General features: G+C 26.8%; 3 protein-coding genes across 3 annotated transcripts; 1 reads left to right on the top strand and 2 right to left on the bottom strand.

Moving 5' to 3' along the window:
- Window positions 1-16,480: 16,480 nt before the first annotated feature.
- On the top strand, window positions 16,481-20,885 carry LOC119686382 (integrator complex subunit 5). The gene is made up of 10 exons (XM_038100954.1): window positions 16,481-17,128; window positions 17,190-17,510; window positions 17,567-17,911; window positions 17,983-18,250; window positions 18,303-18,690; window positions 18,753-18,810; window positions 18,877-19,244; window positions 19,759-20,038; window positions 20,101-20,243; window positions 20,322-20,885. Exons 1-10 carry the CDS (start codon window positions 16,606-16,608, stop codon window positions 20,598-20,600), a joined length of 2,973 nt encoding a protein of 990 aa, XP_037956882.1. The 5' UTR covers window positions 16,481-16,605; the 3' UTR covers window positions 20,601-20,885.
- A 54-nt stretch (window positions 20,886-20,939) lies between these two features.
- Window positions 20,940-26,205, bottom strand: LOC119686383 (serine/threonine-protein kinase STK11). The gene is made up of 6 exons (XM_038100955.1): window positions 25,411-26,205; window positions 24,588-25,347; window positions 24,208-24,530; window positions 23,960-24,154; window positions 23,731-23,894; window positions 20,940-21,442 (listed from the first exon to the last, which is right to left on the bottom strand). Exons 2-6 carry the CDS (start codon window positions 25,248-25,250, stop codon window positions 21,192-21,194), a joined length of 1,596 nt encoding a protein of 531 aa, XP_037956883.1. The 5' UTR covers window positions 25,251-25,347; window positions 25,411-26,205; the 3' UTR covers window positions 20,940-21,191.
- Window positions 26,206-29,999: 3,794 nt separating this feature from the next.
- Window positions 30,000-65,923, bottom strand: LOC119686384 (elongation of very long chain fatty acids protein AAEL008004). The gene is made up of 6 exons (XM_038100956.1): window positions 65,714-65,923; window positions 53,488-53,678; window positions 53,294-53,374; window positions 46,086-46,248; window positions 42,769-42,905; window positions 30,000-30,406 (listed from the first exon to the last, which is right to left on the bottom strand). The coding sequence occupies exons 1-6, from the start codon at window positions 65,856-65,858 to the stop codon at window positions 30,155-30,157; spliced, it is 969 nt and encodes a 322-aa protein (XP_037956884.1). The 5' UTR covers window positions 65,859-65,923; the 3' UTR covers window positions 30,000-30,154.
- Between the last annotated feature and the right edge of the window lie 6,166 nt (window positions 65,924-72,089).

The raw sequence follows: 72,089 nt of genomic DNA, 5'->3' as shown, positions 1-72,089 counted from the left end.
ATTTTAAAATTTATTCAAATTTTTGGCTGTAAAATATTGTGCAAATAAACATAAATGCATCATTAATTTATCAACTATAATGTTTTAACATTAACCTAAATATTTGGAAATATTGTTTTAAGTGGGAATTTGACAATAGATATTAACTATATTTGTAAAAATATAATAAAATGATTAAATAATTTAATATCAAAGTAGGATCGTCAAAAAAATATTCGCAACAATAGACACTACTCTCTGACAGCTGTAGCCTTCTATCTGCTCAAAGTCTCTTTGACTCAAACTATTTTGAGCTTTAGATCTGTTTTTTGTTGTGAAATGTACTCGTAAATATTTTATACACAAACTACATGCATATTAAAGCGTACAAATAAATATCATATATAATTATTTAATAAGTAATTTGTTTAAAAAAATTTTTAATCAAATTTTTAAGATTATTTTGGAAATTTTGGATTATTTTAATTCAAGTAATCTTTTAAGCTTCTTAAATAACATCAAAAAGGGCTGGGTATACATTTAATAGTTACGACAATCAACCCTTGCTAAAGCGATTTCGTTCAATTTAATATTTGATCGATATATAATATAATATTTGATCGATATATAAAATAATTTTGCTTGAACCTTGTGATTAGCTGTAAAATGTAACATCTCTTGAATCTTTTCCACTAAACATTATTTAATACTGACTTTTTTTTGTGGTAAGGAGGTTGAGTGCTTTATGCCGACCGTCATCAGAATGGTGTGTCTAACTCCCTGACATTTTAATATATAGTATAAGGATTAAAACACCACTTCAGATAGACTGTTAAGTCTATCTAAAATTAAGGATTAAGTCTTCAGATAGAATGATTCCCCACGGATCAACTTTTGCATTACTTCGGAGAGGACAGCTTTTATGTTGATATTTTAAGCCACGCTCCTTTGATTTTATATGTGCACTCAGACTTCTACTCTATCATCAGATTTTTCGGTAATTGTATTAGTTTATTAGCGTAGTATCTGCTTCTCCTTTTGAGGACTTCACTGACGTATCACTCTTTCGTTCACCAATTCTATGGGTTCGCTCTTCAACTAATTAACTATATTCTCGGGATTTAATAATCTAATTCAGACTTTTATGTTTTCTCTTAGTGTCTCTTAGCCACCTATTACAGTAAAGAAAGATATGCTCTGCGTCATCATAGTCTTCGTCGCTATAAATGCAACCGGCTAAATCCGCCTTTCCCATGTGCTAGAGGTACTTGCAAAACTATTCATGTCAGCATTTGCGTAAGATAGTAATTTGTGTTCCTCTATTTCCGTTTGAGCCAGGTGATTATATGAAATACTAGACAACTGTCTACAGTTTAAGGATTGTCTACTTAAATACGATCCTTTTCATAATTGCTCAAAAAATACATTAATAGCAAACCGCATGATCTTAGTGACAATTAACAATTAAGTCTGTTAGTATAGATGTACATTGAATCGTATATATAATTTAAAAGCCAGAGATTGAAGCTTGGAAATTTCTACTTAAAATGTTAATATTTTAGTTACTTCTTTATGATCTTCATATACATTACTTTTTCGATCTTATTGTATCATTGACATCCTTATTTAAGCAATTCACTCTATTAGAAGTAATGTGAAATCAAATTAATCTAAACTTATCTAGATGCATTATGCATAGAAATAATCATCGGATACTTCATAGATCAGGTTACCCGCTACGTAATATTGTTTTAACAGCACTATATCAGTGAAATACGTCAAACACCACTATCATCCAGGCGTTATATGAATAGTTAAAGGAAAGTAAGTTTGCTCTTTTATTATACGGATCGTTTAATAACCATTAGAAGTCTGAAATTTATTCGAAACTTCCTATTCTTTCTATTTATACTATTCTTTCTTCAGTGATGAGAATTTTCGCTTGATGGATATTTTAAACAAACAAAATTGTCATATCTTCGACATATGAAGTATGCAATAAATATATAGCTCTCGAAAAATCCTTCCATCTACAAAAACCTTCCATGTTTTGGTATTTGGTTTAGAGCACTACTTGTTTAAAAATGGTGTAAGTGTTACAGAATCCATAGATTGTCGAAGATATGTGATTTTAGCAGGTATTACAAGTGTGATTATAAATATAATACAACACGTATTGTTTTAATCTGGTTGTGTGAGAAATTTTACATTTTGATTATGTGAATTGGTTACAAAGATTATGTGATTTATTATGACTAGATATTTTTGGAGGATTGCAGATTGGATCGTATTTTTACAAAATAAACCTCATCTTTCTTTTCGACGGTTTAACAACAAACATCTGCAAGTTATAGTCGAGCTATTTTCATCTATATGTCGACAAGTCATCGAAAATTACCTCAAAAGGGTCGAATACGGTAAGATGTTACGTGGAGGATACTCAAATGATGTATGTATGTATTTCATATCTAATGGTAAGATACTTTCATATGAAACATTGTAAAGGGATTTTCGTTGGTTTCAGAATGAAATTGGTTAATCCTGTAACGTAGCATCCACATAAAAAATTAATAACAATAAAATATTAAAAAAAGCTCATTTTTATATGTGTACTTTATTTCTTACTTCTTTCTTTAGTTTATTAAAAAAATATTAAATAACTTTTTTGTAACAAAACTGTTTGAGATCGATAAACGTTCAAAGAGGTTCTAGCAAAGTACTCACTTTTGTAAATAGCAAACATACAGCCGTCAGTTAAGTCGATCCTTATGTGAATCCAGTCAAATTTTTTAATAAAAAACACTGTCAAGAATATTGCTGAGTAGAGATCGGAAAATATTATCAGTCATCTTACCAATAGATTGTAATAATTTTAGAATATTTTTTTCTGAGTTCAGAATTTTGATTTCTTACTGTATATAATTCATCCCTCATTTGTTTAATTTATTTATTTATACCTTTGTCTAATATATGTACATTTACGCTAATAAAATTTGTATTCAAAGTGTAAAGTGTGACAAGAAAGTGAGTGGATAAACTCTTGAAGCAACTACACAGTGCAACTTTGGTTGTCATATTTTAGAAGATAAATGCTAGTACAATCCTTGACATGCTTAATCCAATATATCATCTAATCTCTGCATTGCATCACTAAATATTTACCTGAATAAAGAACTAATAGTGCGTACAGCCAATCTCATTCTTTCATGTAAAATGAAAAAACTTATTATTTAAATAAATAAATATATTTAAATATTTAATTTAATCAATAGAGATAATTCTAAGCTTTACATTTGACAGGACCCGAGTTCGAATCCTGGTACTTGCAGTGTCAAAAATAATTATTTACGAATAATTAAATACAAGAATTATTTCCAAGACCACTGATGATGGGTTTTTGGCAATACTCGAAACAGCTGTATGGTCAGCCAAAAATTCAATTAAATAAAATTATATTTAAAAAAATTTTTTTGTTGTTGTAGTTTACTACTGTTCGCAAAAATCTCTTTATAAAACAATTACAAATAAAATAAAAGAAATTTTTATTAATTAATTATAAATTTTTTTTGCGCAAAAACCATAATGAAATATGCCAACAACCATTAGATTGGAAACCTCAAGGCTGCAGGAAACGTGGTCGCCATAAAACAACGTGAAAACGAAGTCAACAAAAAGAAATAGAACAAACTGACAAATTTTGGAATGAAATCAAGCGTTTAGAAAACAACAGAACGAGATGGAAATGTTTTGTGGAGATCCTATGCCTCAGCAATAGTTAAGACATAGTTAGGACACATAAACTTTTGTATTTGTTACTTATTTAGTAGATGAATGTAAGTAAGTAAGAAAGAATAGAACTTTCTATTTCTTCTAACTTCTTTCTATTTAGTGTGGTCTCAAAAGACACAAAGTATAAGACACCCATGTATGACAATTTCTTTAATTAGTTGGCTCTCTGCTTATTAGTTCGAATATATATTACACTTTTATTGAGTTGAAGAATACAAATTGAATAAGAAATTTACAACATGGCTTTAGGCGTCTGCCGGTATCTGTGTTATTATTTAAGTATCATTGCAGCGTACTATAAGGTAAAACTCGATAACAGTATATACTTAAATTTTACATATAAAACTTGTAAATTTAAAATAATTACCATAAAAAGTTCAACTAAATAAATATCACCAAATTTAGCTCTAACACTGAGTTCAGCACAATATACATATAATAATATGTATAACCTTGTCCAGTCAGTGTCTTTAATTTGCTGAAGTCAATGTGATTACTAACCTCCAAAAGAAGATAATTTAAAAACTAAAAGAACAAAGGAAGCAAATCCATATCTAAGACTAAGTGAATGGAAGATAAGCATAAAGTTTTCTATATACTTTGTGTTAAGTCGTTACTTTAACTTCCAGAATACTTTAATTTTTATTCAATTTAGTGAAGTGATAAACATCGTAAAGTGTAAATTTAATTTATGGGTTGATTTATTAAATGACTACCTTTATAACACATCATCGATTAAATTAATAGAATTCTGAAAGTGATGGAAATTTTCAAGTGTAACAATTAACTATAGTAATACGACATTCCTTAAGATTCATACAAACTACGAAATTAATTACCAATGAACTTGTTTACGGATCAATTTCCAAGTGCATTATGAGAATATACACTTTTACAATAATTACATATATTTAAGTTTAAATTACTGCTGCTATTTATTAAGCTATTAGAATGAAATAGCTTAATACCACATTGCGAAGGCTGCATTGCGAAGATATCCACATTGTAGATATTTAATTGCATTTGATCATATCATGCACTTCATTTTAATAAAATAAGAGTGTAAGTACAGCTTACAAAAAATATATATAAAACATATTAGATGGTAAATGAACAGATTTCGGAAGATTAGTAAGCATCTACATAGCATCTCAGTATTAGGGTAATATTTTAAAACTCAATAAATCTAAATGAACAGTTTATGAGATAGTTCGCTTGGTATCTTGATCGAAAATCTTCACGCTTCTCTAATACTTTGATTATTGAAATATAAACAAATTTTGAAATTGAACACGAACTTTGATATTGCTGTGATTTCGATCTTGCAAATTAAACAAAAACAGTATGTGGACACCAATATATGAGTAAAAATAAATTATAAAAAATGCAAAATTTTAGGATGGGTCAAATTTATTTTATTTTGAATACATTAACTGAGTATAAAAAATGAATTATCTGTAGAGTAAAAATGACCATAGGCAATGAATCGTTAAACAATAGACGATAGACAAATTGTATACTACAGACAGGTTCAAACTATGATGGAACATTAAGTCGATCGTCTTGTCACAATCTTCTGTCGTAGTTCATGTGTAAACACTCAATAAAAGTGGTTAGTTAAATAGTCCCAACGAAGACATACATAAATATAAATAAAAAGTACTAAGGTACTTATAACATAGAAGAGATAAATATTTAAAGGCAATTGGTGTTTAATGAATTGAATTGAGTGGAGGGAGAAGATATTCCAACTAATAATGCTGATAAAGAAATAAAAAATAACAATGACGCTATATAAATAAAATTTCCTATAAGCCCTTAAAAATATAAACGTCAAGTTAAAATTTATTTATATTAATTAATATGAAATATTCGCTTCATTTTACAATATCAATATTTTGTGTCAAAACCTGATAGGTTTTTGTTGATGTTAAAACAAAAATAAATAAATAAAAAAAGCCATAAATGAATTTGCAAACAGTTTTTTATTTTTATTTTTTCAATACCATCAGCTATAATACCTTAAATCAAAAATAGTAAAGGAATATAGAGAAGCAATCGACGAGCTAAATCGGTTGGCTGATATCACCCTCATCTGGGTTCCTGGACATAGGAACATCGTACGGAACGAGAAAGCCTCCCTAGATGCGTCACTGGCGGTACCAGTTTATAATAACCTGGAGACCAATAAAAGAAGTAACTTCCTCTACTTTTTGCAACTTGCCAATAACAGATGGAAAGCACTTAGGTCATGTGCGACTTCCATAAAAATAAATCCTCATCAAATAAACTCATCAAAAGAGATCGCGTGAACACTGCAAGACTTACTGCAGTTCTTACTGGTCATTGGTGTGTAGGAACTTATGCAGACAAACTGCGTACTCCCCATAACCTTCGCTGCAGAAATATTATTTAATTATACGTGAAGCTATTCGCAAATAGAGCTCCAAATTCTGGACAGACAATTTTTAGTTTTTGAACTAATATTTGGTTAATGTAGCATATTAAACTACATTGCTTCATCGAGATCATAATATTTAAGCCATGTTGTTCCAAAAGCATCGTATTCGTTATATTTATCACCGTGTGATATCTAGCTTAATATCTTGTTCCGGGGACATCGTTTCGAAACTATTGAGAAGATAAAAACCGAATGCTATAAAGGCTTTTCTGAAAATAAAATGCTCTATATTTTAGAAATGTATATATTAAAAAATAGAAACTGTAAACCACCAATATATATATATATATTGTTGAGTGCAATTTTAGAAATATATAGATATCTTATGACAACTATTTCTTCTAAAATAGATGTTTCTTCTGTTTTCTGTCAGTTTTTCCGCTCTTTTACTTACTTTCCTGCAATTATTATTTAGTTTTTTAATAGTACGGCTTCATTAATCATCTCTCTTACTTTTTTGCTTTTAATTATCTTCATTATTCTATTACCTCTTTAATATACATATTTTCTTCTGCCTTATTTTTGTGTATATGATATGTATATATATGTATATTGACAGTATTCCCCATAAAGAGGTTGATGGTCGATTATATGAAATCTCCAATTATGTTTGTTTAAAGCTAAGTGACATAGTTTGTTAAAAGATTTGCCCGTTTCTTTAAAGAAGGTATTCCTCTATGTAACCTTGTGTCTGCCAAGTCTTCTACTGCCCTGTGGGTTCCATTCCAGAGTAGTGTGGCATATTTCGTTATACATGATCTATGGTTGCCTCAAAAAATCCCTAACAGCATTTAACTCTCTTAATGTTCCTTAAAATTGTACTTTAGTACGACATACGTCTCAAAATAGAGAAATAAATATATATCTATATCGAAATAAATATATATTTCTTTATTTCGACATATGTATAGTACTAAGAAATATCTTTATATCTCAATTGACTTTAATAAAAGTTTCCAAGATTGGAAAAAACTCTAAGATAAATTTATTGTATTGGGAAAAGAGTACTTTGAAGGTGATTATATAAAGTAACAAGGAAAAAGGGTACTGAAGGGTACTTTAGAGTACTCTCTGTGCTAATAAATTATATTTTTTAAACTAATTTAAAAAGTTGTTTATTATTTAATATTGATCAATTAGACTGTTCAAAAATATATAAATAAAATTTTATCATTAAAACAATAAGATATAATAATTTTATTTATGTTTTACTTATTCTTTTTCTATCTAGATCGTGTGTGAGTTCCAGTAAATTGAAGATAAATTGAGGGAAGTAGTAATTTATGTCGGTATGGCAGCGAATGTTTATATTTACCAGAATTGCAAGTAAAGAGTAAATTAGATGAAAATTAGGTAAATTAGGTATTATCATTTTAAAAGACGTTTAATAAATAAATATGATAACTTTTAACAAAAATAATAAACAAATGCAATTAATAAATAAATAAATATTTACATTAGTGCAGTGCAAAAAATTCCTAGGAAATTTCAATTTACTTTACCTCAATTTACTCCAACTCGCACACGGCCCTAATAATCTAATAAATCTACTACTTTTATTTATATTTTACTTTTATGGGGAGAGGAAAAGAGCAAACTCTCTTCTTAATGTACTAAATTTCATATTAAAAGTTATAAATAATTTCATCTTATATTTTGATCAATACTATGATTTGTCCTTTATTTTATCTACATGTCTTAATAGCAGTACTTATAATATTATTTATTTATTCACATTTGTTTTTATGTATTTACATAAGAATCAAGTTTATTATGCTTATATGCATTCTCGTAGAATTGAGTAAGTTCTATACAACCTCATTAGCACAGTACCACCTTTCGTATTTTTGAAGCAACGATATTGATTAATTAGTAGTACCTGCCTTGCAACTATCCACAACAGTCAATTAAGTGTTGTTCGAAACAATAATTGTATGGTCAAAATTATTATTAAAACATTAAAGATTAAGTAATTTGCAGTTAAGAATGGCAGGTTTGGGTCAGTGTGCGGTAATGTGCACTGAAGTGCAATTTACACAATCACTTCCAAGAAAATAAAAGGTTTCGAAAACGCCAAAAATAATACTTGTGTATGGTATTTATAGAGAAGAAGCTCGCGCAGCCGTTTTGTAATTAAGTAAGCGGAAGATGAGTTATTGTAGCGAATGAACCAGTTTGCAAAAGCAATTCGGTAGAACGTTTAGATATCTTGTCCTTAAGAGTTTAAAGCACTTCAAAAGTGATTGAAAAATCATTCGTGCAGTTCTAAATCCAAGGAAAACGTGTTCATTTGCCTCGCTTCAGATTTCGAAAGGAACTTCTGCGCTTTCGAAACAAAGCCGCGCAATAAATGAAAATAAAAGTAACAAAAAGTATCTATAAAACATGCGCCTCAGCTTGTAATGACTTTATACAATTTTTGGCCAGTTTTTTTTTGATCAGAAAAGGCAATAAGACTTTTTGGCCACTGCGAATTTTAAACAGTTTTCTGTTGTAACATCACACATGCTTAGTGGGTGTTATTAGGCCAAGTTTAAATTTAAAAAAACTATTTATGATTAACTATTTGCCTAGATTTCATATATAGACTTAATGCTAAAAAAGTATTTGCGTGTGTAGCTGAGTTATTTGTTGTAAAAAGTTCAAGATTAGTTACAAATAAATCTGTTGGCTTCGTTTTCTCCTAAGATGCCCAATTCCAATTTGTATATGCATATAATTTTGGTCTTATGATTGTTTATCTTTCAATAATGATTTTTTCTTAATTTTTTACTATTTTACTATTAAAAATCAAAAAAAAAAAACACGTTTATTTTATTTGAATAAGGAAAAAATCTAAGCACCAGCATCCAGTGGCGTAACTACATTTTTTAGGCCTGTAAGCAAATTCTAACTAAGGGGCCCCTACCAACATAGTAAGACGCCCCTCTTTTTATACTCTTTACACGAAAAAATGTGAAAAGGATATATAAGGTTTGTCAAGATTTTCGTAACGCATTAAAGGAAACGTCGGAAATATCATTAAGTATATATCAGTACAATATATATATACTTTTTCAGTTCAAACTACTCTCTCAGCTTTTGAACTCTTCGAACGAAACTTTACACACATACTTTTCGGGAGCCATTTGGTTTGATTGAAATTGGACGTCTATTTCTTGTATCTGTGATATAAACTTAACAATCGGATATGAGGTTTCTCCGTTTTTAATAAAGGTATTCAAATGGAATTTGGTGTATACAGTACTGATATTTGCAAAAGACAACGTACAAAATTATTTTCAAATAGGTTTAAATCTAGATATAGCTTCCATATAAGTCTCTCGATTAAGACACATATTTTTCTTAGAAAAACTTTTTTATTTTATAAATAGGTTTAATATTTTATTTGAAGTACATACATATTATGTACTTTAAATTTAAAATTTACGTATCTTTTATAAAATGCAATATGAAGTTAATCCAACAAAAAACGTTTCGTCCCACTTTTGAGAATTTATTAAAAATAAATACAATGAATACAAAAATTTATAGTGGGGCCCCCTAAATTCGGGGGCCCGAAAGCGTTGCTTCCAGTTGCTTCCCTGTAATTACGCCACTGCCAGCATCAGCATAATGATGCCAAAACATTTCACAATAGTGTCAACAACAACAAAAACTTTTATGATTGATGTCGAAACCTATTTCAAATTAAGTACACAGTGTCTTGTATATGCAGCTATGCAACTAGCATCTACATGCATTTGCTCATAGGTAAGGTACACTTGTTAGCCGAAAGGCCCGTAGCAAGTTGATTACCAACCATAACACCATAACACCATAACAGGTCCATAATGTGTTTTTATTTAAACTAACTTACTTCTTTTCCAAACGACTCCTTCTTCACAAAATCACTAATTCGTTAAAATATGTGTAACTCAGATTTTAATATTTGCTGCACTTCAAACTTTAAATACTTAACAATATGACCAAAATAAGTAGGCGTACGGATTTTATTTTATTTGTCTGTATGCACATTAATTCTGAACGTGGTCGTAAAAATTACACACTAATAATTAAATTATTTATTTAAAACGGTAAACAAACTGAGATGCAACTACACATAAGTGTTTTTAGTAAATTACTTGTAATTAAAAATATTAATTGCACGTAATTCTAGTAACAGAAAATATTTAGCCGATAATAGGACAGATTTATGGAAGAGATCGAAAATTTATTAAAATTAAGTATAAATGTCAAGAAACTCACATATATTGGCTAACCCACTTAACATAATGAGAATATTTTACTTAAAGACATTTAGTTTTGTTATGAAATACTGAACAGGGTAATAAAACATCCCACAGATATCCAGGTTGTGTCTACAAACATTTAAGTTTAACGTTACAAAATGAATTTTCTTTAAAATCCAATTGCCTAGCAGTAAGTGACCTTTTGACTTGTATGAATACCTAAACATAAAAGTTTAAACAAAATAAGATTATTGGCAAACTTGCGAAAGAGGATGCGATTACTCACTTCATAGAATTGAAGCCTTCTTGCGAAATACCCATATATCCAAACTACATTATTACTCAGAAACATATAACATGGACTAAGACCTACAAATAATATTAATTGGCTTTTAAACTCAATGGATTAAAATCGACAGGTCATCCAAATACAGTCAAACTTTCATAACTCGAACTTCTATAACTCGAATTTTCTATAACTCGAACTAAAAAGAGTGCAACAAGGTCTTAGAGAACAAATTAAATACAATTCTGCTTCCATAATTTGAACTTCTATAATTCGAAATTCTCTATAACTTGAATAAAAATGTTTTCACGTGCTAATAGAAATCTGGAATATGGCATTCTATAAGTCCATTTTTGTGTTAAGGTAAATCCCTTTTTCCAAACCAAATGCTTAATTTTTTTTCTTATGTTGGTTTTTTGTGCAAATGCCAGCCTCTGGCAACGTGGTTTAAAGTAAATAAAATAACTTCCGATGCTACTCTTAACGATTATATTGAGCTTGACAATGAAATTTGTACATCAAGCTTTCCTGCAGATAACGATATTATTGAGCATTATAGCTCTGAATTAGTGGATCCAATTCTAAACACAACGCAAAGTGACGATGGGGGTTTAGTGGATGAAATTCTTCATTAGCCTTCCAAGAATGAAGTAGATGAATCAATTAAAATTTTGAATTTTTATTTACAAACGAATGATACTCCTACTGATGATCACTTTAAGGTTTGGAATTAATTGCACTCTTTTTTACTGAAAATAGGAAAAATAAATAAAAATCTCAAACCCTAATGTCTGAATATTTTACTTTACTATAACTTCTGTGTTGTATTTGATTTCAAATAAATAAATATCTTAAAATATAATTCGAGTTTCTTTTAAAAATAAAAAAAAAATTAAAAAATTTCTCTAACTCGAAGTTTCCATAAGTCGAACCATTTCTTTGCAAAATGGTACTTTGAGTTATGGAAGTTTGACTGTAGTAGGATTTTCAGTATTCTCAGTCCAGTGGCGTAACTACAGGGAAGCGACTGGAAGCAACGCTTTCGGGCCCCCGAACTTAGAGGGCCCCATTATAAATTTATGCATTCATTATTAACATTAAAGAAATTACCAAAACTAGACAATTTTCTTAAAATAAATGAAAACAAAACTAAAGGAGTAAACGATTTAAATGATGCCTTTGCTAATTGTGATACACAGAATAAATTGACACATTGTTCAGATACTGAAACAGACTCCAAACAGACGATACGAAAATCTTCACAAGCCTAATATACCTTTTTTACACATTTTCGTGTAAAGGGTATAAAAAGATATTAGTAGGAGCTCCCTAATTATAATTCGATAATGGGCCTAAAAAATGTAGTTACGCCACTGTCTCAGTCTAAATTGATTTTAGTTTAAATCAATACCAGATTTAACAAAATGGCACGGACCCTTGTCCAAATATTCAAAAGAATTTGAAAATATTTTTTAAAATAGATCATCCATTCCATTTGTCCATTAACAAATATTAAAAATGATTCATAAAATTTATAAAAATTTGATTTTGCATTAGTGAGTGATCAATCTACTCATCTGGATACTGATCATGAGGGATTTAAGAGTAATGAAACAATTGACAAGTTTTTATAAACTACCACCGTTCAAATTTTGGAATACCAAAGAAACGAATCTATAAATATTTATAGGTTTACCAACAGATAAACGCATATTGTTATTAATTTATATCTAAAAGCTCAGCAAAAATTACAAACAAATGGAAATCGATAAGCATATGCTTAAAAAAGGTGGAATATTGGTTTAAAGTTCTTAAACAGATTATTAAAATGGAGCTTTATAGAATGTTTAAATTGATGTAACGAAATTATATGGTTTGCACTAATTGCATAAAGAGAGTTGTCTAAAACTAATCAATTCCGATTGTATAATATAGTTCTTCTCATTTATAACACACAAGAGAAAGGAATTTATTGACTCGATTTTGGCGTCTTCAATATTAGAGCCCATCAAATGTTATATGCTTATTGGAGCAAGTAAATGATTTGAAAATAAGTACTCTGAACTATTACCGTAATGTACTTAACGAACAGTAAGTAGTATGTTACAGTGGCGTATATCTAGAGAGAGGGGAGGAAATTTGGAGAAATATTTTCTAGCATGTGTGTGTGTATGTGTCCGAACCTTATGACAATCTTGGCTACGCCATAGCTATGTTATATAATGTTATATTTGTGCAAAAAGTTTAGTTTTCTTTTACTTTTATAATTAATATAAATTAGAAATAAGTGAACGAAAAATTAAATAATAGAAAAAACTAATAATAACTTCTAATAACATTTACTTAGCATTTATCTTTTTTATTATTTTAAAGTTAAATAAGAAATTTTAGAACGTTTTTCGGTTTTCCCGTCCTTATTTAAATTTTATTTAAATTGAATTTCCCTTTCAACCTTAATAGTTAACGTATCTAAAACACTGAGATGATTTAATTTTATCAACTGTTTGACATTAATTAGCTTAATTATTGATATATTAATTATAATAAAAATAAATTTTAAGTGGATTTTCCCCAGAGTACTAAACAAACTAATTATAAACACATTAGCAAATATTTTTATTTGGATAAGTTTTCTGTTTTAGTTTAAAAAAATTATACGCGTTTTCTATCACATTTAAATTTAATAAATCTTTGAAATATTAATTCTTTTACCTAAAAGCAAAATTACTGCTTTGTATCGCTTACACAAGAAGGGAAATAGTTTTGAACACTGGCATATATTAGCTAGTGGTTAGGGACTAAAACCACAAAGTCTTTCGGTCAAAGACTCCCAAAATATTATAGCTCTTATGACAATTAAATGTTTACATATAATTAATTTATATTCAGTCTTTAAAAATCCATTTTAATATCTATTGTTTAGTTTTCTCTGATTGAAGTATTCAGTAAAACGGCGAATTATTATTATCAATTTTTAGATCTTTTAAATATTGATCAGAGAAATTTCTGAAACAGTCATATCAATACAAACTTAAAGATCAAAAATGTCAAGCAGTACATAAAAAATAAAACTCTCAAACTATTTTCTACAATAGATACATATTCGAATTCAGCACTAAGTAGACACTATCAGCACTGTGATAGATATGCTGGACTTCAAATCATTATTTTATAAATAGCAAATAACTGAACTGATCAGTGTATTGAAAATTGTTAACAGTAAAGTTAGTGGTTTATAAGTGCAAACACCCAGATAAGAGAATGTAAAGTTATTGTACTTAAGTTTACAAATATTCAGCAATACCTGCCATACAAAATCCATACAAAAATATGTTAAAAAGTTTCAATAAGTAGAAGTGTAAACATAAGCCGTTATTTTTTCTTTCAGAGTAGAAAAAAAAATCTCACAACTTACGAAAGCAAACATGTGAAGCAAGAACAGTGCTTTTAAAATCTTCAGAGTTAGGTTTTTCTCGCAAAACATTTTAAGTCTTAAGTTTCAGTGCAACCAAATTTAAAAATCAGTCTATTAGAAATTCCAGTCATCAGTTAAAATCATATGAGCATATCATTTATGAAATTTAAATATATCAATAAATCAATTAATTTATATATAAATACAAGATAAAAATGCTTATTATTACTATTCTAATATTCATTTTATTTTCTTTTATTTAAATTAATTAATTTCTTGTGTACAACTTTTATATTTCACAACAAATAACATATGTCAAAAACTATCATTTAACACATATTAATAGTGATGCCAATTTCTTTCAACCAGAATTAATGTTGTTTTTTTACAACTCTGTAAGAAAAAATTATGGATATAGTGAATTACTTGAATTACTAAAGCAAGTAACCTAAACCACAATAATATAAAAAGTTTGTTATTTAGAAAAGAAATAAACGAATCATATTCAATTATGAACAGATACAAAAAATTAAAAACTAAAGCAAAATGTTTATAAAAGTAAACTGATGACTTTATTTTAAATACTATTTTATTTGTTTTAACAATAATCTATGGTAAAGAAGCCATTCACAATAATGTGATATTTGTGAAAAGATATACCGATTTTATGGTTTCTGTTTTCTTTACTGCTCTTTAATATTTCTAAATAGTTATACTTTACAGATTTATATACATATTTGATATACGTAATTTAAATTATATAATATATAAAATATTAAAATGTTAATCAAATTCAATAAAATAAAAATATGTCGACCAAGCGTCCCCTACAGTCTTTTTAGTAGAGTTTGTTACTTGACAGCTGTCAGTTTCTGTAAACCTTCATTTTTGATTAATTGCATTTTGGCTGTAGTTCGTTGTTGTTTTGATTTAAAATAATTGTAAGCAAAATCTGCTTTTTATTTACTTGAAAATTATCAAAATATAATTAAAAATAAAGATTATGATTTACTAAAAATGTTAGAATCAGCAATATATACAGAAAACATTTTCAATTATTGTCTTAAAGCGAAGTTTACACAATATTCATCATCTTTCAAATTTAAATACGAATTTTTAATTAATTTGCAATACATTGATGTAATGCCGCTGTCATAAACTGTATAGATAGCTAACATCAGAAATACTAAGATTGATTGAACAATGAATAAGAATAAGATTGGTTGGGGAAATATAAAAATTGGTATGGAATGGGAAATATTTTTAATTAGTTAAATCCTTGTATTAAGTATAATATTCTCGATACTATTCATTTAAATTAATCATTCATATTAAATTGTTTATTAATATCCATATGTTAGAACATGCGATGTTTTCACCTGGATTTAAAAAATTCTCAATTTTTCCAATTATTTTAATAAAAACTAGTTGGCTTAAATGCTTCCTTTTTCCAATATTTTCTACTAAAAGGTGTCTGATTTGCAAATTCAGCTGTTTTCCTATTTTTCCCTAAAAGCCACCACGTGTTTTTTCCAACATTGTTTATCCTTGTTAATAACCGATTTTGTATGCAAAATATATTAATTTTCATTTATTTCTTATTTATTACTGATATCCTTACTATATACAGATTTTATATAGAATAGTTAGACTAGTTAATAGTTAGAATGGGTTGAAAACTATATCAAAACGTCACTGCATCCTTTGAGGATTATTGTGAGAAACCCACTTTAGTTCCATAGGCGCATATCCGTTAAAAATGCCAGTATGTCCCTTGGACAGATGTTGCCTTTTTCCACTATAAACACTGTGACAAGTCCGATGCCTTATCTGTTCAGCAATAGTAGCTCCCTAGTTCTGGCTTTTGATACAGTTTTTATATAAATAAATAACAAGTAAATAAAATTATTTTTTTCTGATATATATGTGTTTTATATTAATTATTGTTATCATTGTTAATTATAGATTTTATTTGTATGATATATTTATTTCATCTTAGATATATTTATTTTTTTCTATTAATAACTGGTCATTTTGGTAGTTACAAAAATAAACATCTATTTAAGTAAATTTACAGAGATCTTTAAGAATAAGTGTCTATAGTTTGTTCTCTCAATTATTTCACTATACATAAATTTTTATTTTATTTATTTTCAATTATTTGGTAATTTTCTAATAGTTTTATTTTAAGTTCTTTCAATAAAGAATTTAGCAAAATCTTATTGGATAATATATTAAAAATTTCTATTTAATTACGAACTACTGATTTGTGAAACTTACTGTTTTAAGCGCCATCTGTTTTGATAATAAAGTAATTACACGACGAATACGCTTGGTGGCGCTATAGCTCACACAGCTGACAACTGTAAATTTATATTGTTTATCAATTATCTCGCGCCGCGCTGTTATAAATGTTTATTTCTATATTAATTAATATTTAAAAATGTCTCATATTCTTGTGAAATTCTCGAAATTTCTGGATATACTCGACGCCGGCGAAGATGCTAAAATCTTTGTTTCAGATAATGCAATCAGAGAAAGTTTATTTCTCCTAACTGAATTCCAGACGTGCAGAACATTGACTTTAAAATATTTTGGAGTCTTGGCTGACAAATGTATAGAAAACTATGTCCAAAATGTGATTGTAGATGTTAGAACTGGTTCGGTAACAAATAATGGCAGAGATTTCGATTTACTCGATCAAAGGTACTTTATACCGATACAAGCAAAATTGGAAACGTTAATAAATAACGGAACTGATGAATGGCATCTAGAGGTTTTAAAATGGAGTTTAGAGTTGATCGGTAGTCTGACGAAAAAACACAAAAATTACGAGATGACCATTGGTGCAAAAACCAATTATTGGTTAAGTTCCACTACCATGAAGGGTCTGATGTTGCTTACCACAAGATGCATCTGTAAATTGGATAGCAATAATTTGGAAAAAGCTATCGTCGAAATTATGTGTAAAATTTTTTCATTTTGTATTTATAAATATAAATTATATATCCATTGTATATATTTTAGCTGTATTTCGGCGTTTTCAACCAGATTGGTTACTTGTACGAATTGGAAATTGTTTTCCCCACAAAATCATGTCAAATATTTTGGAATTCTGTTTAAAATTATTTGAACACGAGGTAAATGTGAAATTCACTGTGGAAGTAAGCATTTTAGATCACTTATCGTTTCTGCATGAAAATGATTTAAAAAATGCTTTAAAAAAAATGCTACTTCGAGGACTCACTGAAGGTCCAGCAAATGCTTCAGTAGTTCCATTTTTATTAAGTCTATCGAATCAGTCTGAAATAATATTACAGAGTCTAGTGGACATTTTATACGAAATATGTAAGTACTGTATGGAATTTAATGTAGAAACCCATTTAAAAATTTTTCATTTCTAGATGATGATAAATTACTTGCTACAATCGCAAAGAACTCTTTACTTTGGAGAAACAATAAGCTATTTATGGATATGCAACCATCACTACATAATGTAGTACTGCGCATCAAAAATCATGGAGTGCAGTTATTACTCAAATTAGCAAAAATTGCATCACAGTTTCAGTGGTGTTATATTTTTCTGGAATATTCATTGATAGAATTGGAACAATGTGTACTCAATTCAAAGCTATGTCCATTAATTAATGACTTAGCATCAGAAGAGTCGAAATATTTGCTATGGATAAGCAGCACCTCTTCAAATCGTATTGAACAGCAAACTGCAATACGTCTACTACTCATAGCCTGTAAGTTGAAGGATAGGGATTATAATTTTTATACACATTATTTTCAATTAAAATTTTCTTATTGATTTTAGCAACTCAGTATAATAATCATTACTACGAAACAATATCTGAACTGCTACGTAAATCGTATGATATCAAAAAAAGTGGCTTGACTGCACTTATTCGCTTGCTTAATGGACACAATGGCGTGCAAAATTTTCCTAAAATAAAGCCAGGCTTAGATATGGTTTTACAAGATGTGACAACCCAAGAACAATTTCCAAATTTTGGTTGGCACGGTCGTGATATGCGTATATCAGAGACTTTAAATGTATTAAAGAATCTAAAGACATTATTAGAGTAAGTTAATTTGCTTATAATTTGCAATAATAACTGACATATCTGCTCATAGGTTGTATAAGCAGAATACAGTAACACCCTCCAAAGAGACGCAACTCACTGCAGCCTTGATAAAATGTCTCCCTAAACTTTTAGAGCTATTGGAAGTTATAACGGAAAGCCTCATACACAGCATGAATAAAAAAGCAAAGGAAGATTTAGAAAATATAAACTCCTATTCTGACTCGAGTGATTCCGATGATTCAGATGATGTCAAATTGAACTTCACTTCAAGTGAATTATTTGAAACAAATTCGAAAATAGATGGAAATTCAGTCGAAGACAGTGAAAAAACAGATGAAGCAAATGCTAACTTTAATCGGCAGGAAAAGGCACATGTCCTAGTAGATTTGCTAAACACTGTTGACGTATGTGGAAGCAGTGTGCTGACAACTCCTGAAGTAATTTAATTATTTATAATATAATATAAATATAATTTTAATAAGTTTAATATTAATTGTAGGTTCTCAAATTGTCAAGTTTATTGGCAAAATACTTTTTTTTCTGCTTAACTGAAAAACGTAAGTGGTTCTTCTGTTTATCATAGCTTAAGATTTTGATTGTTTCATCTTTTAACATATTTTTAGCCGATACTAAACGTCTATTTGGCATAAAACGTTGTTGTCAATTGTTGCAGCGTTTGTGTAAGGGTCGTAATGCAGCTCGCACCGCTTGTGTACGAGAACTAATCGAGGGTGCGCTTCTACATTACGGTTATCTTTTTGGGCAAATAGATGAACTCAAGATAGTTGATGAATTAAAAGTTCCAGAAAATGAATTTGTTTTCAATCAAAATACACGATTCAATCATGGACCAGTATCTAATCGTACTGCATTGCATGCTGGAGTCATTGGACATGGACTGCGTACAAATAACAATAAAACAAATGAGACCTACTGCCCTGGTACTGAAGTCTTGTTTCTGAAAGCACTTAATTCTTGTTTTGATCACAGCGTAAGTTCATTTATTAATAAGCGATACTTTTTTGTAACAGAAATACAGTTTTTTGTATAAAGACTACACATTTAGCTTATTATGAAACAAATGAAGTTAGATATTAATAACCAGAATGACTTTTCTATACTCTATGCAAAAGTGTAGAGAAAACAACGTTAAGGCGGTGCAATCCTCTGAAATTCAAAAAAACATGTTATTATTTCGAAGATAGTGCTGCACGTAGGATTCAGGTGGAATAAAGAATGACTATAACATTCTTTTTGAAATTAATGATAAGTAGAAGTTGTTGTTGATCTTTAGGTTTGAGACTGTGTTGTCCCGTCTTGTGGAATAAAGTATCTATATAGTACACTTACTTGAATTGATAACTAGTTTGAATACCTGTTTTAGTTTTTGTAGATCTTTAGATTTGAACAAGTAATATTAGACATGGTTTTTTTTTAAAAAATAACTTTAGGTTATTTGGTATATTGTTTAATTTGTACAAAAATATTTTATTTATTTTTTTCAGGATATTCGTAATGTTTATGAGTGCTACTCTTCAATATCATTACTACTGTTAGAATTAGTTTGTCCCGATATTATGTATAATGGACTACCTTTTCCAGAAGAAGAATTCACAAAAGTGACAATGGAACGAGATTTATTTATTAAACGTGCATTCTCAAATTCTCCAGTATTATGGACAATACTAGGATATTTAGCACTACGTCGTCCAGCTCTATGTTTCGCATCAGTACTTTTAAGAGCATTATGCGCCACCTGTTTACATCAATGGAGAGCTAAAAATGGTACTCGACCATTATATGATTTCAAAAGTTTTTGTTTTAATTTAATTAATCCTTTCTTATAGTCAGTAAATTTCAAAGTTTGGATCCAAATGAAGAGCTTATGGATTGTACCAAAAAACTGTTGGAAATCTTAGCAACTGGTCAGCTTCTACCACCGCCACTTTCAAATTTATCCACAATTATTGAACATTTCGAACCACTTGAGGTACTACTTATTACATGTCTTTTTGTTTTGTATATTCTAATAATCCATTGTATTCCCAAATACAAATAATTATTATAGATTGCCCTGGTACTTAAAGAATGTGTATGGAATTATTTAAAAGATTACGTACCCACTCCAACGCTGTTTCAATGCGATGGAACCGCTCCACCTTGGCGTAATCCTGCTTTATTTAAAGTACAACCTCAATATGTGGATCCACTGCGAAATTTAATGCAAAAAAAATTAACTAAATTTGGTTCACATTACTATCAAATGTTTATAATGCCAGAGCTTCATAATAGCTTAGAGAATATTATGCTGACAGAGCGAGAGAAAAACGAAGGCAAAAAGACTTAATTTATTGAATTATTCATTAAAACAAACATTTATTTTAAAATTTTACAAATATGGAAAAAATCAGTAAATATAAAGGCTTTCGTTTATTTTTTGTGATTTTGTATTTGTTTGTTTATAACTTTAACAAATGAGGTTTCTTCATGTTTTACATTAAAACATTTTTGTATTGTCGGTAGGACATTAGAATTCTTCAGAATTGCATTTGGCATTGCTTGATGTGAATTATTTTATCCATATTAACAAATTTCACTGATTAACATACATTTTACATTTATTTAAACTAAAATAAACTAAAGACAAACTAAAAATAATGCAACAAAATTTCTAATTAAAACTATTTTTTAAATAAGGCTAAGGCGACTGAAATACAACAAATTCACTAGTTTCAATAAATACGCATATTAAAAAGCAAATAAATCCTAGTCATAATGCTTTTATATAAATAATAAAATAAGAGGGGGATTTATAATATTAAAGATCAAAAAATATATATACTAGCACTACAATTGAACTGTTTAAAATATATCGAATGCAAATTTTTGCTGCGAATCGCACAACAGGTATGTTCACTTCTGATCTGCCGTCACCACTCTAGGACGGCCGGCAACTGGTAAGTTTTCGGACTGAAATACAGGAGGTTAGCTTCTTTGCTCGTCGCTTGAACGATGATGATTTCTTCTCTTTGACATTGTTTGAGGTCAGGTTGCATACTCCGGCTCCGGAGCTACTACCGCCAATACAACCAACCGCGCCACTTAATGAGCCTGCATCGGCTGTCATTTGCTGTTTTTGCTGTGCCTTGATTTCAGCTGCAGCCACGGCAGCTTGACGTGCAAGTTCCTCTTAAACGAATAAACAATTTAAATTTAATTACGACACTGTCACAAATAAAGTAAATTGAAGAAAAAAACTTAAAATTATTTTAATTGAAAAATAGTGCACTTAAATCAAAATAGCATAATGGTTAGCATAAAACTGCATTAGTTCAAATAAGAAATATGTATTATTAAAATCTGCTTAACTACAGGTGACGATATATAGATAATTTTTTTTATTAAAAAAAAATCATATCATTGTTTTGTAACCCAAATAGACCTGTACAGCAGGAAGCATAAGTAAATTTTAAGAACACATTGGTTAGGGTGATATTTGGAGAGGGTAAGAGATTGTGCGCGATGGAGAAATGCTAACTGAAACTAATCTGTCTTACATTGAAGGAACCTTGGCAATTTGATGGAGTGGAATCAAGACTCTTTAGGACTCAAATTAGTGTGTGGATTGAGAAATAAGAAGAGATCAACGTCATTGCGAATTGACGTATATACTCGTATATGTGACAAGTCACTGTTTAGCATATGGCAATATCTTAATTATAATTGGACTAGAATATTGCTTGCTACACGAAAAAGGTTTCTCTCATCTCTAAAGATTTCATACCAAGGCATGAAATGCTGAGGTATGTAGTGAGCTTCGTTGGAATACAAGCGTGGTTTCGAAGAAGACTGTGCCGCATAGAGTTTCGAAGTATGTATGATACAAAGAAAGCTATCGAATAAAGTAAGTTTGTGAGGAGAGGAGGCTATACTAATCGTGGTGTAATTAGGATGACAATGTGTGAGGAGAACTATTATGTATCCATAATAGGTAGAAAGGGATTGATATATGCTATGCTATGCTATGTCATTCTATATGACACGTAAATGCGAATTGCAGAATAGTGATTGGTTATGTTGTTTTATAAAAAGCATTTATGACTTATCATGAAGAAGGTCAATATGTATTCATGCGACGGCAATCAGCTGAAAAATTCAAACCTGAGTTTTGACAAGAGATTATGCAACAATAATAAAAGTACAGGAATTAATAATTTATTTATTGCATTATATGTATATATTATTATTAGATATATAACTTTTGTGTCCTGTTATAATTGTTTCAATAATAAAAACAAAATTATTAGAAATACTTATGCTTGATAGTTCAAGATATTAGGGCGATCTTTCTTTTACATATCATAAAATGTGCAGGCATAAGTGTATTTAAATTTTATCTTCATATCTGTACAAAATCACTGATTGTTCTAAGTGTAGATCTGTTTAGACTAGGGCAGCTCTCAAAATTTTAGTTGTTGAAATGAACTAATTATTTTGATTGCTTTAGTTAGCTATTGGTAACGTGTCATAATTTTCCAAACAATTTATATTCAACATTTCTAAGCACTAATATAGTCGACAAGTTGGTATCTCTATTGAAACTGACGAAACCTGTCAAAATTTTAATTGTTGACATTAATCAGTTATTTTGTTTGCTTTATGTCTCTATACTGAGTGGTAAATGAAGCATAAAAAGTGCTTTGGTTATCTTATAAGAGACCACTATAAATAACGAAAAACTTAAAATTTGAAGAACGATAGTTTCATGCAACTTTGGCTTGTTTAGTTAAAAGATGCGAACTCATTGCTTTTGACAGGTTTAAAGTTGGCAATTGAAGTACAACGATTCTATACAGATCCATAACACCAACGAATACTTCCAAAGATCACTGATGGATTGACAAAAAATCCATTTAATTTAAAATAAAATGTTATTGTTATAGTAAAATACTAATCGAAACCCTTTTCTACGTTAAATATATTTTGTTACATTCGTCAAAATCAGTAATTATTTTACAATAATTTTACTGATGAGTCAATCAACTTATATCTGACTAATTATAGTAAACTTAAACAAACTTTTTAAGAAAGATGTAAACGGTATGGTCGACACATGCTAAACAAAAATGTTTTTACGGTAGTCACATACATTATAACAGCTTTGTTGGTATTGAAACTTGAGAAAAGAGGAATAATGAGACAAACGTGTGACACTAAGTAAGCAGAGTAGACCACATTTTCAATATCTTATAACTACAATTGCATTTCCAGATTATAAATGTGTTTTTAAATTCTCATTACAGAACACTTGCAAGTGCGAAGTACAATAAAACGTACTTTTTATTTTTCAAATAAATATTATTTAGGTACAGTTGGAAATGAGATATTTTAACAGATATTAAGTAACTTAAGCAGGTTTTAAATCCAGATGGTATAAAAAAAATATTTGTTCAAATAACATAAGCACATTTACTTACGGTTTAAATCATGTTCAGTGAAGTAAACCTCTTCTAAATCTCGTTCTGTCTCATAATGATAAGCATCTAAATAAGGCAGTACTGTAGATCGTCGATATTTGTCATTCTTTAAAGGCGGTATAGGGATGGGTTTAACATTTTCTTCCGGTAGTGACATAAACCAACTGCGAAAGAAAAAAAAAATAGATTTTATATTTAATATTTCCGTATTAATGTATACAATACTTACGGATCAGCACGAATTTGGCGTATAGTAAACCGATATGATGCGTTTGCCTGAAGCATGCCTAATATTAATACTGCTAATTGAGGATCATAGTCATATAGCCATTCTTGTGGTATCCACTGATTTCGACCAATATTCTCAAGTAACCTATATATATTATCGCCTTCGAAGGGATATAAACCCGTGCAAATGTTGTAACTAAAATACAACTGAGTAAGTTAGAATATTTAGTAAATTAATTTTCTTTTTACAGTGTCACTCCACTGCTCCAGATGTCTACTTTTGAACCAGAAAATGCTTCCAGTCCATTAGCGATTTCTGGCGGTTGAAATGCTGGTGAACCTTGGCCAGTTGTGCAAGTATCATCTTCAGCAAACAAATTTAATTGCTCTGCTACACCAAAGTCGGAAATCTTTAATGTCTGATTTAGTGTTAATAACAAATTGCCTGGTTTTATATCTTTGTGTATAACACGACACCCGTGTAAATATTCCAAACCGTTAATAAGTTGTACAAAGTAACGGTGCGCTTGAAACAGAGGTAGTTTTTTTTCAGGTGCACTATCAACCAATTCCTATAAGAATGCAAATTTAAACCATTATAAAACTTTAAAAAAAAATTATTATTTTACCTGTAAGTTTCCTACACAATACTCCATTATCAAATACATCTTTTCCTTTTTATCATTGTACAGTACGTCGAGCAGTGCCACTACATTTTTATGATGTAAATTTTTAAGTAACTGTATTTCACGCTGCACATTTTGCTGTCCATTGGGAATACGCCGCAGTTTGTGTTTAGTTAATATTTTCACTGCACGACGGCACAGATTTTCTGAATCCAATACTTCTTTAACTTTACCGTACGAACCCTCACCCAATTTATCGCCCATAACATATTTTCCAACCATTTTAATGTTTTTCTTTTTTTGTTGATATATTATTTCTTTGCTATCGACTCGATTGAACATGTTTCCAATGTCTAAGGTGGCCAAATCCAAACGATCTATTTCATCATCACTTAACCATGTCACGAGATGATGTGGTTCTTGCGCAGGTAACAATTTTTTCTCCTCTCGCAGAACAAATGTCGCACTCGTTCCAGCATGTTCTTCTTCGTCTTCATTATCGGAATTCGACACATTGCGAAAATGTGCATTCCTCGCAAGTATTATCATGCCATCGTCTTCTTTGGTTTTATCTTCGTGATTCTCAGCGTAAATATTGCCCGCGCTTGTGCCTTGCTGATGGGAATTTACTTGTACCTCCATTGCTTGGATGCAAGTTACGGTCATTGGTAAATGCTGTTGTGTGTGCGTCAGGGATCACAGTAATTAGTAGTTTTCACCGAAGGTATGGTGAGTTATTATTGTATCTATTTAAAAATAATAACTAAAAGACAAAATGGATATTAAATCTTCTGTTTAAAGCGGATGCGATTGCTGTATTCCTTACATGATATTCATCGTCTTTTAACCGGGTCTGTCCTGATATTTCTTCATGACTTGTAGTTTCATGAACTTATAATAATTAAGTAGACACACTTATATTTTAGTTGATGTAATTTAGATTATTTTATAATAGCATTGACTAGTGTTTTTTTTCTGTAGCAAATTTCGGATAGATATTCGATGAAAGTGATTTTGCAATTGAACAATAATAACTGATTTAAATATCTTCAGTGCATTAGCATCGATACATTAATTAAAAATTTTTTGCAGTACATATATTTTAACTTTTGAATTTTGTTCCAGTAGTATATTTCTGCTGTTTTCTAAACTTATTGCTTACATTTGGAACGATAACACAGGACTGATGTATTTTTTTTTTATTTTTTATCTACTGTCAAATGTCAATCTTATGATTATTCAGCGTTAAGTTAGTTGCGGTTCGCACTTTTTGTAAAAATCAACGAAACTCGTTAAAACAAATACGAAAATTCGAAGTTCCTAACAATGTTATAACATATTTTAAATGTGGTATTTAAAAATAAACTTATTCTCTTAGCAATAATTAACAATTATCTTGTCTCATGACAAGAATTTATCAATCTTCGAACCGAAAATGTGAAATTAGTGAGAAAATGAAATTTTGCTATCTAAACCTTCAATTAAGTGAGTTCTTTGGTCAACCAGCTCTTTTGAATACCGCCATAAATCCGATTCTCATAACATTCTTTTAATTTAATAAAAAAAATGAAAATACTCCTAAAGAATATTAGTAAACAAAGAATAATTTAGAATTTATAAATTTGAGTATACACTTTATAAAAAAAAATTAATATTCAAAATGTATTTTTAAATTTGTTGAAGAAATAAATTAGAAACATTAAAAAAATTATGTTTAATTTGGGATAAAGTATAATGTAGTAGTATACTATTCAATTCATTAATATTCTATTTTGGATGTAAGATTTATTATATGCTAATTTTGAACAGGATTGGACTTTTAATAATATTCTACCAATCAATAAAACTTTATAAAGTTTAATGCATAGAAATATATATTTTTTAATTAAAAACCTTTTTAAAAATATGTGAAAAAAATGAATATTTTAATTTGAAATATAAATCATTTAAAATATTAAAAATAAATTCAAAAGCACTAACGATGTAAAGAGCAAAAATATGATATTAAATAAAGCAAATATTTATCTTATATATATTTATAGTAGGAATACTTGATCACAGTCTAACTATTGCTTCCAATAATATTTCAATTACTATAACTATTCTATTTGATTGTAGATTCCTTAATATATTAGGCCTCAAGCTATAAAATAAGTTCACAGAAATGCTTAACCTTAAACTATATTTTCAGCTAATGAATCACTGCAACATTATTCAGGTAAAAGTTGTTGTTAATATTTATTTTGCAATAATTATATGGGTATTACTATGTCTATTAGTATTATAAAACACAGCAACTGTATTTTAAGAGAAAGACAGGTACTTATTAATATGTTTCACAACATCCAGGCTAGTATTAGAATGCCATATATTGTTGATATATATCCGATATATATCGGTTAACGCGGAGACAATTTATATATAGTTACATCCTTTATAGTTACATCCTTAATAGCTGTAAGATTAATGAACTGAATAGAAGTGGCACATGAGTACCTGCAACACTAAGCATACAAAGCGAAAGCATAGTATTATTCAAGTCTCAGTCAAAATGTTTTTAAGTATAAAATACTCTTACTTTAAAAAGATAGAGTAAAAGTGCTACGAAAAGCTACTATGAAAAGCCCAACTATACTGATTAGTCGTTATCTCATTTCTCTGCTCCATAGCTAAATTAATAGGTTACTATCTAGTTGGCAGGCTTTTCGATCGATTAGAAACTCTTTTAAATGATTTCTTCTTTAGCTGTGCATTAGAAAACAACGATTTCTTCTTTATTTGTGCATTAGAAAATCACGATAAACAAGTCGACCTACTAAATATTTTCTTTCCTCAAAAGTCTATCCCATATTTCAAACGCATTGAGGTTTATTTAAAATGTTATTCCTTTTATCAAAATGACATAGTATTTTTCCGTTTCATAGATCTACATCGAAAAGACATAAGAGCCATTTCCTTAATGCCAATTTAAGTCGTTCTTCTTTGTGTTTGATATTATTTGCTTTCCAGATACAATAGTAAAAATGCAAAATTACTTTTAGTAAATTTGATAAGATTGTTGTGTTCCCCTAAGGTGTGATTATCACTTAGGACTAGGATTCAAAACTTACTATTATGGAAGAGAAGCGTGGGCGATGTTTGTAGCGTCGATAAATAGAATTGAATCTTTTGTTGGGCTATCGACTTATGCACAAAATCAGTCGAATAGAATAAATTACATTACATCATTTAGTTGTGCTTTTAAGTGTGAATGAGAAGATAAGACGACAAAAACTGGAATACTTTGAACCAGCATTGGTCTGCTTAAATCGATAATAGAACACAGAACTGCAGAAATAAGTAGTTCGGTTAAAACACGACATCGCTCTTTCGGGAAGTTGTGGTCAGGTCAAGGATATCAATTATGTTTGCCAACGTTTGAAACGGATAAGGCATTTAGGAGAAGAAAAACACAGTTGATTGGTGTCACTGATCAGTTAGCATGTATCTTTCTGCCTCTTATAATTAACTATAATTCATCTTTGTAAAAAAAAAATTGCAAATAAACTGTATATTTAAACACAGGTGTTCTTATCTATCAGTAATGGCAATGTTGCACGCCATTGAGCAGAAGACAACCATGTCAAAAAATTAAATATACACTATAATCCGAATTATAGAAGTTGCAGAGCTTAACAGGGAAACGAATGAATTGACCACTTCTTATATAATTGGCTCAAAGTGAAGAGATTAACACATTACACTATAGTATAATATAAACTAAAAAGTCGGTGGTCATCTTGAATTTTGATTTTTGATTTTCGAAAAGTAATATCCCTATTCTGCTAAGAAGATTGGTTTTAAGACGTAAAATATATAAATCGAGCGTGTGGAAATTGTACGGTTCCTATGCGCTACATTAACAGAGAAGAAATTTTGCAGCTATATGAACGACTAACTAACTAATGTAAAAGCTTAAAGACTTTTCAATTCCATTAGATTTGGAAATCAAGATTTTCAACTAAATTGTGGATAGTTTGTTCAGATTAATGGCTATTATCACCTCTACTCTATTTTGTGAGTTTAACTTTTGGAACTTTATATTCATGAGGTTCAAGCATTTAATTAATTTAATAATGTAGAAAGCTTCGTGTATCTTACAATCACTATTACTATTTTACAGACATAACTTTAGTCTTAAAACTGACTTATATAAATTAAGTCTTATAATTATTGTGGGACTTGGACGTGTCTTTATCTAATTTAGGACTGATTTTACAGTCATAACTTAAGTTTCATAACAGATTATGTATATAACTAAGTCAGCAAAGTTATTGCTTTAAGTATGACTGCAGTCAGTGTTGAAAATAAGTTATGACTATAAAATCAGCATTTACTGCAGCATTAGAATGGGCTTCTATTTTTTCGAATAGCTTTAGCACTTTATTTGTTAAGTGTCCTTCAAATTTGCATTTCTAAAAAGTCATATAATAAATTATTTAAGGAATAAAAGTAATCTAAATTTTTTTTTTTAATAAAATTTTATTCATTTTTTACAAACTTACTGCTAAAATTAAGTATACACCATAGAAAATATTCTCTTCATTAATTTGTTTACAGATTTTGTTTTTGTAAAAGTACAATACATACAAAAAAAAAATATAACATAAAATATCTTTATTATTTTATTTGACGATTTTAAGACTAGTTTTATTTTATACTTAATTTTAATATTATTTCAAATACATACACTTGATGTGTATACACATTTACATTGAAAATATTAACCTTATTATTACTAATCTTAATATATTTAAATTATTTGTAACGCTTCGAGGTTCTATAATTAAAGTAACTTACACTAGGCAGATCGTAAAAATTGACCCATTTAAAAAGTTTAACGACTTTTAGTTAGAAAATGTACGCCAGATCTCTAATGAGAATCAGAAATCTTTGCTATACAAATTCAACTAAAAAATTATACACTAAGCCTAAAATTATGCATTATAATTTATTAAACTAAACTAGAAAGGGTACGCGTTTCGGTTTTAATGAAATTGCTTGTTTTGTGAGTGCGATTTCAGTTAAGTATGAATAAAATGAAATTCTCATATAATAATAATAAGTTTGATAACGATAATAATAAAAAAAATTATAATAAAATAAAAATTAAAGAATGTACCGACAACCATTAAAATTTTAAAATATAAAAACTAAATGCAAAGAAAAAATTCGGTGTTTAATTTGCACTTAGTTTCGATTGTGTTAAGGATAATTGAAAATAATTTCTTTTTTCATATAAAAAATATAACAAATCACCAACAATTTTAGAAAATAAAAATTTTTTAGCATATATTATTAATAATATTTTGACGACCAATTCATATATTTCAATATTTAATATTTAGTATGTATTTAGTATTTCATACTGAAATATTGAAATCCTTAATTATGTACATTTTATATATTGAATACGGTTTAATGCAAGTCAGGTAAGAAGTCTTTTGTACAATCAACAAACGCTGTTGTTGTATTTGTTTTTGTGCTGAGGAGGAGGATATGGCCTGTTTTTACGTTTTCATTTGGTGTATTTAATTAACTTTGACCTTATTGGCAGATACGGCATCAATATTATTGTTATTGAGTTCCATCATTTTTGACTTTTCAGCGGCCAACGCTTTCTGATCCTTCGCTTTTCTATAGCTTTGCATGTAGAAATTCATGAAGAGGCAGAAGAAAATGGAAGAGTTTAGTAAGAGCAGGGCCGAGATGAATTTCGAGAACTGGCATTGTGTGCTAATGAGTGCGCGGGTGGTGTGAACGATGCAGAGTACAAATTGGGCCTGTAAATATAATAAAATTGATTTATTATTAATAAATTGTTCATTGCTTTTTAATATTTTTAAATTTATTTAAAGCAAAAATAAAATTTAAAGTAATTTTCAATTTGATTTTTTAATAATCAAAAGACTATTTCCAATAATAAATACAAAAAAAATAATCTTTAATTTTTTCTTTTATTTTTTATATTAAATACTAATTATTATAATAATATTGTTTTTTTTATAAGATAAAAATATTAAGTGCTGCTCCAGGGTTCACGTTTGAAATGTTTATTGGTTTCATTACCGGCACAGAAGTGCTTCGCGTGCTTTTAATTGTGGGAACCACAAAACAAAGCAAATCGTTTAGTGTTGAGGAAGTAAATATTTATCAAAAAAGAAAATATAAATAAAAATTAAAATCAAATAAAAAATAAATAAATAAAAAATGTCTTAGGCGTGATAAAATCTGAAGAATTCTTTAAGAAGAATTTAAAAATAATTATATTAATAATGAGTTTAAATATATATAAATAAATGTAAAAGTCTGCAGAATAATTAAATCAGAGGAATTGTCTAAGAAAAAGAACAGGATTAGGAGAATTATATTAATAATGAAATTGTTTTTTAAAGAAAAGAAAAAGAAAAAAAAACTATTTTGAATAAAAGTTTCAGTATAACAACATACAGATTAAACAGAAGTGCTTCTTTTGGATACCAGTAATATTATTCTAGTAAATATGTACCTATTTATTATAAGTTTTTATATCAATATGTATTCTTATGAAACTAAAATTAGTTTTCTAGATATATGTTGAGATAAACCAGGCTTTTTGTTCAATCAATATTGAATAATTATGAAATGTAGGTGTAGAAGCAACAATTTTAATAAATTTTAATTTAGGAACTTCCTCCTAATAGCCACCAGTCTAGACTGAAATAAAGCCAACAAGTATAAATTGATTAAATTGATTAATTAATATTGACGATCAATCTAAACCAAAAGAATTGTGGATCAATGATGATGTAGTCAACCTTAACAAAATGGGATTGGCATCGCATGAGATCGACAAACTTAAGTCAAATGGAAATTATCAAAAACTATAATGCTAAAATAAAGTTGAAAAGTCTGAAAATAATATTAGCTTTTTAGGTATACAGTGATCCAGTATGACTGACTATTTCAATAGCGAAGTCCAATGTAGGTTAAAGTTAAAACAGGCTTTTAAATATAGTTAGTTACACTATCTTATTATACGTTATTTAATCAATAAAGGTTGTTTACTATTATGCCGAAAAATGGCAAAATAACCAACATCGAAGTTAGTCGAAAAATATTAATAACCAATCTAATATAAAAGAAAGATAGATCGATAACAAATTCATATACCTTAACAAAATAGGCTTGTCATCGCATCACATTGACAAAGAAGGAATATCTTTATTTGGTACTAATAGAAGATCTGATCAACAAAGGATTGTAATGCTAAGACAGAAAAATAAGTATCCTAATCGAAATATACTAAGAGCTTACAGTTAGAAAATGATTCTTTCCAAGTTATTCAGTGAATATTGATGACCAATTCGAATCCAAGTGATGCCAGACTTGTCGTTAATTGTCCAAGATTCTTGAAGTGTGACATTACGTGTAGAAGTTCAAAATTTTACCCTCGCAATTATTTCTTATAATTATTTTTTCTCTTAATTATTTGTCGAAATTATTATTATTTATTTCTTTTTTCATATTTTGCTTTTTGTTGTTTTGTAATTACACAAAAATTAATTGTGCAAATATTAAATACAAAATATGCAAACATAAAAATGAAGCAGAATTTAATTTTAATTACTCATAAATTTTGCCAAAAAAGTGGTTCTACTTGAGACGCTTCACAGATTCGTTTAACTACCAAAAATTACCGGCAAAAATGTTAAAACTCAAAAAAAAAAAAACAAATACGATTTTTAAGCTAAAAATACTTTGTACAACAACAACAAACATGACAACAAAAAGCTAACAAAAAAACACAAGCAAGGCACATATTACTTTGGTTTGGCTTTAGGGTTTCCACTTCCACTTTCAGTGACACACCAAATTAGCTAAAATACCAACAAAAACGTAAAAAACAGCATTTTTGCGAAGGACGACTGCGCACAAGTACGGCAAATAATAAAAAAAAAAAAAAAACCAAAAATGTTTGTGCGCACAGTCAAAGAACAAAAATCTGCTTGTAATTTTGCTGCAACTTCGACGCAAACAGTAGCTGCGGCGTTAACTGCAGCTGCAACTTTGACTTAAACTGAGCTTTTCAACTGCTACACAACAGTTTTGTGTACATGTTTGCTTGCTATTAAAAGAAGCGAGTTGGATAAAAAAACATTTAATAATAAAAAACAACACGAGAACTTAATTTATGTTTTATGCTTTAAAAATGTTTGCTGAGTTACTTAAATATTTAAAGTGATTTAAATCTAATGTAAAATAAATTAGCAACAACAATTAACTAAGAACAACAATAAAAACAAACTTATCACACAATTAAGTGTATTGACTGTGATATATCTACAATAATTTTATTTGCTATGTCATTGTAGTGTATGTTTATGTGTGTTTATGTGCTGTGTGTTTGACAACGAGACGGCACGCATTTAACAGCGCTAGCAGCGCTGTTATTAAAATTATTTTGTGGTAAAATGTTGATAACTTAATAAGCTTCATTGTTTTGTGCTTGTCTAACAGATGACGTGCCAGTGCTGTAATAAAACAAAACTTTTCTGTTACACTTGAGTGATAATGAAGGTAAGTCATCTTTGAAGCGAATTAGGCTTTGACAACTTGATGGAGGCACAGACATTGATACTGTACAAGATCTTATAAATCAAAGGCTAATAGATCGTTGATAAGAAATTGTGAAGAAGTGTGATGGAGGTAAACACATTAATACTATGTCTGAGGCAGGGATGTTAGCGCGTAGCCATTTTTATTTTTCATTGTACACGGTTTTATCAATTATATGAAGCCACAGACATTGATACTGTGTAGAATTTGGGGATCTGAGTGCACGTAAAATTTTTTTCCATTACTTATAAAATTTATTAATAAAAGACTTTGAGATGTTTGATAAAAGATGTAAATAAAAGGTAGAATCATAGATATTGTTACAGTGTAGGACTTAGGGATGTGATTTTATGAATTAAAAGATAATAGATCTTTGATAATTGATACAGAAATGTTTTTTGGGTAACATTTATATTCATTTATATTAAAATAATTTAGATTAAGTAAATAGGCAACTTAACAGGTAGTCAAGTTTAATAATTGTTGCTAAAATAGTTTATTTTGATAATTTCATATATTAGTAAAATCAATTGAATTTAAAAATCTTATTTTCCATTTTGATCTTTCTTAATGGAGAAAATAAGACCAATCACCGGATGGTCAAGATTTAGCTTGTGTCCCTAGCATACTATTACTAAAAAGTAATAGTATGCTTTTTATAGAGTGCACCAATCTATTAATACTGAGTATTGGTTTTTAACAACAAAATGAAATTATAGTACTAATATTTAATCAACACCTAAAATCAGATGAAGCTTATTTTTTTGAGGGTTGAACTTAAATTTAAGCTAAATGGACAAATATATGTTTGTTAGGTTTATAGGTTTAAAATGTTTTAAGTTTCTTGGTAATGTGGTTACGCGAATGCAATTTATAGGTGTGCCTATAACCAATACATGTGTTCTATATTATATTTTTTAATAATTTTAGCTATTAGTCGTTGTTGAAATACCAGTGGATGGTTTTCGAATTGATACTTTCAATTACTTTTATATTAGTTCTAACTACAGTACCCTAAACTGTGATTTCTTATCTCTAAATTGGAGTACTTATTGATATTATTATTGTAATAGATGGAGTAGGTAGATCAGACGGGCATAAAATAGCAATGGTCCTACTCAGGTCGCTACGAAACAAAAACACAACATACCCTTTTGTCTCCAAACAAAAATATGAAAGAAAATTGATCGTCTTTTGAGCCGTGTTTTGAACTGATCAATTGCTCAGCATTAGATTAGTTAACAAACTGTGAGATGTGTACAAAAACAGATATAAATACTATTATAAAACTCATTTAAATACAATGAAGAAATTGAATTTAACATAGTCTACTAATTGATTAGTATAGAATAATAATGATGTGCATACAAACATAAATGGGATGAAACCCACGAGGTCACCAAACAGGAAATTTGAATAAAATTTGAATTTTAACGCTTAGCAAAAACTAATGACATTTACAGGTTCAGAGGACCACAAATTTACGTAAGAAATTTTCTTTTAAAGTAATAGTGGCTGCTTTGATAGTTTGAACTTTAAGTGTCTAAACCTCGTAGTCGTATGCTGGAAACTGCTGTACTATATTAGGGCTTATATTAAAAAATTATAAAAAGTTTTGCAATACCTTTAGGTAAGTTAAATTTAGTTTCATATATATACTTTTAATTAATATAAACCTGTGTATATTTTATAATTTTTATTACATCGTAATTATGAAGAAATTAAGTATTTACGTCCTTAATTCCTTCGATTACTTTAAAGAAAAGTATCTAAAAGTTTATTCGTTTTTAAAATGCATATAAAATAAAACTGAGTTTTAATGAAGTAAATTAGATACTATAAACATTAAATTGTACATAAAGAAACGCAAACACATGTTATTTGCTACTGTTTTTATGTTTTTAATTAAATATTGTTAACATTAATGCTTATCTTGAGGGGATTGTTTCTAATGGACTTGTATACTATATTGCGCTCCTAGTTTAGTAGAAAAATGAACAATGAAAAATAAAATAATATTTAAAAGTTAACACGTACAAATATTAGCTATTATAAGAGAAGTAAGAAATTACTTATAATTAAACAAAACTGTTAATGTTCTTTCAACTGCAAAACAATATCAATGTAACTTCCTTAACAACAACTACATTTTATAGTATTTATTAAATACAAATTTATATATAGTTTTTTTGGAAATAATAAGTATAATACAATCTTTTTTTTTTTACAGTTAACAAGAAAATGATGTATTGTATTATTTATATGTAATGTTAAATTTTTTAGTAAATTTGAAATACATCACAATAACCTAATTTAATAATAATTTTGTAATTAACTTGTATTACTTATTAAAGAAATCGTTAGTAAGTTAGTTAAAAGTTCAGTTGACATGTGACATTACTGATCCCTTCCTTCCATTTCTTTTTCGAAAAGTGCAAGTCAAATGCTGCCTTTAAAATATCTTTACCTTTTTTAAATAAAAAAATTGAACTAACTCTTTGAAAGTATTTTTTATGAGATCATTAAATATTAAAAAAGTTAAATGGTTATTTGTATTACGCTATTTTCATGTAATACTAATTTAATACCAAAAATAAAATAGTATGTATATAAGAGCATGTATATAGGTAAAGAGGCAATGTGTAACGCACAAAACATGAATTCAACGATTGCATAAATGAACATTTAAAAGGTGTTAGTATGACAGTTTTTACTTTAGGAGTTATAATGCACTACACGCAATATATTTTAACAATTTTAAATATATTTCTGACTTTATAATGCTTTTGATGTAACAAATATAATGTTATTGACGAATAAAAAACAGTTGTCCTCTGGAGCTTATTCTAATGTCAGTGTCCAGCGTGACCTTTTTTAATAATAAAACTGTAATCCAATATAATATTTTTATCTTTATTAGACATTTTTCATATTCGATTTAATTTTGAATTATTTTTTAAATCATATTAGTGTCAATATTTTAAAATTTTCCGAAGTCAAACAATTTATAGCGCTAGAGACAACTTAAAAAAATTAATGATATCTATTGAATTTTTATTGACTAATAAATTTCAATAATATGTCAAAATAATATAAAATTAAGTAGATAAGGTTAAACTTATTTAATATATTTTTAAATTTTTATTAAAAAATAATTAGAAATTAATCACACCGAAGCAATTTACTTTTGTATTTAAGTAAGCGCTACACTTTTATTAATATTTAATCATTTTATTTATAAAATAATTAAAGTAATTATTGATGATCTGTGTTAATATATTAAATAGTATTATATTGAATAAAGTTCAAGTTCAAAGAATCAATAATTATACATTTTGTTCAGTATTTAAATTAAGTTACTTAAGTAAATAGAAATTGTGATATATTTGAACGGATGTCTGAAGTCTCTCTCTAAAGACTACTCTTAATTTTGAGAACAGAAACAGAGAAGGATATTGTAAAATCTTTTTTTTTGTTTGTTGTACTATAAAGGAAAATACAATTTAATTTAACCGGGCTTAAGGTTGGCTATTTAATACTCAAGAGCTTAAGGACGAGAATCGTTAGTCAAAGGCATAACATAAAGAGCCCATAAACCGCCAATGATCAAAAGATCGCATTTATCATCCATTACACTACGATGAACCGTACTCCATATTTTGAAGAAGTACGATTCATCACTATAATTACGGCCGAAGACAACTGCCTGAAATGCTGCATATAAAAGATATTCCAGACAAATATAAACAATGAGAAAGAGTGATTGCACCATAAACGTGAATCTCTTGAAACGTGTTTAACTAAATTAACCTTTCAAGCAGGAATGCATTACGTATTGCGTGCGATAAATTTAATAAATTTAAAATAATTGAAAATTTTTTTTATTGAATTTTGTAGTTTCTTCCTGTTATAATAACTTTTCTTTAGTAATAGAAAATTCGAGAATACAGCTCAAATAGCAATTCAAATAACAGCATTGCATTTGTCATTAGCTTTTACTCAAGCGGAGAATATAGAGCGACCACCATCCCTAAGAGTGCCAGAAAAACTATTTCTTAACAAAAAGAGGTACGCCTTCACCACCTAACTGATGACGGACCAAAGGCTAAAGTGTAGGTAGTATGAGTATGTGTATGTTAAATCTTGTACAGCAATAACAGATAAATTTATATATGAGAACTTATTTATCATTTAAAAAGTAAAATCTTTTTGTAAATAAATAAATAATAGAAATTTAAGTATCATTTTAGTGATTATTTCAGTAGAAACAGCTTTGTCTTTGCTTCTCTGGTATTATTTGAGAAAATTGTAATAGAAGATATTTGAGCAACATTCTTTTTAATAAAATGAAAAGAGTTTTCTTTTGCTGAGTATGAGTAATTAGCTAAAAATAATTTTTACTTGTCCATCTAATTCGTGTTTTGGCTATATCAATATTCGTCTAGGACATATTTCAATTGCATATTACAATTAATAGATGTTCAATTACTTTTTGGTGCATTCCATGTATTTGTTATTTTCTAACTCCTCTAATACCTTACAAACTTTTTGATTAACTTAATATAGACTTTCAATATTATGTGTGTAATATTTATGAATATACATAAAAATAATTTTATGGAATCAAAGTCAAAATCAAATACAAATTTGAAAGAAATGAGTAATATTGAAAAACAATCACAAGATTCAATCTAACACATTTTCGTACCATATGAAAATTTTATTGCCATTAAGTTACCCCATAGCTTTTTTAAATTTTATCTACTTTATTGTCATGATTATTAATTTTCATTTTTATTAATTAATTAAATGTGGCTACGACTCAATTTTATTACTATTATTTAATTTTTATTTTTTGGACTTGATTTTTAAGTTTCGTTACAACGCAACTGCAATTTTCAAAACTCGTATTGCAATTGTGTCAAGTTTGTGTCTTAAGTTTTTTGATTTTTCTATTGCACATTTAAATCTGCCTCCTTTAAGCATTTGTTCACACTGCGTATACATTTCTAAGTTTTTCTTTTCAATTCACACGAGCATAATAAATAGTTAATACACATTATTAAACTTTACATAGATTAATTAAAAGTAAGCATAACTAACATAAATAAATTTACGACTTATAATGAAGCACTGAAATTCATTACAGAAATCATGTTCGAATGGAAACACTCGAAACATTGCATTTGTTAATACGTTTAATTGGCTCTGCGCTGAGCCCGACTTACGACTACTCAGTGCAACAAATTGAAGTCGTGCCTTAAATATGAGTTCTATTACAAAGCCCGTGCTAATATTTGCTCAGTTACATGGAATTGATCAATAAGTTGCAGTTCTTTGATTTTCAGTGAACAGCACCAAAAACGAAATGTCCATCAAAATCGAAACTACAGTTTTTTCCAATGTTTGCGCATAAATGTTAAATGAAAGAAAAAATTTATTTTTTCAATTTTTATTTCACAATTATATAAAGATTTATTTTAGAAAATCATAACTTTTAATTATTTTAAGATATTTACGCGCTTTGGCATTGCGTAATGACAAACTGAAATGGACAATTTGAATGCATTTTCATTTTCGTATATGAAAAACGCATTAATAACTATTGGGCAGTTGTTAATTAGTTGTTTAAGATTTGTTTTCTTATTTTATTTCAATATTTCTAAAATTAAGATTTATGCAATAAAAGTAATAATCAAAATTTTTAAAAATTTTTAATGTTGTTTTAGTAACCCTACTCGCGATACACTTTTTAAACTTACTATAATCACAAATTTTTCTGTCTTATATTCATTAATTTCGGTTGATTTTAAACGATTTGCTATGCACCTCAAATATTTTAAAATTGCAAAATGAATAAATAGTATCTGTTAATAAAAATGTATAAATATCATTCGGGCGTGGTAATGTTACATGTTACCTGAGAGATGTTGCAACATCTCATGCTCGGTATGGTTGTGGTTAAGCTTGAAATATATGAAATAATGATTTTACCCTTTAAAGTCAATTGCCTTATAAAAATGTATTCTATTTATTGCTTAAGCCTATTTCCATCTATTTACATCTATTGGTAGTGTGTAGATGCTAAGTTTGGAGATAAAACAAATTGTAGTGAGTATATATATATATAGTATATATATATATATATAGGTATATTCTATAAATATATAATAGTGCGAAGAAATATTTGTAACAGGTGGCGAGCACGCCATAAGGGAGCAATATGATAGAGCAACGACAACTTGCAGCTCGATGGAATGATTTACTCTAAAACCCTAAAATGTTTCAACTACGTTCGTTAGTCGATTGAATGCTTTATCCTAAAACCGTTATATATTTCATCTGACAGAATGTTAACTACCATAACAGCAGTAGAAAGTTCGTTCGTTAGTTGTTTAAAATGGAACAATTTGCTTAGTATTATGTATGAGTTTAAGAGCTTTTAAATATCTTGCATAAGACATACCAGGTTAATAAACACTGGTATAGGCTATACTATAGCAGGTTAGGTTGGAGTGGCGACCTTGTGTCCAAAGTACACTTAAGCTCAAATAACGGCCCGTTGCGATACCACGGATTCTATAGTAGAAAGCTTAAGCATTACTATGAAGTTGTGTCATTATAGATAAAAACAGTATGATCTCTTAAAATTAATATGTAGTTTTTAGAATAGTAAAGTAAACTAAGCACTATATACAACTAAGCACTATTTCAAAGTTACTGTATAATACATGAGATAGGCTTGTTGAACGAAATTAAAATGTTCCTGAACATAGTTCAAAAATTTTAATCAATTCGTCATGAAAAGTAAACAACAATATCAAATAATAGTTATTAAATTGATTTTTAATATTCGTTCTGATGAAAGAATTTAAATTCTTAATATAAACTATTGTTTTCAATAGTAAAATTTCTACCAAACAGTATTGAAATTGCAACAAGAAACATTTTTTTTGTTATTTTTAATTGTAGTGAACAATGACTCTGAGCTTCGAATTTGGCAGGGTACGAGTTCAACCCTTGGTACTTGCAGTGTTAAAGAATTGTTTACGACTAATTAAATATAAGAAATAATTTCAAGACCATTTATGATGGGAATTTGGCTGCATGGTCAGCCATAAATTCAATTAATTAAAAATAATACAATAATAATAGTTATTAATTATTTTTCGTTTACTTTCTAACTTACACTGCTTATTACGAGGGATGTACGATTAACACCAATCAAAGTATTATTAATTTTGAAAACAAGTTTATTAATAAAAAGTGCAACAAACTCTAATAAAAGCTAGTTTACTCTAAGCCAGAAAAGCTGAAATAAAAACCAACAAGAAATAAAAAATTTATTTACCAGTAATATTTTTAAACTTGTTTTTACACGTTTTTTGTAGAACCTGGCCATGCAGCGGGCAAAGCTGTTTTTGCCCAAGTCGTTCACGATTGTGATTACAAACACTTGACACAGTATCAGTGGCCAATTTTGGCAAAAGCATGCAAAAAGAGTGGCAATTGAGCGTTTAATCAGCTTTAGCCAGCAATTGCCAGTGTAAACTTGCAACAAGAGCGTTTCAAGTTGTTGATTGCAGCTGTTGTAGCGTTGCAGTTGCAGCAATTCAGCGGCAATCTAAAATGTTGTATATTTCCTTTGGCTAAGCGTTTTATCTATTGTTTGTTTTAAGCAAATCTATTGTTTGTATTTTGTGGTTTTTGCGGCATGAGATAGTTCGTGTGCAAAAAGTATGAAAACGCTCAAAACTATAATACTGAGCGATACCGGCAACTTGCATTATTGACAATGGGAAGCGGTAATTCATTAAGTGGGTCAGTGGGTAAATGGAGTTTAAAGCTTGTGATATTAACACATATATAAATTCATGTCAAAATATGTATTGTTAGGAGAATAAACTGTTGATATGTTATTGTTGATATTGTTGATACTATACAGTATCAATCTCAACAGTAAAGTTGTTTGTGGAAATATTGCTATCATCAGTTCACTCAAAACAAGTTGCATTTTTATGTAAATTTTGTAAGATATTTTTAAATGCATTTTATTTCAATAAAATAACCTCTAAATAAAATCTTTTGTATAAGAGAATCGCTGTGGATTGTTAGTTTTGAGAACAAATATAGAGAGAACTGTACAATAAGTTAATGTAAACTTTGCATTTGTGTTTTGAGCTAATAAACTAGTTTCATCGTTGTAACATTTTTGTTTACATCAAAACGAAATTAACTAAATTAAATAACAAATAAAAAAAAATTAAATAAAATATGTGCTAAGCATTCTGCAATTCTTCGCAAAAGTAAATACTGAAGTGCATGTAACACCAAGTCAAACCGGCTTCTGCTCCGGCAATTCGGGCTGCTAGTCTAGGCGCGCTTAATACGGCTATTTAAACCAAAAAATTCAAAATCTTCTAGTAACAAGCAAAAAATTAATTTACTGGAAGTGGCCTGCGAAAGGCGTCTTACATAACTGTGGCTAGAAGCCAAACTTGATTGCTGCTATTTTCAATTTCATTTCAATTTTTCAAATTTTTTCAAAGTACGCTGCTCCGTGCTGTTTACGGTGCGTACATTTTAGGTTTTTAGACTGAACACTCTTCAAAACTAGGCTAAGTATGTGCAATTTTAATGTTTTTTTTTTGGTAATACTTAGTTTTCCGATTTGTTTAGGAATGCACAAATTTTTTGGTTTGAAAGGAATCTTAGGAAGTCATTGTGGCTAATCAAAACCCAATTTTTCACGCTCGAATTTGGCATTACAAGCCGATTATTATTTAAGGGATTTCAATTCAGTTATTTGCAAACTAATTTGCAGAATTTTGGATGGAGTTCGGTATGAAAACTCTATATAATTAAAAGCAATAAATATAAAAATTTGAATTTAAATTTTAACATTTATTGTGCACTGATATATATATATGGTATATCCATAGTACTTGCAAGTGAGTTTGTAAATTTTTGAGAAAGGCAAGTTTGAATTAAAATTCAAACGTGCAATTATGTGACACGTAATATGAGTTTTTGCAGGTTTTGTCCAAGTTTAGCTGTTCTGGAATTATTGCAGTTCGTAAGTACGAGTATTTCTGTTGGTTCAATTCAGTTTATTTAATTCGGTATTTAATACGGTAGCAAATACATTTCCTAATCGATTTTTTGCCTGCTGTTGTGCTTTTCATATTCTTTACGTAGTGCAATTGCAGTGCAGTGCTTGTGGCATTTAAGCTTAAGTGCATTTGGGTTCCAGTGCAAGTATTGCAATTTTTAGAAACAAAACGACAACATTTAGTATTGCCCAATTTGTAAATATTTATATAGTAAATTTATACGCGCTGTGGCAACTTAAAAATTAAGTGTCCATTAAACTCGTTTTAAAAGCTTAAAACATGTTTCATATCAAGAATTATCAGACAAGTTTTTTATTGAAAAGATGTTGCAGTTTCACACTTTTCCTTTTTTCATTTCGATTATTTAATTTTCGATTTATTTAATTATTTAAAGGAGAGAAGTAACAATTAAGTTATTAATATATTTTACTTACAATTTGTAATTCAGTCATATATTTTTTCCACCATAAAAATTTAGCGTATTCTGGACCCATCGCCGACATCATGTAATAGAAGTACATGCAGACATGGACAAAGTTGTTCAGTAAGTTGGGGAATGTCGCATTACCACCTAAAATAAAATATAAAAAGTTATTAATGAAAGTATAAAAACATTTTTATTACAAATAAAATAAAATCAATGTAAAATATCTATTAGGTGCAAAACAACAAAAATCCTATTAAACTAATAATAATTGTTAATTATTTCTATATAAAACTTTTCTTACCTTTAAATAGCTTCTACATTATGTTATTAATATTATGATCTATATTATATTTATTTTATTTTAGTGTGTATTACTTGTAATTACTTTTAAAATTATCAGTAAATATATAGAAAAATGGTAAGTAAAATAAAATCAATGACGAATATCTATCAAGTGTAAAAAAAAATACCTATTAAATTAATAATAATTCTTAATTATTTCTATATAAAAATTTTTTACTTTTACTTTTATTTCTTGAACATTACTTGCTTCTACATTACTTGTACAAAATTATTGCGATTTATATTATGAAGATATATAATGAAGAATATAGGGACACAACCCTCAAGTATTACCAATAAAATTCCAAGGTAGGTCTGGTACACGAGGGGATTATTTTTAGTCCGTATAAATCGGGCATACCACTATTGTGACGCTATAGTGATGATGCGTCTTTAAACCCCTCCGCACAAACAAAAAGTATAATGAAGTTTGCTATAGTCTAAACCCGAAATAACAGTGATAATAAAATATATTTTTAAAAACTAGTTTAAAAAGTTGTATATTATTTAACACTGACTAATTAGCGCGTTCAAAAGAATATAGATCGATGTCATTATTATTAATTATTTTTAATTTTTATTATATTTTATTTTTAAAATTTTTTATTGTATTTTGTTTTTTCTTAATATTTTATTGTATTTTATTTATATAATCTCTTATAATTAGTTTTTTAGTATTACTTTTTGTTTTTGTGTTTTTAAATTTGTTTAAAGTTAATTTATGTATGTATACATTTGTTTACAATTTTAATAATACATTTGTTTAGTTTTACTTAGTGGCGTATGAGTAATATTAATCGCAATCAAACTTGACTTAAGAATGTTGCTCATAAAAATTCTCAAATTTAGTTAAGATTGTTTAATATAGAATTTAATTTCTTCCTAGCCTTGCAATTCTGTGTAACAAAAACTTATACATATATATATATAAATATATATATGTATGTATATATGTAATTTGCAAATTAATTTTAGACAAGTTCACCTTATAAACCAATTAAGTGTAACTCACAGTGCATAGATTTAATCAGCTCGAAATGCTCAGTGTGGATTGTTGAATTAAGTCATGAATTAATAATTGCATTGTAGTAATCCAAAATTCATGTTATTATGCTGTAGCTTGAAACTTTTAATTATTGTTTAGTTGAAGATTGATAACTTCTTAATTTCTATTATTATGAAAACACCTTAAGTTGTTCTCCTAGACTGGTGGCTAATTAATACGACCAGTCGCTGGTAAACGTGCGAATTCTTTCATTTATATAATTTTCATAATCATTTTGCTGACACTATATTGTACATTTTAGGTGGAAACATTTTTAATATATAGTGTAAATAAATGCATGTAACTGGAGCTCTCAGTTTTCAAGTTATGTTGGAAAATTAATACTTTTAAATGAAAGAAGATCTGGTGAAAGTAGCTCACTTAATACTGTAGCGCCCATATAAAGTAAGATTCTATTCTATTGTTTGTGTTAAACAACAAATCAGGAATGTAAACATGTTCTCTCTGAATTTAGTTCGGCTTCGGGAGGATGTTTTTCGATGATCGTTGGATAAAAGTGGAGTAAGATTTTTATTTTATCAGCTCTATAAACTTGAATTATGAGAACTAGAAAATTTGATTATCAGAATTTCATGTGAAATGATTTTTAAATTTCAACTCAATTCCAATTCTGTTGCGAATCGAGAGAAACGAGCAAGATTACGAATAGCTGAGCAGATACATATGTTTTTACTGTTTAATTTTTTAACAGAAAACGTCATTCAGAATTTGATTGGTTTTTTCATATATAAAAATATATATACACAGTTTACTGTTAATTTGAGAACAATTAATGAGTGCACCTTATTCTTGCATTAGGCATCTTAAAGAAACCTAATGCAGGTATCGTGTTTAAGCATTTGGAATAATATGGTATATATAATATATGCAAATATATATGCAAATATATATATAAATATAGGAATATGTGTAAATGCCTTTTATTTTATTTTTGTCCTGATTTATTATATTTCTTCAGTATAGATTACTTATAATGTGCCATGTAACGGTTTGAAATTATCCTATTTAAAGGTCACATCATATATAACATTGTACAATTTTAAGAAAGTAAAACTGTAGTCACAGTAAGCATAATCATAAGATTAACTATTACAAAAAATAAATATATTTAGTTACTATTTTTTGATTAAAATAATTTTTAGTACTATAAGAATAATAGATTCAAAAAAAAAAAGCTGTACTTATTGGTGTTCGAATATTTTTGCAATAAGAACTATTGAAAAAATAGCAAAATAATTTGAAAAAGTTTATACGATTAAGTATTTTTAGTGTTGTCAAAAATCTCAATTACGGATATTGATTATCAATTAATAATACATCACACTGCTATACTGTTTAATAAATTAATTTTACTTGAACTGAATGTATTTAAAAGATCGTTTCGTTTAGGCTCAATTTCTCAAATTTGTATTTGCTCAATATAATTTGTGTTATATATAGAGTACATTTATTGTATATTATGCATAAAGTATAAATAATAAAACAATATGAATAACAAACTCAAAATTAAATAAATAATCATTTTCATATTCCTAACTAAAAGTTGCACGATATCATTATAAATTCTATTTATATAAAACTGCAATAAAAAGAAAAATTAAATAATTAATTATAGGACTACACAACATAACATTTTTATTAAAGCCAGCTTAAATATAAAATATTTTCTAATTTTTGTTTTTTACAGCAATATATTGAGCTTCCTTTAGCTGCTTATTAACATTATTTAAACTCAAGAAATTAGTTATAATTACTATCTTTATAAAATTTGAAGCTATAAAAATAATAAAACTATACACAGTCACCTGTAATTGTATAATTGTATACAATTTATTTAAAATGTAATCCTAAATCTTCTATTGCAATGTTAAGGATGAGATGTCCATCAATAACTTTAAAAAAACTCATTTACTCACCTGCTAAAAATTTAACCAAAACCCATGTTTCCAAAGGTGTTACCGAGTGATGGTAGACATGCAGCCAAGTTATTTGTGACGACTTTTTCCGCAGCACAAAGAAAACTGTGTCAGCAAATTCAGTCAATTTCGAGAGATAATAAATGTAGCATAAGTTCAGCATCTGGAAGTTAAAAACAAAACAAATAAATAATAAAATATGCAACAATTTGAAAATTAATTCTCATATGAAACAAATATCTATCTTTAAAAAAAAAATCTATCTTTATCAAGTTGTTACCGATATGTTAATGAATGAAAACATTCACCGAAAAATGTAAATGAAATAAAAGTTACATCATTGCAATACATTTTTATGGCTAATGGCTAATTTCCATTCTCGCCTCATCAACAAAATTGCCGTATCTGATAATTTGTTTAAAATTTGCATTAGGAGCAACAAGGGCCATGCGGCTTGGGCATTAAACTTTACACAAATCAAAACATGGATACTTCAATTTACACAAAAAAATCGAAAATCGAAAATCGAGGAAATAACAGAAGCAAACCAGCAAACCAATAATCATATTTGTCTATCAATTAATATTAGTGATCTGTGATGTGTGAAAAAATGTGACTGATGCTGAATTTTTGTATAATTTTATTTTTGATTTTATTTGAAGATTCGATCAACGAACAAATTTGCGTTTCGTGTGGTTAGTTTGGTTAAGAAGAAGAAAATTTTGTCTATGTTTATATAGTAGTTTAATTTCCGTAAAATAAATTATAGCTTATTAAGTAGCTTGTAGAGAGTCATCGCCATTTCAGAGGAGCGGTATGAGTACTTATGGTTAGCATAGAAGTCTCAATGCTATGCTAACCAATATTGTGTAATCAAAGGTGAGGGAATTTTATATTGAGTGTGAATTGGGCTCTAATATGTCCTTCGATGGTATCTCGATTGTTTTGCCTAATATTTTAATATATTATTTTTGCTTAATACAATATGTCAGAATTTTTATTTTCTTAAGTTTTTATGCAATCATAGATGCTTATTTTCAGTTTCGTTTGTTGTTTTAATTTCAAATTAGCAACAATTTTTAGAAATGAAATATTTTTCATTTTAATTCGTGTTTGTCTAGAATTTAAGCATAACTAAAAATAAATTTCAAATAAAAGAAAAATAATATTTTGAATGCCTTTTATAATCTTAAAAACTTATTTAGTTTTTTATAATTATTTGTCTCAAAAGGAAATAAGAAGAATTTTATAACACTTAGTATCATTAAACTTAAAATAATAATTGCACTTTTAAAACCATTTACAATTTAAATATAAATAAAATAGTTAATAAAAGTAATTTATTATTATGTATTTGTTACAATATTAATGTTAATAACAATGGTTTATTTTATTGCTCAATTTATGGGTAATTAAATTAATTTAATATTGCACTTTGTGATTTTAGTATACCTGAAGCATTTCATTACAGTAAACATAAGAATTTATAATTTGCAGATACTTTTTTATATTAATTTTAAAATTATAAATAGATAATGTAGTGTTTAATATTGTGTGAAATAAGAAGAATATATTTGCTGTTGATAACCTGACCTTTTTAATATTAAAAACTATTTTTATGTATATTTATTCCGCATGGATTCTATCTCTTTAACTTTTGATGTATTCAGTATAATTAAGAATAATTCAGAAAAAAATATAGTTCATTAAAATGCTTCTATTACATTATAATGTCAAAGTGATCTATTATATCTACGTCTAGAATAATAATTTTTGTTTATTTTAATTATTATTCTAATCCAATTATTATTGGATTATATTTAATTAAAAAAATTTTTTTAATTTTTGTATCCAATATCATATCTAAGCCTAACAAGAACTTATGAACTGTTTGAAAATGACTCAATATATATTCATATTAAGTTAAACAAAACGTCTTGAAAATATATATCAAAAATAACAAAATATTGTATATTACACTGTCATTTCAAAATTTATATTTTCTATATATATAAATATATATATTTTAAATTATCTTCCAAGCCATGAAGACACCATGTTTTTCCTGCACTAGTTGTCAAAACTTTAACTACACTGCTGACTGTTTTATCAGAAGATTTCAATTGTTTTTACATAATGTAATATATAATGAATCTTTTATATATAATATAATGAATCTTTATTATCTTAGGCCAACTCCAACATATTTTCTTCACCTTATAAGATAAGTCAGCACATGATAACTTAGTACAATAATAGTTCACTCACCGACAAAGGAGCTGGGTCAGGAATTTCTAGCAATTAACCATATGAAATATGTATATGCGATCGAGAACTATGTTCACTCCAATTTTTAACAAAAATGAAACGAAATCAATAAATGACAGACAGCCAGTCAGTCACCACGGAAACTAAATCTTTTTAAAAGTATAAATAAATTGTTTAAAAAAGCTGAATATATTAGGCAATAATAATCAAATATAAATTTAATGGGTTTCAAGACTTATTGCAATTGAAAGCAATAAAAGAAATATATACTTGCAAAGAAATAAGCTGAATCGTGGCTTGTACACAATTGTAATGTTTCTGTCGCCTGGTATATAGTTAGATATCCTAACTTAGTAGAAAAAAACAAAAGCGATTGAAAAATATTTCTAGATACATATAGGGTTGTATGTAAAACTCAATACCTTTATCTTTGACAAAAATTGTAGTTCTTTCTGTAATTTTATTTCTATAAATAATTTGTTTAACAAATAAATCTAGTCTAATATTTTTTGTTTAATATAACAATATATTTCGAACAAGTGTTGATTGATTCTTGATATGCAAAAAGAGAGAGAGAGAGGCAGTTTAAAAACATAAGATCAAATCTTGCAAAATTATAATTGTTTTATATGTAATGTAGCCGTGATTTATGCTCACGTGGCTACTGATTTGCTGCATCACATAATGTCTATTGTAAAAAGTCTAGCTGCACGCAAGTTTATAATGCTAATAAACTTAAATAACAAACACAAAAACACCAAGTGGAAAAATGAATAAGCATGTTTGTTAAGTAACAACAAACCAAATAAAACAACAACACCATTTTTGTTAATATTATATATTCTTGTGTTTCTGTTAATAATATTATTAAATAATAACAAACAACCTTGAAAAGTTGCAGTTTTAAAACGAAATGTTGCCGCATCGTCAAAAACGTCTGCAACAACATAAAATATAGCAACACTAATAACATTAGCAACAACAACATTGAAAAGAGTTGAAAGAAAATGCATAAAATAAGTCTCAGCGCGCATTCAGCAAAGTGTGCACAACTCCACAGTGATCTGCTGCACTGCTTCATGCATGCACTCATGTTGGAGTGCAAACAAAATTTGATTAGCAACTTTGTATTGCAACATATTTAAGCTAACTTGGCTTTGTTTTTGTTGTACCTGTTGCTGCTATTGTTTTTAATTTTTATTTGCTTGTTTTTACGAGTATTTTTTAATACTAAAGTATTAAGATACATTTTCGGCTTGTTTTTGCTACATTCTTACTTTTTATGGTTGAATGAAATTAAGCACACGACCAGTGAAGCATTTCAAATTCAAGTATTTGTTAGGAATATTCTTTATTTTCTTTAGTTTTTGCCTTTTGTCTCATATTAAATTGACTAAAGGTTTACACACAAAAAAAAAAAATAAAATCGTATAACCTGCATGATCCACTGGTATGTAAATATTTTTTCCTTAAATAATTTTTATTTTTTTATTCAATAAAAATATTTATTTTATTTAATTATTAACAATTACGAGAACATTTCCGCCATTTAAGAACAAATTCATTTATGTTATTGGTAAATTAATAGCATTTATATTTTTCTGTAATTCTTTTTATAGCTAATATATGTGTGTATTGCTTTCCGAGTTATACTATACATATTATTTTAAACTAGTTTGTATACAAAAGATAACTAGATAGATATATAACTAGAAGATAACTAGTTAAAATGCGTCGAATAATCGTAGTAATTATTACAATTACCTCATTCATTTCATTGATTTTTTTTTCTGGTGTGTCATAGGGGCACAGCAATTTATTTAAAACTGATTCAGCAAAACGCATCTCTGTAAATATTGCACTACGTGCGCAACTTACAACACACCTTTCCTTTCTTTTTCTCTCTCCTTCATTTCTCTGACGCTGAACAATACAAACATAGATGCATTTCGCCGAAGGAGCTTAAAATTAACTGTCGAGGCCCTATGCTAGCGATGCAAAGAGAGAAATTTTAATGTACACCAAAATTTATTTAAACTGATTGAGAATTATATTTTTGTTTCATACTAAAATTGTAAATATATAAGAAAATGATATATAAGAAATATATGTTATATTTCTTAATTATTCAATTACGAATCTGTAAACAAATAATATACATATGTATATACAAATTATTGACTGCACGTCTTGTATTAAATGCAAAATAATTTAAAGAGTAGGATTTCTTACAGAGTAAAGTATATTTATTTTTGTAGACTCAAAAAAATATTGTGTATTTTTATAAATTTTTACATATGGATTTTGTTTTTTTCTCGTTTTAATATAAGTTACTTAAAGAATTCTTAACAACTAAAAACCAAGGTGCACAAAATGTTTAAAGTATATCGAAATATTACGCTTTTGGTATTCATATCTATTATCATAAGGTAAATTGTATGATGAAAAGTATCAGTTCATGATATGTTAAAACATATAAGTCGTTTTATTTATCGGAGAAAAATTTTTACCAATAACTATTAAAATTACGAGTATTTATTAAAAATTATTTTACTAGGATTCAGTACAAAACTTCTGGTATGAGAATCTTAAAAAATCTGAATGACAAATCGTTCCAGACCTTATAGTTTGAAATTACGAGAGCTTATTAAAAGTTGATATCCTAAAATTCAGAATAAAAATTTGAATTTAGAGGATCTTCAAAAATAATTTGTTTCGGACCTTACAGATTTTCATTAACAGAAATACTAGTAATTGTTTCAATGATTATTGGATGAATAACAGCTGATACAAGGCACTTATTTATTATTTTTGGTTAAAATTTTTCAAATTTATTTACTTATTTATTAAACATATTTTAAAATTTTTGCAATGGTAACACCTGATTTATTTAATTTTTATCTAATTTACCCTACTCGAAATTCTGATAAATACCAACAATCGCTGCCATGCCGACATAATTTACTATTTCACTCAATTCACCATCAATTTACTCACACTCGCACACGGCTTCAATGCTTTAGTTTTTAGTAAGTATTACTTATTAACAATTTTAGTTTTTAAGTAACCGACATTAGGCCTGGTTCAATTAAATTTTATTAATATATAATTATGTAAATTGAAGTAAATAACAATGTTTCTTTAATAATAACATTTGAATTTATTAATATGACTGTTGAAATTAGAAGTCTCTCTAAAAAAAAACCCCAGAGTTTATACTAACAATCTAATTTGATGTTTATTTTACTACTACATACAGTGAAATTAATGGTAAAAAATGTAAAACACTTTTTAAATAAGTAATAAATTTTTATTCATGAATAATAAAATAAAAACAACTAATCAAACTCAACCAATTAAAAAATTTGTTATTTAGCAATAATTTTAATTTAGCAATAATAATTTAATATATTCTACAAGTCGTATGAGTGAAAAAATTTTGCAATATTTGATAAGATGTAAAGTTCTTTTAATAACAATAATAGAAATAAAAAATTGATTATTTTACAATAAACAAAATATACTATATATTACTAACACAAGGTAAATTAATTGTGTACGATGTATATATAATTATGTTATTTTTTATTAATGATGTAAGGTACTAAGTTGTTTGAGATAAAAACTAAAATTTTCTGAAGAGTAAATAAAAACACATTAATTAATATTATTAATTAATTACTTATCTCGTATCGACATTACTAATTTGTATTATTTGCCAAAGATTTTATTCGCTATATTTAAGTTGGAACTTCAATTTAAATTAAAAAGAAATGTGCATTTAATAAAAATATTTATTATCAAATTTCAATTTGTTGTTCATAAATTATTAAAACTATTATTTTCAGTCCATCAAATTCATTAATAGTTAAAGTGTTGAGCAGATTTTATTCACTTTATTTAAGTTTGAATTTACTTGAACTTAAATTATAAAAATATGAGCATTTAATAATAATATTTATTAATAAAATCTCGATTTGTTGTTAATAAATTATTAGAATTATTATTCTCAGTCTATCAAATTCATTAATGCTTAAAGTGTTGAGCAGGTAACAACTGAAAATGATTTATGTTTCATTTCTTTATTTCTATGTGGATTTTAAATGATCAAGTATAATGTACGTATTATAATTTTCATAAATTATACATATAATTAGACACAATTAAGAATTTTGCATATTGCGAATATTCAAAAATAAATGCGAAATTTAATTAGAATCTTTATAACTTCATTTTATTTTAATTTTTATATTGCGAAATTTAAATACACGAAATCTGCTCATTTCGTCTGATAATAAAATTGAATCATTTTATCTATGAAAGCCAGACACGCTTATAAAAATAATTTACTATCACCGGCAAATGTGACTGGTTTCAGACCAATTCAAAGCAATAATTTGATAATCGAATGATTGTTTGCAAAATAGCAAAATTAAAAATACGAAACGACTTTTACTGAAATTCAAACCAAATCCGTTGATGAGCAAAATATTGCCAAAAACAATTTGCCATGAACAACAGTAACAACAATAACAACAATAAAGAAATTGAATATTTATAGTCAATGTATCGCACAAAAGAGATTTACTTTTTAACCAAAAAACATGCTTTTGTCGAAGACTCAACAGATAAAAAGATAAAAGTAAAAGAAAAAATCCGCACACAAGTTGACCATGAAAATATGTGGCAAGAAATGTTGCAATCTCGTGCAGAAATTCCAAACAAAAAATCACCAGTTAGGAGACCAGTCAGAACCACAATATTGAAATCATATGATAAGCTTGCGAATTTCCGCCTAGAATCGTTACTTGTTACTTGGCTAAGTTAAAAACAAAAGTTGTTCGACGACTCTTATGCAATAAGCTTAAATGCTTACTCGTATTTATTTGGTACTTTTTTTTCAGAGATGAATAATAATAAGTGCTTAATGAATAACTTACCCGCTTTGACATGGGGCCATCTGAATAGTCCACCGGTTGACATTTCAGGTTATAATAATTTAACCAACCAGCCATCAAGTGCTAAGAAAGGCAAAGAACATAAATTATAAATAAATTATTTAAATAATTTTTGCATATTATAAATATAGTTTTGCTTAATTTATCTAACAGATACTCGCGTGTAGAGAGCTTACCTCGTAGAACATGTAAGCGCTTAGCGCTACTTGAAATGCGTTGTAGATAACGAGGGTACGTCGTAGTTGGAAAGGTTTTCTGTCGCGCATGAAAAATGGTCCTATCACTAAAACCCACGATAAATAAATACCAACAAGACCAAAAGTGTACAGAGGATGTTCCATTAAGGGAAAACGTTTCGATCGAGGATCTGGAAAATAAAAGTTAAAAAAAAATTTTAATTACTATATAAAAACTAAACTGTATTAATAATATTGTATATTATATACTCGTAATTATACATTTTAACAGATACAGCAGACTATTTGCGAATTTTGGAATAAGTAATTATGAAAATTGCAGTTGACAAATTTATTACAAAACTTATATCTGGAAAAATGGTTATTAAAATATTTAGATAGAAAATGAGAAATTTGCATGTCAAGGAAACATTGAGATATAAGTGATTATATCGTATTTTAGCGCAATTATAATGAAAGAGATGCAATTTTTGTTAGAAAGAAAAAATTCTTTAAAACATTTTTAGTATGTAAAATTATTTATAGTTTTATCAAATATCAATATTTATGAAATTTTGTAAATGGTTATTAAAAATGTAACAAATTTTAATAGTTAGCAATTTTTGTCAATTAATTAATTTATAAATTTCAACATTTCTAATACTTCTGCAAAAATTTCCCAGGAAAAGTGATGTGTCATATCTTGAATACATAAATATTATTATGTCTACTATTAAGGTAATATATTGTAGATTTTGACTATAAGATACAAAATTTTTTGTAATATTTCTTTCAACCAGTTATTAACTAAAACATTGGAGCAATTTGAAATGCAATGATAGTAAAAAGTGTTATACAATTATCATAAATAGTAATTTTCACTGTATTAAGAAACATGTTTAGTTTTACTATTTATTTGAATAGTTGAGTAAAATTAAGTATAACACGAATATTTGCCATTAAGAAATATAAGAAATTTTTGTATATTCGAATTAAGATATTTCATATAACAAGAAGCTAGATAGTTAGTTAGATATTTACATGTAACATTCATAATTATAATAGTTAAAAATACTTTATTAATTTTAAACGTTGGGAACTTACATGAAAATTGCAATTATTAAAATGATTGATCTGCGCAAATGGATTTAATCTAAATTTTCTGGTAATATACTTATGAATTTTATAAAATTGAATTTGTAATTTTATTTTAATTAACACACACTACTATTTTCAACTTACATTCTTGAATAATTTTATTTTATAAACTGATATATAATAAATACATTTCGAACTTAATATATTGCCAAGGAAGTATTTACAATTTGCATGTAATAAAGATTTGATTTAAATAAAATAGAAAAACGACTTATAAATATTGTAAATAAGATGAGAATTTGCTCAACATTGCATATATTATACAATATATTAATTAATACATTACTTAAAGACAAGGAAATAAATACCAAAATAAAAAGTAAACGTAGACAATTTGTTTGTATTAAGAAAAGCAGTGTTGACGTTATTACAAATTATACTTAGAGTTGCAATCTGGTATATCTTTTCTACTTTCTCTGAATACTATACTTTATGATTGTTTCAGAATGACGTAAGTTCACAGCTTCCTTATGCGAGAGTTTGCTGTACAGGCGGGAAATTTACTTGGATTGTAATCGACATACAATATATCTTTTACTAGAACTAAAAGTTGTTGTTTGTATAAAACAACAAGTAACTAAAGTATGCTTATTGCTTTGTTTCAATAATCTCTAATAATCACTATTACAGTATGCATATAAGTTACAAATGCAAATGACCACTATGTTTATTATAAAACAATTAATTATAACTTAATTGTTATTTGAATAACAAATCACTTTAAATAAATACCTAACTGCCTATTATTTTTGTTAGAAAGTATAATTGTTGATTTAATGTAAAACTAATGTAAAACTAACTCCGACCTAAAGTTCTACTACAGGTCACAAGAAATCTAACTATAGTTGTCGTGCTAACTGTATGAGGACAACTTTGAAAGGCAGTGAGCGAAACAATAGTACCTAGTTAAGAAGTAACGAAATGGTTATTATATATAAGTTGTAAGGGAAACTGAGTTATTGTACAAAAAACTATCCAAATTTATCTCATTCTCATTATTAAACACAATCCAAACGATTTAAAGATAAGTAAATAAATAACAAATAAATGAAAATAACTAAAAAATTATTACAGAAACTGTGACAGGGCATTTGTGGTTAAAATTTCATCTTATAGAAATCGAAACTTGTCCTGATAAAACTTGTGAGTGTTATAAGAATAATAACTACTAGCAGTTTATCCGTCACTGTAACACAAACAAAAGAAATACCTTAGTGGGCATGTTTTAACAGATAAGGAAAAAAAGATTCGGTAACGTAGGTTCAATACTACAATTTATCAAGGAAAGTGATCTTAGAAATATAATATGAATCTTGTAAAGAAACACAATTTAGCTCAAGATAGCAATGTAAAATCTTCCAACTTTGGAATAATGATCAATCATTTCGATAACCTCATTCAAATGAGCATAAAGCTAACTTATGGATCTAAAGTATAAAATCTACTGTTTTCAGAAAGTATATAACGATAGCTTTAACTTTCTCTAAGTATTAATAAGCATAAGAATATATGCACAAAATATGGCTTTAATAATATGGCTTTTTATGGCTTCAAAATAAATATTTAATAAGATTTAATGTAAACTCGATTTGAGAAAATAATAGTAATGTGGTATAAAAATAGTAATCAGTTAAATATTAAAATGAAGAACTAACTGAAACCATTTTAACTGGTTTCAAACTGTTAATTTGGCAAAACTCTTGGTAGAAGTTATAAATAACACGCAATTATAATAACACACATTCTATAGGGTCTCTATATACCTATTTAAAAAATTCTATTCTTAAATTTTAAATAAAATTTTAGTAATGCTAGTAATTTTTCAAAAACATGGCAATGAAACATGGTTTTTGTTTTTTTTATCCCGTTGTTTAAAAAAAAGATAGTAGTCAAAACCAGTTTACTAAAGACTACATAAAAGATGTCATGTTTTAAGAGATATACGAAAGATGGTTGCCAACCCACTTAGTCCAATAAAGTTCACTGTGCTAATACTCAGATAAAACTGCGAGATTGCGAACTTAGTGGTTTATATCTTAAAATTAGAGTAAATAAAAATGTAATGTGAACAAATTAAAATTTTATCTACATCATATATATAAAAATATATATATTATGTATTAAAAATGCATTTATTTACACTTGGTTCGAACATAGTGAAAGATAATGATTGTTTTGATTGTCACATTTAAATAAAATGTTTCTAATAACGCAAATAATAAACTAGTAGTAATTAATTTGTTATTGTGCACAAAAATTCTAAGAAAAACACTTAGTGAAAATAACTTAGTGAAAATAATTTATAGATATATGAACATCTACAAACTGCTAGAGATTTCGCCTTGTATTGTAATTATTTAATTTTAAGTAAAGGAATAACAATAATAATAGAAATTAAATTCAGCAAAATAAAATATATAATGCTGTTATACATGATATTGTTTTGTATTACTAAAAAATAAATTAAAATTTTTGTTGGGAATCCTAATACTTGAACTCAATTCAAGAATATTTTAAAACTTTTCTAAAATTAAATATATTTGATAAAGTCCCATATATTTGATAAAGATTTAAAATAAACTAGCGATGGGTTAAAATGTTTACTATGGGTTCCATAAAAAATAGTTCCATTGGAACTATTATGCATTTTAAATTAGAAAAGTGTAATTCACTGTTGTATATTAATAAGGGCACATTATCAACACAAATGTTAATAATATTCAGTTAATTTAAAAATAAATATACTATAATTTAAAAATATATAATTTATGGAGATTACTACTTTTATAACAATAAATTGTATAATTTGCTTATAATATATAACACAAACATATATAACGATAATTATAAAGAATATTTTAATATATAAAGCACATTTCTTGTAATTTATGCGTAAAATGAAAAATTTTATAATTTGCAGTTTTGTTATTTTGATTATTTTTAAATTCTATCAAATTAATTATTTTCATTACAATTCAATATGTGATAAAAATTCTACTTCCACAAGCCTTAAGTATAAAATCTTGTACTGCATCTACACAACCAAATACTACTCAAGTGCAATTAACAACTTTTGTTGAATTGAATTAATTTTCTATTAAAAATCTTATCATTTACTAACCGAATCACTGTGCTACACTCCTTCTATTTCCAAATAATTGAATAGTTGAGCATGATTTCGTTAGAAATCTTAAAACGTTGAAATAGTATGGAATTATTATTTATTATATATTATAAACATAAAACGGAATTATTTCCATTAATGAAATTAAGTGAGAAGTTATAGGTTAAATCGATATATTACATGAATGAAAAATATTAATATAGATTGAAAAATTGGTAATTGCTCCAAAAAACAAAAAATAAAATTCGTTTAAGTAAAATAAATAGTTTAAATCGATACTAACTTCAGGAAAATGAAATTAAATGTTCAAAAGATCAAAGGTGTCTTTTATTTATTATATTGCAACATTTACTTGAAGTAAAATGTATGTGATAATATTTAAACTTTATTAAATTCTTTATAAAAATTATAAAAAAATACATTACGTTTATATAAAATAATGAAATATCTCAATATTGGTATAATTATTTAATATAAAGTCATGTACGAAAACTTTTACTATAAAAGTGTTTTAAAAGTAATATTTATTATTGTATAGAAGTTCTATAATATGATGCTCTCTCTCTCTCTCTCTCTCTATAAGTGACGAGCTAATGGCGTAGGCCGTCTACATCAAAAACAGATGATTTTAATGTACACATAATTTTTTTTTTATCAAGTAAAATTAATTAATTATGTAGAGCATAAGTATTAATTTCTGTGGAATGACAGCTTTCTATGATTTTCTAGTTTTATATTAAGCAATTAACCTCTACTGTGTCTCATACTTCACCTGCTGACTACTTTAATGGAGAAATATATCTTATGCATAGTTTTAGTAATTAAAATAATATGTTGTAAAAGACACTAAATATTAAAAATTCAATATCAATTTAAACTAAAACTTTTGTCAAACTTAATCTCAGGAATAAATGCAATTCGATTAATAATAAAATCGAATTATTTGAAGTGAATTGGAAAAAATCAGGAGAAATAAAATTTGCTAAACTTGTAATAATAATAATGTTGATAATTATAAAATAAATTAATTTAAAAAATATATACATTTTGTATATATTTGGGTATTTGGAAATACTGGAAACATCTGTATGATCAGCCAAAAATTCCATTAATTAAAATAATATAAAAGAATTTTAATTGTTGTAGTTCTCTACTTTTCGAAATATTTTTAAATAAATATATATATGTTGTCCTTATATATATCCCAATACATGCTGTTTGTATTAAATAAATGATTTTTTAATTGTAAAAAAATTATAATCATAAAATTTAACTGTGTTTAAAAAACTATTTTCCAATTCATCTTTAATTTGTATATATATTTTTTAATCATAGCGTAAACAAAATTTAGTTTATGTTTAATGCAAAGACATAAAATTAAATTTATTTGTTTTTGGATTTTTTTTATCGAATAATTTAAAGATTCTTTAACTTAGTGCCAACTTTACTGTTTGTTTTAATAGCTAATATGCAGAATTAATGTTTTTTTCAATAAAATTATTATAATTTTTTCCGCTTTTAAGGTTTCTGTAGTACAGTAGTATAGCAGAGATCTAAAAGAAAACCTTAAGTAAAGTTTTTTGATCATTAACTTTAAACTTGAAAATTTTGCATGCGCTACTGCCTTAACTTCTGCTAAGCTAAAACTACAAAACATGTTAACATTAAAGCTATGGCCTTGGCAATGCCAATAGTATTTTTGACAATTATTAACGTAATTAAACAGACATATTTACAAAGTTCAGATATTATTTTTTTTATAACTGCGTATAGTGTGTGCATTTAAGCATGTTATGCAGTTATTTTTTTTATTTATTTACATTTTTTCTGTTTATAGTGAAGTACATTATGATTTTGATGTAGAAAAGGTCAATGATATTAAAATAAAAGTAATAATATATTTTATTCTACTCTACTAGAATTACTTTAGTTTTTGTTTATATTTTACGTCGGCCACATGCTTACATATGTTAATGTGAGTTATTTATACAAAAGACTTAAGACACAAACTTGCTACAAATTCTGTCTAGTAAACGAATATTAGTTTGTTAATGGTTGGCCTTTACTATTTATTGTATATTCCTTGAGCATATATCTTACATGGCTTTTGTTTTTTGTAAATTTTATTTATTTTTAGTTAACTGTTGTATGCTGTACATAAAAATTAAAATTTTAAAAAAATGTTTCAATAATTTCGGTTTTGAAATTGTTGATTTCAAAAATGAAGACAACCAAGTAATTACATTTAAGCGAAAAAAAAGTAGAGATAGTAAAGGTAAAAATAGAAAACGGAAAACATAGACTGAAATGAATATTCTCTCTATATACATTGTTAATTATTTATTATTTTTTTATTCATTTGTTTTCATTTATTTACTGCATTTTGGCAATTTGATTGCTACAGTTTGATTCTAAAAATCATATACCTATGAAGTTAATCTAATAATTAAATGGAATAATTCTAATAACGTGTTAATTTGTGTCATTTTTAAATGTACTTTTAAAGGCAAATTTAAAAATTAGTTAAACTTATGAAACTAACATAAAAAAGAATATGATATTTTCGACTATAAAAAATTAGAACAGAGAATATGCGGTATAATTTACACATATATATTTTTTTTTCAACTAATTATTGTTATATTAAACTTTAATTAAAACCAAAAAATGCTAATAGTCTGCATAATTTGTCAGGTGATATGGTTTATTTTTTATTAGATAAAATATACTAAAAACAATTAGCAGTTTTTCAGAAATTTCCGAAATGATTTTATTTATTTCAAAGAGAATTTTTAAAATGTATTATGTATTTACAAATAAATTTATTGATCTTATATATTAAATATTATATATGATAACAAATTTGTAAGATTTGAATAAATGTACACTAAAGTGAACATAATTTTTTGTGTATTGAGTTAAGTTATCCATGTTATATATTTTATGATTATTAAGTATTGATAAAATCGTAGTAATTTCTCAAAATTTAAATGCCAATATTATTAGAACATTTTTCTGATATTATTTGCTCTAAATAGAGGTGAAGTACTATGTAAAAACAAAACCCAGTTAATCCATTAATTAAATTATTTTAATATCTTTCTATTAAATTTCTCATCTATTATACATTAATACACTTCTAAAATATTTATGAGAGAATGTGACTAGGTATATTAGACAAGGCATAAAACGAATTTTTTCCAGAGTCATCCTGGTCGACACAAAGCTGTACAAATTTCGTTCCTATTCTATGACCGTATGATGAGAGAACTCAAAGAACATGTGGTAAACCAAGTTCACTAAAACGTCTTTAATAAGATGGTAAAATGTTCAAATTTATTTCAAAAAAGATTTATTGTACACTTTTATAGCGCTATATTTATCATACTTTGCAAAAACGATGTATTTTTTAAAAGTTTAATGAGTAATATAAATGTTCACAAAAAATAATAGAATTCCTAACTGTTGATGGATGCAAAAATTTGTCATATAACTCATTAATTAGTATAGAAATATATATTTGTATAGTTTATCTGAAGACAGTCAAAACTACAGGGAGAAGTAAAAACATTGGGATATTAATATGAAATTAATGAGAAATTAATATCCAATTTGAAAGATAAAAGTACATTTATATAGCAGATGTCTAGACTAGAAGCATATGTCCACTTAAACGCCTTCAGTCATACCAATTTCAAGCACTCAAAAGAGTCGTGAGAATACTATGACACATCAGGTCGATAGAGTTATATAGAGATTTCCGTATAGAAAATTTAGTTATAAATATAGTAACAAGACGTTGTAACTTTTCACATAATTAAATTACATTCAAACACTACTCACTATAAATGCAGTTATGCGGTTCTGATATCATAGTGCTGAATCATAGATTTATGATAAATATGAACAAAATCTGTGAAACGATTTTATTTAGAAATTCATGTAGTAGGTATTTTTCAATTTATTTTATTATTTCTACATGAATATACTTAAATAATTTGTAATATGAATTTGTAAATAATAATAGTTATTGATTTTGAATTAGTTAATTATATTGAATAAAAACATTTCCAATGAATGATATAAATAATACTAACAATCCAAACATATCGACAGTTATGGAGACCCTTTTAAACCACTTCGTATCCTTCAGCGTGTAAACTACTTCTTTAAGTTCTTATGAACTTAAGCAATTCCTTACATGAATTAAAACAAAAGTAAATAAAAATATATAATGTGACACACTTATTACAGTAACAAAAATATATATGCTCATTTCAGTATAAATTATTAAAAATAACTATGTATTTTAGCTACATGCATGAGCTGAAAATATAATTAAAAAAAGTGCTATCAAACGAATCAAAACCTTTAAATTTAAACAATTTTTTTATTTTATGTGAAATTTAATAACTAATTAATACCTAATAACTAATTTAAAAATTGATCAGTCTACCCAAATTAATGGCCACAGAGTAATGCCTCATCATATCTTTTTATTGAGTATTTTTTATATAATTTGTGTTATTTTATAACATGTTATTTTATATCTTTTAATAAATAAAATTTAATTTCATAAATTTTAATTTTTTGTAATTATTTTTATTTGGTAATTTAAAATGTTTTAAGAAAGTTCCTTACACACAGAAAAGATCTTATTCATATATATAAATTGATTTTTAATTATTTCATTTATAATATTTATTTAAATTTTATATAAAAAATGTGCGATAGTAACGTATTACTCCTAACTGCAGATATTTGTTATTCTTATAATTTTCAAACAAAAAGTAAACATAAAATAATTAAATATTGTAAAAAAAACATTTATTACTAAAAAAAATTTTTGACCTCAAAAGTTTGTACTTAATATTCGAGTATATTACTGGTATTTTGGGTCTAGGTTCATTAACTCTTAATAGCAAGATATGAAACTTTCATTTTAAAAGGTTTTTACTCATAAACTTTTTGACTTTATTCGGCAGCTATTATCAAAGGTGAGATAAAATATAATTAAAATGTTATATTATATAAATATTATGTAAACATGGTAGAAATAAAAAATGAAATGAGAAATATAAATTATAAATTTCATTATCTATGATACTTTTGTTTATCTGTTCAACAAATTGATATATTTTTGAATAGATTTATAAAGTCATTTTAAATATATTAATTCATGGGTTTACAATACAGTTCAGTTAAGTAATATTATATATTAAAAATGGAAAACTAAATTTTTATTTAATGTTATTGTTATTGGATAGAATTTTCTTTGATATATTATATCTCGGTAAGTACTAAAAATGTATGCCTTTACAATTGCTTGAATCAAGAAATCACCTTCTAAGGTTAAGGCATTTTAAATTGAAACACTTATAAAACAATATTATAGCTCTCTAACAAAAATAATATCTGAATTTTAAAAAAATGCACATTAATAATTAAATAAGTTATTAAAAAATATAAATTTTTTATTAATTTTGTTATATTTTCTTTTAGAACTTATTTTTTTTGACTAGAAAAATTTATAAATTGTCTAGAACACAAATTTTTTATAACAAAATTTGAATAGATAATACTAGCTTCAAGATCAAGAAAGAATCAAGAAATCACCTTCTAAGGTTAAGGCATTTTAAATTGAAACACTTATGAAACAATATTATAGCTCTCTAACAAAAAAAATATCTGAATTTTAAAAAAATGCACATTAATGATTAAATAAGTTATTAAAAAATATAAATTTTTTATTAATTTTGTTATATTTTCTTTTAGAACTTATTTTTTTTGAATAGAAAAATTTATAAATTGTCTAGAACACAAATTTTTTATAACAAAATTTAAATAGATAATACTAGCTTAATTCTAATTTTAGGTATGTTACTATTTCCATTCTAATAGAGAAAGACTTATTATATTAATTATGTTGAAAATGGTTTATTTAAATTTAACCTACGATGAGTTAAATTTCCAAAATTTTTTCCCAACATTTAGAAAAACAAGGAAAAATTTGGTTTTGGATTTATTGAAATTTCAATAATTTACTTCAATAATTTCAATTACTTTTACAATAAATTAATTTTTTTCTTCTTATTTACTTAATTTTATTAGTAATATAATTTTAGTTTATATTAATTTTCATATAATTATATAAGCCTAAAAGCTAACAGGAATACTAAGAAGAAATAGAAATAACTAAGAAATAAATAGCCAAATGAAGTGCATATGTTAAATAATAACAATATATTTAAGACTAACAATCAAATAGACACACATCACCGAGTTAATTAATTTATCATTAAGAATATATATAATTTACTTATGTAGGAGCTCATGCGACGCAAAGGGTAATCGTTCAAGGAGACACTTGGATATAAGTCTTTTATTTATAAAAGGATAAAGGATCATTCCATTGAATAACTTTATTCAAAACTTATAATATGAGCAGGTTAAGTTAACCTAGTAAAAATTATATATTAACTATGATTCAGTACCCAAATAAATAAATATATATATACATATATGTGTATGTTATTAGTTCCTATCTGCAATATTTGAGGTGTTTGAAATTACAGTTGGCAATTTAATACTATAATGTGCTTTTGATCAAATTCTTTTCAATGGAAATTTTCGCCTTCCAATGAATGCTAGAAAGATTTAAGGTGAGCATAACAGAAAAATTGGAAAATTTGTTTTATATAGTCTCCGATTTAGTTAATTATAATTGTCTCAATAAAATTACTCTATATTTGCAATACTACGAAGATTGAAACAAGTCTATTCATAAATTAAATTCAGATGAAGAGGTGCAGTTTTTTTTTGTTTACAATTCAATTTTATATAAGTAATTTAAATATTGTTTTATAATACACTGACTTTCTAATGCTTATATACAATATAAATAAGAATTTTTAGCAGTGAAACTGTATCAATAATATAAATTTAAGTTAAACAATTATTAAAATTGAATAAAATTAATTTACTAGAATAAACGTAGACTTAATAAAAATTGCGCTTTTTAAAATTTGTTGAGGAAAAATAATATTAAAATCTTCAAATCATGGCATTTAATAAATGCTTTAAGTTCCTCTCACTTGGTATTGAACAATTATTCTTCATTAATTATTTAAGTTTTTATGAAACTAAACTCTTCTAATAATTACTTGTAATTAATGTGTAATAAAAACAAGTCATTGTTTACATTAACAAGTGATATCTATTATAAACTAAATATAAATTTGTAGTTAATAGATTTGCTTTTTTACTAATACATATCAAATAACTATTGATTGTCAATATTAAATATTAACTTATTTCAATTAATCAGTTTAGCTGCATTTGCCTAACTGGTATTTTATTTGTCGGACTAATGCAATTTCACGTTTAGATATTTTTTATTTTTCAATAAAATTGAATTACCATACAAAAGTAATAAATTTAGTAAATCGTATGAATGAAATAGTAATTGCACAGTTTTAAAAGGGGCTTTTTTTCAAACAAAAGCAAATAAAATGTCTATTATAGAATAAAGAAAAATCATATTATTGAGTGAGACAGTATTTAAGGAAATTTTTATAAATTGAAATGAATATATTTTTAAAGAAATCTAGTTTTTATGAGTGGATAAAATGTCACATAAAATGTCACGCAAGTGGTTTAATTATCTCAGTTCACACAGCATTTGAATAAATGCGGAAATAAATAACAAATGAATTCAATAATATCAATAAAAGTTGTATTCGAATCAAATAAGAAAATGTTCTTAAGCAGAATAATTACTAGAACTGGTCTTATGACATTCTTAACATAATTTACATGGCGTATTTTCTAAGGTAAACTACTTCCTTCAACATCTTTACTTGTTGTATAAATAAAGAATTTTCTGCTAATTCAAAAAGAATGAAGTCTAATGAATTATAGTGTTTGTTTCTTAATCATACATACCTCCGTAGTCCTCTTCGACCAATTGATAGTATCTTTGTATTAATCCAGTATAATTTCTTGTGATATGATGCGTTTTGAATTCATCAAATGCAATATTGACAATCTCAGCAGCCATATCAAAACGTGAAGTAATATTGCTATTCATTTTGTTTTACTTGTTTTTATTTTTTGTGTGAAATTATAATAAAAATACGTTGCGTTATATTTGAATACGAAACACTTTTTTATATATGTATTTATTTAAAACCACTAAGGAAACATACAAAATTTCCTTTTAATTGATATTTTTTAAAATAATTTTTTAATAATTATATTTGAAACCGTTCTCAGGCAGTGCTATATAAGCATTTTACTGAAAATTCACAAATTTCTAACACAAAAAACCGTTTCTTCTTCAATTTAAAATCGAAACAAACGTTTTTTTTTAAATATTTTCGTTTTAAGTACCAACTTCTTTTAAAATTGATTTTATAATAATCTTACACCCTCTGTTCTTAATAACCGTAAAGAAAATTTAGTCTAATATATATAATATTTAATTGAACCGCGCCATACGATAGTTTATGCTCAACTGAATGCAAAACTTCTCGGTGTTCACAAGATAAAATAAAATTTTGCGCTGCGCTCAAGACTTACTTTACAAAAACAAAGCAAACAACGACTAAAATATTAACTTGCAAAAGACTCAAACAACATTTCGAGCAACAATAACAAACACTAACAACACAAACAACACCAACGACTGACAAAGCTGAGCGCAGCATACAACACCAACAACAACACACTAATAAAGCGCTAGTGGCAACACACATTAATATGTGCGTTCAATATATTTTTCAATAATTTTTTTTGTTGTTTCGGAAGTCGAGGCGACATCTTAAGCTTAATATGAGCTTTGATATAGAAGCTTTACACTCACGTCATTTGTATAAGTGTGAGTATTTGTGGTAACCAATACAAACACGATATTCACACATTTGAGTTGGTAAATAAATCAACAATGAATCCCTTTTAAATGGCTTTTCGCAGTGAATTCATCAAAGCTTCGCAAAAATACAACAACGGCTCACGAAGGTGGTTGGTTTTTATTTGTATTAGTGTTGTTGATTTACTCGCAAGTACTTGTTGACTTAGTTGTTGGTGTGACTGATAACTTAGTGGCTTAATTTAATCTTTTCAAAGTTTAAAGTGAAACACGTTTTGTTTATTATTTATACCGGATGTAAAATTCGTACGTAATTTGTTTGTACAATGTTTCTAAAACGGAAATCTATTTACTACAGTTTAAAAAGAATTATTTTTGTACACTTTATCTTTAACATAAAATAGATAAGCGGTCATTTGAAATTTCGTTAATTTATGTTTGCAAACTTAAATTATTTAATATTTTTAACACATTTTTGTTTTTAATGATTAGATTATGTTATATTAAATGGCTATAAAATCTCCTTTTCAGGGCTCCACGTACTTGCTAAAATTATTTAGACGCTTGCATTAATTAACTGCAATTATATCATCATAATTGTATAAATTTAAATAATATTTATTGCTGATTTAAATATTTTAATAATAACACTTATATATATCTGAAAATTCAAAAAAATTGTAAATAATTTGAAAAATTACTTCTTATTACTAGTAAAAATGTAACTCTTTCAAATATATAGTACATATTTAATTTGATTTGTATATACTAAAAGCAGCAATGACTAAATAATGTGTGTATACAAAACTTTAATACCTTAATGTTACTGAAAAAAAAGCTAGCAAATGTTGTAGGTTAGGTTAGATCCTTAAAATTTAGTTAGACTTATTAGTCCTTGTATTATCGTATAATGAAAACTCAAAAGTTTAAAAACCCACCTGAACCTTGAAATGCTTTTTAGAAAGATTTGCTGAAGTTACCCTTTACCTCAAAAAGAAAGCCCTTAAAATAGTAAAATCGCGCTATAGTAAACTCTTTTGCTGGGCAGTTACAAAGCAGATGTGAGGTACTTTCATAGTCCTCTGAACTAACATACCACAAGACTCAACAAAAGTTTGCATGACACCAACGATATGTACTGATTATTTAAATGTTCTGAGTGATTACCTGAAGCAGTCCGACTGATGATAAAGTAACGAAATCTTAAACTACTTCAAATTCTCGTGTTGCAATCAAAAACTGTTCGATGTAAATTGAACTGATCTCAAGATCTTTAAAGCAGCATGACTGCGTGATGTTTCTATTAAATATATCTATTAAATATATTTATATATCCACTTCCAGACAAGGTATAGCTTACCTAATAGCGATCACTTTAGGCTGAAAAACAACCCAATGATCAAGAAGCCTATAATAATAATATTGAATAATATAGATTTATGTAATATATTGTATATTATTATTAAAAAAATCTCAATAGGTTTATTACTTTAATAATTGCAATATTGTAATTAAATATAAGCAAGATATAGTAGCCAAATATACATTTAATATATTAATTTCGAAAATGGTTCTTAAACCACTTCAATAATGCTTCGATAATTATATAAGATCATAAATATTGGATTTATTAATAAAATATGTATGTTAATGTGAGTTGAAACTTATGTGTTATAAGTTAAACTGAAAAAAAAACACGAATAAATTCTAGAGACTAACACAAAGGAACACAAAGTTAGTATATTACTATTTCAGTGTCCTTACTCTTATGAGAAAAAGTAACAAAGTGTAAACGTTAAGATGATTTTAAGTTGCGCAAATATCTTCACTTGGATACTTCCTTGAAGTTATTGTCAAAAAGTAGTCATGGTTGTGATCACTTAAATAAATAGGAATTTCTCTTATTAATGTTATAATTAATAGTATTATTTATATAATATTATTTACAATTATTTATATATTTATTAATGTTAAATATTAATAACAGTAAAATATTATTTTTAGCTACTTAAGTATCTTAAAGCTTCACCTTAGTGCAATAAGGTTGATCAATTTTAATATATCTTCCGGATAATCATCAATAGAAATATTTATTAATTACAGTTCGCTTTACCGATAATATTACAAACAACCGTGTAATTAGCAAATGAAAAGTCTAAACTAAATTAAATAATTTATAAGTACCTTCAATGGAATTGGGTTTTAATATTCTTTTAATTATATCAGCAATTAAATATAGTTTTGCAACAATAATTAACAAACTTTCTGATAATTTTTTTGACGTAGGTAAATGTTTTTAATCACATGTTCCTTCATAGTTTTTGACATTTTTAAGTAGTTTTAGTTTCTTAATGCATTTAAATATAATTTGTTTGTTTTTTTATATCCAAAGTTCAAAATATTTTGAACTTTAAGTTAACAAGCAAATAACACAAATTAGTACAGTAAATGAGCTTAGATCTTGTAATGAAAATAAGCGGTAAAATTATAATTAGCGACTTAGTAAATAACTTTCAGATATATTAACTATAGATAACGTATATTCATTCAATAAAATTTTGTAATTAGGGTAAAATTACAGAGCAAATTTCATTTAAACAGGAGAGGAGTTACGGATTTTAAAATCGGAAATTCTTATTAAAGTATGCACGGAAAACAACTTATAATAATTTATTTTGAAGGAAAATTTTTATATTTTAAAAAGTATTTAATATAGTGTTCTTACAGGGTAATTGATCAATTTTTAATTATTATTAAACAGGAAACTGTTTTTTGTTGACGACTTTATACTAAAGTCAAAATATGAAAAACAAATAAAAATTATTATTAAATAATTAAAGTTGTTTTTTCTTAATTTTTATTTTTAACAATAATAACAAATTACCCTGTAACAACATATTATTTAAAAATTATTTGTTTATAAAAGAATAAATATATAGAAAAAATAGAAAACGAAGCTAAGAGATTTTCTTTTTAATATTTCATTGTGATTTCTAACTATTCGGTTAGTTTATTTAAAGCGAATGTTTCTATATAATGAATATAGTTTTACCAATTATTATACACCATCATCTGAAACATTTTTGGAACTTTACTCACAGAACGAAATATATTGACATGAAAATATATCTAGATTGATTTGGAGGGTAGAACAATAGTTATTTATATAGAGTATTGATTGAGACAGTATAACTCGCTCTTTGAATATCACAACCTTTGTTATCAACTAAGAAGAAATAAAAGCAGTCCAGAATGTTGAAATCAAAGATTGCAAAAAGATATTGCACATCACTGAAGAATGTCGACTATTCCAAAGGCTTTCATTCTGGAGGTGGTCAATAGTCCAAAAGAGCCTTTTCCCAAAGCCGACTTCTCGCTTCAAATTGTTGAAGATTATAGAAAGATTTATAAAATGACTTTTTGTTTAATCGAAAAGACTGAGAAGTCGCCAAGAGTTTATAACCTAAGTTATACAGAAATATAATGAAAAATCGTTTGGGCTGCAACAATTTGTTGAGGTTATATCGGGTATGATCTGTGATGGCAGATATTCATTCAACGTACATATTAACAGAAATTTTTTTTTAGAAAAGTTAGAACTTTGATTACTTCCGTTCTTATTACTAATTTTTAACCATATAATATTTTTTTATATCGATTTTTATATATCGGTGTGAAATTCTTACAATTTTCTATATAATTGAGTAAATAGTTTAATTTTCTTCTTTGGTTGTAATAAAAAATTTGTGTTGGAAAATTTAAAAAATGTGTTAAGCACATGTAGAAGTGTGTTTCATCTCGTGTGATATAGACCCGAATTATTCCCTTGCTACCTGCATCTACCATATATTCATCTGATACTCAAATATGAAAAATTAAGCATTAATTTAATTTAACGAATAATCAAGTAGTCGTTGACACGAACCATAAAAACAATTAATTACTCTCATTCTTGAATAGCTGTACTATCGTAACTAACACTTGCTTATATAAATAAATATATGTTATACGTTTTTAATAATTAAATGTTTAAAAATATAATTTGATAATTGCTCGTTTAGCACGTAACAATGTATCTAATTAAAAACTTCTTATTAATAACACTCATATAATTAAAAATATTGATAAGAATCCAGGCGTTTGTGTTATAAAAACAAAATACTTGAATTTCTAGAACTAAATTGGCATTATAAAAGACCTTGCGTCGTGAATTGTGATAAACTGTTTAAAATCAAACTCAGACTTGTGAGCACGAATCAAAAATTTACTGCAATAATTAAAATTACGGTCAACGTGGCGTATGATGTATGTCATTTTCGACTTTCGAACATAAATAAGTTTGCATAAATAAAGCTAAGAATTATAAATTTATAATACATACATTTATTTTGTATATAGTATGTTTTTAAATAATTATTTTTATTAAATAAGATTGTTATCTTGTCATAATTGTAACAAGTTTATGTGTAGAAACAAATGCAAAGCAAAACCATTATGAGGATATATTAAATCACTTCTAAAGGCTTTTAAGTTTAAAGTTTTTATTTATTTATTTATAAAAACTTATTTTTAACCTTTTTAATTAATTTGACATTGTTTTTTTTTGTATAATATTTTTTGTCTTATGAAGCTTAATACATTTTTTTTTGTGTTTTGTTGCTATTTTAGCTTTTTGCCAGTTCTTAAAAGTAGGTTGCATGCGCGATCGGCCAAATTTGGCATTCAATTTGTGTTCTGCGTCTTCTAAAAAAATGTCGTTGTACTTAATTAATAACAGTTAAGGAAGAACCCTGCTCTCGTTTTTGACAGACAAGCTACAACCGTTGAGAGATACACGCAATTTACTCACTAAAAATTTATACTAAAATAAATTCACAGATCAGCTATGCTTCAGCCGAATTTCTTGGTAACATCGCTTTATATCTTAACAACAAATTTTTTTTACCGAGCATAATATATGCACATGCAAATCTCTTTATGTTTGAAGTACGTAACTATATAAGTAATCCGTTTGTGCTTGTGAAGAGTGTTGAAGTTTTCAATGATTTATGTGCGCCGCTATTTCTCAGATAAAAATTGAAATTTGCATATGAATTCGCTAATTTGCTGGTTATTTTAATATATTCACTGAGTAACAGAAAACTAAGTATCTATAAAAAAAGCTATTGAGTTTTTGCAGATGTATTTGCTTTTATCTTTTATGCTTCTTTAGTTTGCAATGACATTTGATAAATCGGAAGTGAATTCATCTGCCAAAATCTAACATAAATATTGACATTAGTAATATAAGAATAAGACTGTTTAAAATTAAAAACGATTTTTTATTTGTTTTTATTTTAATTTACTAAACGTTAATTGGTTTATGAACTCATAATAAAAATTTATTATATGAGCATAATTAAATATTAATAACAAGAGACTGTCTAACTTAATAGGTTCATATTAAATTTT

The sequence above is a fragment of the Teleopsis dalmanni genome, chromosome 2 (assembly GCF_002237135.1).
Source record: "Teleopsis dalmanni isolate 2A chromosome 2, ASM223713v2, whole genome shotgun sequence".
NCBI lineage: Eukaryota > Metazoa > Arthropoda > Insecta > Diptera > Diopsidae > Teleopsis > Teleopsis dalmanni.
The sequence above is the reverse complement of the archived record's forward strand: the minus strand, read 5'-3'. Positions and strand labels throughout refer to the sequence as shown.

Excerpts from the sequence above, each read along its gene's own strand:
- LOC119686382 (XM_038100954.1), top strand. The coding sequence starts at position 16,606 with ATGTCTCATATTCTTGTGAAATTCTCGAAATTTCTGGATATACTCGAC. Across the intron at positions 18,811-18,876 it reads TTTCTGCTTAACTGAAAAAC|CCGATACTAAACGTCTATTT; the intron begins GTAAGTGGTTCT and ends ACATATTTTTAG. Across the intron at positions 20,244-20,321 it reads AACATTTCGAACCACTTGAG|ATTGCCCTGGTACTTAAAGA; the intron begins GTACTACTTATT and ends TAATTATTATAG.
- LOC119686383 (XM_038100955.1), bottom strand. The coding sequence starts at position 25,250 with ATGACCGTAACTTGCATCCAAGCAATGGAGGTACAAGTAAATTCCCAT. Across the intron at positions 24,155-24,207 it reads TGGAGCAGTGGAGTGACACT|TTACAACATTTGCACGGGTT; the intron begins GTAAAAAGAAAA and ends GTTGTATTTTAG. Across the intron at positions 23,895-23,959 it reads CGCCAAATTCGTGCTGATCC|TTGGTTTATGTCACTACCGG; the intron begins GTAAGTATTGTA and ends TTTCTTTCGCAG.
- LOC119686384 (XM_038100956.1), bottom strand. The coding sequence starts at position 65,858 with ATGAATAGCAATATTACTTCACGTTTTGATATGGCTGCTGAGATTGTC. Across the intron at positions 53,679-65,713 it reads GGTCGAAGAGGACTACGGAG|ATCCTCGATCGAAACGTTTT; the intron begins GTATGTATGATT and ends TTTATTTTCCAG. Across the intron at positions 30,407-42,768 it reads ATATGACTGAATTACAAATT|GCCCAATTTGTACTCTGCAT; the intron begins GTAAGTAAAATA and ends TTATATTTACAG.